Genomic DNA, 72,089 nt, shown 5'->3' with positions numbered 1-72,089 from the left:
GAAGAGATGTGTAGGGCAAGGCATGGGAGCAGGGTGAGTAGAGCTTTCATGCCCAGTCCAGGTGCTCCCCCTTCCCAGCACAGTGATGTGTTTCTGAAGGTTTTATCACATAGACATGATTGATTAAATCATTTGCTCTTGTCGTATAACTCGATATCCAGCCCCTCTTATTCTTTTTTTAAGTATATTTTATTTATTATATTGTTACAATAGTTTCAGTTTTTCCCCCTTTGCTCCCCTCTGCCCAGCAGCCCCCCCCTACCCCAGCAATGCCCTCCCCCAAGTCCATGCCCATGGGTCATGCATACAAGTTCTCTGGCTTCACCCTTTCCTCTTTTATTCCTTAAAAAAAATTATTATTTTTTATAACAATAAAAAACAACAATCCTCTCTTCTCAGACATTAGACCCTTTATAATCCTATAAAGGACAATGGGAGAAGGTCTCGTGCTCCTCTAGCTGCTTCAAGCTGGGCATGGTTGTTGTCCTACCTACCCTTGGGTCCAGAAATCCCTAATAAGAGTGGGGGTGTGGAGGGAAGGGTGACCTTCCCACAAGGGGAAGGTTCTTGCAGACTCAGGTCAGTTGGCTGTCCCCGGACAATGGTGTGCTTGGTTTAACAGGCTGGCATCCTTGTTGTATTCCAGTCACTTAGTTCAGCCAAACCTTGAGTCTCAGGAGGCAGCTATGCAGACAGGATTAAGTGAGACATATACATACAGACAATCACTCAGGTAATGAGATCATAGGCTGATGCCCTCTGGTTCAATTTTGCTTATTTGTTTGTGTTGTTCATTAGTCTCCTGTAATAGGTGATAGCATAAAGTATTTTTCTTTCATTGCCTGGCTTATTTCACTAAGCATAATTCTCTCTAGTTCCATCCATGTTGTTGCAAATGGTAGAAGTTCCTTCTTTCTTTCTGCTACATAGAACTCGATTGTGTAAGTGTACCACAATTTTTTGATCCACTCATCTACAGATAAGTACTTAGGTTTTTTTTAGCTCTTGGCTATTGTAAACAGCACTGCTATGAACATAGGGGTGCCTAGATTCTTTTGAATTGGTGTTTGAGGATTCTTTGGACATGATCCTAGCAATGGAATTGCTGGTTCAAAAGGCTGTTCCATTTTTAGTTTTTTGAGGAAATTCCATACTGTTTTCCGTAGTGGCTGCACCAGTCTGCATTCCCACCAGCAGTGCACCAGGCTTCCCTTTTCTCCACATCCTCTCCAGCACAAGTTGTTTGTTGATTTGTTGATGATGGCCATTCTGACTGGTGTGATGTGGTATCTCATTGTGGTTTTTATTTGCATCTCTCTGATGGCTAGTGATGTTGAGCATTCTTTCATATGTATATGGACCTTCTGTATGTCCTCTTTGGAGGAGTGTTTGCTCAGGTCCTTTGCCCATTTTTTAATTGGGTTGTCTGTCTTCTTGGTGTTGAGTCATATAAGTTCTTTATATATTTTGGAGATCAATCCCTTGTCTGGGGTATCATTGGCAAATATGTTTTTCCATACACTTGGTTCCCTTTTCATCTTGCTAATGTTTTCTTTTGCTGAGCAGAAACTCTTTAGTTTGATGTAGTTCCGTTTGTTTATTCTTTCCTTTATTTTCCTTGCCTTAGGAGATATATCAGTGAAAATATTGCTACATGGGATATCTGAAATTTTTCTATGTTTTCCTCTAGGACTTTTATGGTGTCACAGCTTACATTTAAGTCTTTGATCCATGTTGAGTTTATTCTGGTGTATGGTGTAAGTTGGGGGTCTAGTTTCATTTTTTTGCATGTTCCTGTCCAGTTCTCCCAATATCATTTGTTGAAGAGGCTCTTCTCACTCCATTTTATGTTGTTTCCCCCCTTTGTCAAATATTAGCTGACCATAGAGACCTGGATTTATTTCTGAGCTCTCTATTCTGTTGCATTGACCTGTATATCTGTTCTTATGCCAGTACCAGACTGTTTTGATTACCATGGCCTTGTAGGATAGTTTGATATCAGGTATTGTGATTCCTCCTACTGTGTTCTTCTTCATCAAGACTGCTGTAGCTATTCAGGCTCTTTTTTGGTTCCATATAAATTTTTGAAGTATTTGTTCTAGGTCTGTGAAATATGTCATTGGTATTTTAATAGGGATTGCATTGAATCTATAAATTGCTTTGGGTAGTATGGACATTTTAATGATGTTGATTCTTCCCATCCATGAACATGGTATAAGCTTCCATTTATTTGTATCTTCCTTAATTTCTTTCTTCAGTGTTATGTAGTTTTCTGAGTACAGTTCTTTTACCTCCTTGGTTAAGTTTATTCCTGGGTACTTTATTTTTCTTGTTGCTATGGTAAATGGGATTTTTCTTCTAGTTTCTATCTCTGATATTTTATTGTTGGTGTACAGAAATGCCTTTGACTTCAGAATATTGACTTTGTGCCCTACTATTTTTCCAAATTCTCTTATTAGGTCGAGTAGTTTTTTCATGGAGTCTATAGGGTTTTCTATGTACACTATCATGTCGTCTGCATATAATGGCAGTTTTACTTTCTCTTTTCCAATTTGGATGCCTTTTATTTCTTTGTCTTGTCTGATTTCTGTGGCTAGAACTTCCAAGATTATGTTGAATAGGAGTGGAGAGAGTGGGCATCCTTGTCTGTTCCTGACCTCAGGGGGAATGCTCTCAGTTTTTGCCCATTGAGTATGATGTTGGCTTCAGGTTTCCCATATATGGCCTTTATTATTGAGGTATGCTCCCTCTATTTCCATTTTGCTGAGAGTTTTCATCATAAATGAGTGTTGTACTTTATCAGATGCTTTTTCTGCATCTATTGATATGACCATATGGTTTTTTTCTTTCATTTTGTTTATGTGGTGTATTATGTTTATTGATTTGCAAATATTAAACCATCCTTGCATTGCATCCCTGGGATGAATCCCACTTGATCGTGGTGTATGATTTTTCTAATGTGTTGCTGGGTCTGGTTTGCCAATATTTTGTTGAGGATTTTAGCATTTATGTTCATCAGCGATATTGGCCTGCAGTTTTCTTTCTTTATTGTGTCTTGACCTGGTTTCAGAATTAGGGTAATACTGGCTTCATAGAACAAGTTTGGGAGTCTTCCCTCTTCTTGGAATTTTTGGAATAGTCTGAGAAGGATAGGAGTTAGTTCTTTCCTAAATGTTTTGTAAAATTCACCTGTGAAGCCATCTGGTCCAGGGCTTTTGTGTGCTGGGAGTTTTTTGATTACTGCTTCAAATTTTACTAGTTGTTATTGGTCTTTTCAGGCTTTTTGCTTCTTCTCGATTCAGTTTTGGAAGACTATATGTTTCCAGAAATTTGTCCATTTCATCTAGGTTGTCAAATTTCTTGTGATACAGTTGTTCATAATAATTTCTTACAATCCTTTGCATTTCTGTGATATCGGTTGGGGTTTCTCCAGCTGTGTGGTTAGAAATTTTTATTAGAGATTCTTCTATCGTTTTTAGGTAGGCCTGTATTGCTATGAAGCAGTCTCTCGGGACTGCTTTCGCTATATCCCATAGGTTTGGGGTTGTTGTGTGTTCATTATCATTTGTTTCCAGAACTTTTTGATTTCTTCCTTGATGTCATTGTTAACCCATTCATTATTTAATACCATGTTATTCATTCTCCATGAGTTCGAATGTTTTTGAGATTTTTCCTTGAGGTTGATTTCCAGTTTTAAGCCATTTTGATCTGAGAAGATGCTTGACATAATTTCAGTTTTCTTTAATTTGTCGAGGCTTGTTTTGTGTCCTACCATATGGTCTATCTTTGAAAATGTTCCTTGTGCACTTGCCCTCTTATTCTTATTATACCGTAATACTACATCCAAAGGAATTAGAATACCAATAAACAGGAGGAAATTACTGGTGTTTAGCCCTAACACCAGGTAGAACTCCCTTGTTACCAAGAATCTGGAGCCTAATGATCCCTAGACCACGGCGTGACCTGGGTAGACACATGGCTGGTTGAGAGGCTTGGTGGCTGGGAAGACTCGCCCTGAGTTCCAGGAGAAGTAGACATGGCAAAGGGCAGAGAGTGCCTAAGGGAGCCTGGCTGTGAGTGGCTGCCTCTTTAGTCCTCTCAGGGAGCACCTTGGCTTCCCAGAGTCCCTTAGGTAGGCCTGGCCACATCTTGGCCTCCAATGGTCTTGCATCCAGCTCTGGGCCTAACCACCACCTTCCCCTCTCTGGAGCAGTGGATGAGACACACTGAAGTGGTGGTCACCCAAGGTTTCAAGCTGGGAAGGCTACCTTGAAAGATACTTGGATTCCAGTTCTCAGTCTTTGGATGTTGTGGCATAAATCAGCGGTGCATGAATGTGTAGGGGGACACCTATCTTCAGTTTCCATGCTGTAAATTGTCCATCATGGCTGAGTTCCTGCTACCAACATGACATCTCCAAATACAGAGCTGGGAAGAGACCTGCAGTAGTACCCATCATAAAGTGTTTCTACTGGACAGATGCCACAGAGAGACACAAATAACACAAGGATTACAGATAATAACACAGCATATGAAATAGAAGGTGATGAGATATGAGTATTTACCTTGGATTTTAATATAATTTATTTAATTATAGGTGTATATGTTTTAATTTTTAATAATGGCCATGCCTAACAACTGGTCCCCAAATTCATGAACATTTGGTGATCAGCTCTAGCCAATAAATGGATGCAAGCCAGCCTGAGCCGCCCTGCAGTCTGTGGCTGGCTGTGCTCTGTGGTGTCACAGTGGCCTCAGTCCCAAAGGGCATGAGAGGCTGCCAGGAGATGGGACTATTTCCATCCTAGGTGAAATGTGCTGGAGTAAAGTGGCACATAGCATCCCAGTGGCTTTGGGGGTGGCTTAGTGCTTATTTGAAGAATTATTCTCAGGGGCTCATATTTGGGCTTCCAGGTGAAGATTTATTTTTTAAAATTATGGTATTAATTTATACTTGTCCATTGTTTATCCTATTAACAGCATTAAATCATGCAGTGCACTGACATGATGGGAAGAGGGAAAACCTGAATTTTTTCTAAACATATTAAAGTGTTTGTAAACATACTCTTGTATATATACATGTATGTTTATATATGCATCTATATCTGGTGTGGAAACTTTTGGACTATTAAGGCATAACCAAAAAAAAAGAGGGGGGAAAAACAAAATCCCACTGTGTAGGAATATACACAGGTAACAATAGACAAAGAAATGTAAAAAAGTGATGACCATAAAAGTCAGCTTTGTGGTTCCGCTGGGGCGAGGGAGAGAGGGTGATTTGGAGGAGGCCCATGGGCTGTCTTGAAAGGTCAGAGTGGTGGTTATAAGTGTGTTTTTCTTGAAAAACTTCCATTAAGCTTTATGTTAGCTTTGTGCAGTTTTCTGTACTTGTATATTTAACAATGAAATGTTAAATATATATTTATCTATAAATACATGTATATATTTATATGCGTGTACATGTATACATATTTTATATGCTCATATTTTTAAATAATTTTATACATACACACACACACACACACACACATGCACACTATCTGTTTTTAATCTGCATAAGCCAAAGGTTTTGGGCTCGGGACATGCTGGGGAAACCAGTTTGTTCAGGGGCTTTGCAGCCTGGACCTTGCCAGGCTGTACTTAGCTGCCTTGTTTGACTGAAGATCCTGTGATTCCTGGCAGGGTGCTGCCCAGACTAGAATGTTGTTCCACTGTGCTCCCCTGTCAAAGGGAACTTGTGCTGCTGGGAAGAGCCCGAGGGGGCTTCTTAGGAGGATTGGCTCAGAGGTACCATGCACATCTCTCTTGCAGTTACCAAGCCTTGGCCTTTATAGAGTTACTTTCTTTTTCATTTTTTTAAGTATATTTTATTGATTATGTTGTTACAATTGTCCCAATTTCTTTTCCCTTTTCTCCCCTCTGCCCATACCCCCCTTTCCTCCAACAATCCCACCCCCCCTTAGTTCATGTCCATGGGTCGTGCATATAAGTTCTTTGGCTTCACCCTATTTTGTACCAATCAATTATGCTTCTTAATCCCTGCACCATTTCCCCATTTTTCCCCTTCCCCCTCCCAGCTGATAACCCTCCAAATGACACCCATAACTATTCTGGTTTACTTAGCTGAATTCTATTTTTATTTTTTAGATTCAGTTGTTGATAGTTGTGTTTATTGTCATTTTAATGTTCATATTTTTTATCTTCTTTTTCTTAAATAAGTCCCTTTAACATTTCATATAATAATGACTTGGTGATGATGAACTCCTTTAGCTTTACCTTGTCTGGAAAGCACTTTATCTGCCCTTCCATTCTAAATGATAACTTTGCTGGATAGAGTAATCTTGGTTGTAGGTCCTTGCTTTTACCACATTGAATATTTCTTGCCAGTTCCTTTTTGCCTGTAAAGTTTCTTTTGAGAAATCAGTTGATAGTCTTATAGGCACTCCTTTGTAAGTAACTCACTGCTTTTCCCTTGCTGCTTTTAAGATTCTCTATCTTTAACCTTTGGCGCTTTAATTATGATGTGTCTTGGTGTGGTTTTCTTTGGGTCTAGCTTGTTTGGGACTCTCTGTGCTTCCTGGACTTGTATGTCTATTTCCCTTTCCAAATTTGGGAAGTTTTCCTTGATTATTTTTTCACATAAGCTTTCAATTTCTTGCTCTTCCTCTTCTCCATCTGTCACCCCTATGATTCGGATGTTGGTGTGTTTAAAGTTGTCCCAGAGGTTCCTAAGCCTCTCCTCATTTTTTTCAGTTTTAGTTTCCTCATTCTGTACTGGTTGACTGTTTATTCCTTCCTTATGTTCCAAATCATTTATTTGACCCCAGTTTCCTTCCCTTCACCATTGGATTTTTGTGGATTTTCCTTTGTTTCATTTAGTATATCCTTCACTTCTTCCTTTCTGTGTTTACCACACTTAAGCATATCTGTCAAGTCTGTGAGCAGCTTTAACACCAGTGTTTTGAATTCTACGTCTGTTAGGTTGGCTGTCTCTGCATCACTTAGTTCTATCACTAGAACTTTGATCCATTTTCTCTTTTGGGCCATACTTTTCTGACTCCTCATCTTGATAGGATCCCATGTTTGTTTGCCTCTGTGTCTTAGGTAGAGCTGCTGCAGCTGTTACACTTAAGGGGCGGGGCCTTAGGTATTTGTCAATACAGGGACCTGTTTCACCACACTGTGGCACTGTATTTGGGGGATGGGTCTGAGAGGGAACAATGCTGCTTGCTCAGCACTCACCACTTTTCCAGGCACTTCTTTTACTTCCCATATGGGGCTGGCTCCTTTCTAGCTGTTGCCCTGGCCGTCGTTCCCAAAGTGGGTGGGTCTATAGGCATTCTAGGACTGTGGGAGCCCTTTAAACAAGTGGACTCTGTTGAGAGACCAGCAGTTTCTTCCAGCACCCCAACCCCCACTGGTTTTCACAGTCAGAAGCAATGAGGCTTTATTTTCCCCAGTGCTGGAGATGTGAGCTGTGCGGTCTGGTCTGTGCTGGGAGCACTCTCCAGGTGTTCCCCCTAGTTTTTAAAAAGGTATGATTGAGTTTTCTGCTGGCCTGCCACTGTCACCGCAGCTGCTGCTTCTGCTACACCACATCCTCTCCACCCTGGCTCCACCCCTCTTACCTGTCTGGATGAGTATTTCTTCTTTATATCTGTGTTTGTTGGACTTCCATGCAGCTCGATTTTCTGGAACTTCTGGTTTTCTCTAGTTTTGAGATAGTTGTATTACTTCTTAATTGTGGAGGGAGATGCAGCGTGTCTATCTAGGCCTCCATCTTAGCCAGAAGCCTCAGCCTTCATAGGGTTTCTGACCTCGCACATCTGAGAGTGGACTGTCCTCCTGAAGGGAGGTCTCAGTTCTAGAATGTGCAGTGGAGCAGGCTGGGGGCTGTCTCCGCAGCTCCTCACAGGTGGCTGAGGTTTCTGGTCCGTCCCTGCACCCCCTGTCCACCCAAGGAGGTTCACATCCGTGTCTGGGACACATGCATCTCAGCCACTTTCCAGTAAAGGCACCCTTCCTGTGGCAGCACCACCCTTCTCAGAAGCATCCTTTCACTTTCTAGGCCTGGCAGTGCTAGCCAGGTTTGGGGGCTGAGAAACCATTTCTGCTTTCTTGCTCAGAATGTGAAAGTAATTGAGAATAGGCTGGGAGTCACAGGGAAATCAAATGTGGGCCAGATCCAGGAGTTGTGTTAGATCCCCAGAGGAAGAACATTGGAAGCCGGCTGGGCTACATGGTGCTCTCAGAAGGCTCTGCCCAGGGCCAGCAAACATCCAAACATCCCCCACTGTTTAGCCCTTTGGAAAGGCAGTGCTAGGGATGTGCACACTCGATGGTCTCAGGCACCCTCCATCTATTTGAAGCCATGTGTAAATTTGCATCAGGCTATTTTCCTCTTGCTGCTTTTTCTTAAAAGGGAGTATAACTTGTGCCACCAGCTTCTCAGGGCACTTGTACAGGGTAGTAAAGTGTTATTCTGACTTTGTTTAAAAACTAAGTGAATTACATCTTTGTTGTTCTAATAAAGCCACAATATTTACAAGTTTATTTCTTAGATTTTTTTTTTTGACTGGTTCATTTCATCTGTAATTCTGAAGGTGAATAAGTTTGCATTTCATCATCATTTTGGCTAGATTTTTGTTTGTCTTGGTTTGGTTTTTAAAAGCAAGATAAGGGAACTGTTTTTTATGGAATGCCTCCTATGTCCCTTGTTGTCCTGGGTGCTGTGTCTTCATTATCTTCTCTAATCACTGTACATAAACTTTTATGTAGAAATAATGAATGTTATTAAATGCTGCTTCATTGTCTTTTGCAGAAAAAGTAATTTCTTACTTGATTTATGGTCATAGGAGGTACCAGACCATTAAAGTGTATTAGAATTTAGCTGTTATCTATTCTGACTCTCTGAACTTTGAGTATTTTGCATGGAAGAAAAATGCAGACAGCCAATTTCCATGCATGGATTCAAAGAACTGTCATGGAAAATAGACTGCATTTTTCTTAACCTTTGGTCCTATAAATATTTGTTGTCTTTCAGCCTCACTGGGTTGAAATTCACTTTTCCACATTACACCTTTAGTCAATATTTGAAGGCTTATTTATTTAAATATCTGGAGCTGTTAGGATTCCCTGCAACAGAAAACCAGATCCCCCAAGTGACATGATAAATAGCACTGGCCAAAAGGACAAACCAGCTTCCTGGAACATGCTTGTTCAGAACCAGCAAGAAAACCCAGAACTGTGAGCTTGACCTCTGCCTCCTTATGTGCACAGCCTGACCTTCAAAGATCAAACATTGTACAAAATACACCCTTCATCTTGTATCCTCCTGCTTCCTATTATCACCGGAGCCCTGGGCTGACCAAGAGTTATGTCAGAAGGAGGTGGGGTGCATTATCTAATTATTCTACCCTGCGGCGTGGATAAGGAATCCCGACTATTCTGGCAGAGTACCCTGCTGAGTTTGGCTTGAGTTTGACTTTACCAAAGTTAAACTAAAATCAAAGATTAAAAGCGTAATAAATGATTTCATTTTTAAATATGGAACTAAAGATACACAGGGAAAAGGGAACAAGTTAATTAAAAGGACAGGACCCTTTTTTATTGTTACTATAAATGAAAAACTAATAACAAGAATGGGACTATAAGAATGGCCAGGTTTCTCAATCACTTGTCAGGTGACACTTCTCTGACAACATAGACACTGGAGGAGTGGCCATCTGTCGGGAAAGTAAAGCTTCTGCCATTCTGGATACTGGGGTGTCATTAATGTTTTGTATTAACTGTGGAGCTGGGAGGCTGCTGTGGGGACGTTTCCTGCAGGGTCATGCCCCGTGGTTCTCCCTGAGCCCAGGGTCGCTCTGCATTTGCGTAGCAGGTAAGATGCTGATAACACAGAGGTTCATGGTCTATCTTCACAGCACTGCCATGGATTTGTTTGCAGCATGCTCAGGAGTGCCTCCAAGATTCTGTTATTAAAAAAAATTCATTAGTAAAACTTTTTCATTAGGAAAGTAATCAAACAAAATTCCAACAGTGGTGGAAAAGATAAAAATATTATTCCAGATCCTAAGACAAGCTGAATGGGTATACGCCCATTGAATTAGTCAACACCAAACCCCTCCCAGTCTTCAGAGTCCCAGCTGCCTGCCCCTCTCACCTCCTCAATGCTCCTGGCTTCCTGCCTCTCCCCATATCTGCAGGCTCCTCACTGGGAAGGACTGTGGCTGACAAATGCCCAAGGCTTAGCTATCATTCCAGGGCACATTGCTCTGCTGTGGCCACCGATGCCACAGGAAAGTGGGAAGGCTGGGTTTGCAGCATCTGAAGGGGATGTGGTCCAGAGACTGAACCAACAATTCTACATTTACAAGGAACATTGTTATAGAAATGCAGTAGAAAGACTACCCAGAGTCTGGTTAACCCAGGCAATGGATGTTTTTCTCTTGTTTCTCTCATTGCTTAGTATTTGATCCTGTTAAACTGTGCTGGGTTTCTTTCTGCTGCAGTGGCAGGACCTGTTACAAAATCCATTGATCACTCTATTCTCACAGGTCAGACTGATAAGGCCCCTGTGTTTGTTGACACAAGCCGCTGCGTAAAGGGGCACCCACAGCGGCATGCCCAGGGCACCTGACTATTGGCAACAGGTGCTGTGTTTTAAGACCCAAACCCCAGAACCTGGATTTATAAGGGGGCCAGCTGCTTAATTTTGGAGAAGCTGCTTTTCATCCATGGAGGGGTATCCCTCTGGAGAGATTGGAGCATTTGAAATCTTATTCTCACCCGAAGAAAACTGTCAGTTTTTGTTGGTTTGTTTTTGTTTTTGCTATGGACCTCAATTGCCAGAAAGAAGGATAAGAAAGGATTGGGGCCACTTGCCTTAGCTTTGAGACCACAATGTCAAACCAAGGGTCCAGCATGGGAACAGCTGGCATTTTAGGAATGTACAAGATAAGGATCCAAGTGTTCGATGCATTTGGCTAGTAAGTGTGTGTTTACCCCAGTGGTGGGGTTTGGATAACAAAGTTGAGTAGCAAATAGAAGTTTGCTTTTTTTGCTAAACTTTGCACAACAGTGAGTTTTAGCTTTAAAATGTCAACAATGAATGTTGCCCTACAACTGTACTACCTGAGAAAAGTACTTGGGACAATTTCTATTCTGGGAGAAATTTCTGGGAAGCAAAACCTCATCCGAGGTACAACTCATCACAATGCTTACATCCAGAGGGGGTGTTCTAATAGCAAAAAAGGCAGCATTGGGTGAAATTTCTACTCACGGGAGCCCAGATTCTCCCACAAGGGCTCAGATGTTGCTGTGACCCAGCTGCTGTGCCTGCTCTCAGGGCTTCAAGCACCGGGATAATGTGAAATACTTGGTTTTCTCTTTCAAATGTAAAACTGCCATAGAAAACCAGGAAAGCATAGAAAAGTAATTAAGAATGTGCATAATTGATATGTAATCTCCCAATCCACAAATAATGATTCTGTGAATTTTGGGGTGTTAACATCTCTCAGGGGAGCAGTTTAGAGATCACAAAGAGCCTTCTAGCCAGGTTTTGGGAATAACGAGGAGAGAGGACAGTTCGTCTGGGTGTTTCATAGGCAGCAGGGGGTTAGCCGTGGTTAGCACTGTGAGAGCCTGCTTTTATCAGTCTAGAATCAGTCAAAATAATGCTTGCCTGGGAGGAGATGTCTGAGTCACAGGGAACAGGAGAAAACACGAGGGGGCACTAAACTGGGGCTACATAGTCTCCCTCCTCCCGGGGGCCACTCAAAGTTTGTAGAGGTCCACCAGAAACATGGGAACACCGTCAGCATCCTTCCACATTTGGTAGGGTAAGGATTGTAAGGCAGGAGGTGGAACAGTGACCACTCTAATCATACTGTGAGCAACTGGTGGGACAGCCCCAGGTGAGCTACCGGGCCTCCAGTCATGAGAGTGGGCCACCTTGGACAGCCAATCCCTGTGAGCTCGGGTCATCCACGTGCCAATGAAGGCATGTGGAAGAGGAGACCTGATGGGAACCCAAGGCGACCCACTAAATCAGCAGTGGTAATAATATTGCTTTTTTAAGCTCTATTTGGGGTGTCTTTTATGCATCAATAGGTATACTTCAGTGGGAAAACATTATGTTTATTGTTTACCACCTAGTCCCCTTGACTCCTCCAGCAGCTAAAATGTGTCTCTACAGGGCAGAAGGCTTTGTTCTGCCCACTGATCTGTCCTGAGCACCGTTGATGGTTCCTGAAGCTTAATATGTATTTTCAGAATGAAAAGATTAACTTTTAGTTTGAACTATCTTTTTATTGTTATTTTAAGGGTGGATCCCTATAAACACAATTTACTCTCTTTTTAAAAAGTGGGGGTGGATATTAAATTTTATTATTTTTTATAATTTATCATGATATTGATATGCCATTGTACTTACTGATGTGGGGTATTATATGAACGCATTTCTCTAATCTTGTATATCTAGTATATATCTGATGTAAACTTAGGGATTACTCTCTTAATGATCTACATAACTTGACATTTTTTTATTTTTTTGTTGTAGGATTTTTATACATAGGTTTTTTTTTATTAAAAGAGGTCTATATTTATCTTTACATTTTTAAAAACTAGTTTGTTTCTGAGTTTTACAAGTTTCATAAAATGAAGTGAGTAGATTTCTTTTATCTGACAGTGGAAAATATATGCACCTGGCATTGAAGTAATAATAATAACAACAACAATAACAACGCAAAGAATAGGAAAAAGAACAGCAAGCCCTATTAGTGTCCCCAGAATCATACTGCCAGTAAGTGGCAGAGCTGTCATTTGGATATTTCCTGGAATGAGCTCTTCTAGGAATGAGTCTTTTCTTGAAGATGATTTTTAAGAAATGTCAAAGATATTCCAGCTGCTATAAAATTACGGAATAAAGCCCATTTCATTCAAAGAATTGTACAGATGCAATACAAGCCAGAACACAGAAGAAAGATTCTCCTTGGCAGTGTCTCATTTTGCTTTTGATTTCAGAGTTAGGGGCAGTGGGACTTCCCTTGAGACCCTGGAGTGTGCATCTGGAAATGGTCCCCTCCTACAAAGTGGCAGAGCTAGATGGTTCAGTAGTTACATCGACTGCTTCAGAGCTAGACTGACAACTTGCTTTACCCTGGAGAAATTTATCACCAAGACTTTGCTTCCCCATCTGAGAAATGGCAGTGGGTGTAGTGCCTGCTTCCAGGACTGAAACAAGATCATCCACAGGGCATGGTCAGCCCAGACACCAACACTTAGTAGGGATTCAGTAGCTATAACTAACCTCAGATCTGATACCACCTAGTCATGGTTTTGTTTTCCCATGACTTTTCAGAACATTTAGGAATGGGATTACAGGTTAGAAGGTTTTAATAATCTGTCAGATGGGCTTTTAAATTCTTTAACTAGAAAGTAAAAGTGTACGTAAACACACTTCTAAATTTATTTCAGAAGTTCAAATTCTACATTAAGGTCCCACAGCTGAGTGATTCATGGTGCCCTCCCCATGTGCCTAGCGAAGTGGTTCTCATCTCCTGGGGTTTCACCTCCTGAAAATCTGTGTTTATCCCGAGTACTCCAGTGCTTCTAATGCTTCAAATCCTGCCTTCTTCTCCTTCCATCTCACATCCCTGCCCTTGCTTGCCTTTGACTGTTCTCATGTTTGTAAACCACCTTAAATTCCTTTTTGGGGTAAGAAACACCCATGTGGAGTAGTACACACAAGGCTCCTACATTCCTCTACCTGCTGGAAGGTGCCTGGGGTTTGCAGCTGGACATCACGTATGAGGCTGTGATGCTTATAAGGGGTTTGGATGAATCCAGAAGTGATTTCTGCCCTTAACTGCTGCTGCTGGCATCACACTGGAGCAAACAGAGCAGCCCAGTTATTCCCTCATGGTCCACAGGGATCTACGCTCTGGTCCCTTCAGAGACCAGGCCCTGCTGACTTCCACACTGGTTTCTGGGTTTCTGGTTCTACCATTTGTCCCTAGATGAGTCCCTGGAGGACAGATAACATGATTCCTATGGGCAGCATGCAATGGCCAGGCCAGGGTTAGAGCTCCACAGGACAGGGTGCTTTCTGGCCTGGAGAAACCCAGGGACCAATTGTCCCTCCTCACAAATTCCTTCCTCCCAGATTCTAGAAGCATCATTTGGATACTCCATGGTTCAAAAATCTTAATGACGTCCCTTGGCCATAGAGTGAAGCATAAATATAATACAAACCCAGTCAGATATTCAAAGGCTTGTGGGGCTCCATCCTTATCATCATTATCCTGGTGAGCTGATGTCCCCTAGTCTTCTTGACAGTTTTCCACTCCTCTCCTAGTAACTTTCAGCTCAGGGATGTGTGGGTGGGATGGATTGAATCCTTCTCACATTCTAGTCCTGAATTTATGCCCTGTTTATGTTGTTTAGTTCCATGCATGTCAAGAAAAATTCTACACTTCAGAATCAAAAGAGCTGTGTTTAAGTTTTCCTGCTCTGTCATCATGAATATTTTACATAAACTCTCACTTTATGCTATAAACTAAGATTAGTAACAGGTAACTAACAAGGGCTTTATGAGGATGAGGATTAATCTTGATGACAAACTTCTCTTGAAGTACCATTCTGTGTAAGTGTTTAATACATGTAATGATGTGCTAACATATGCATCATGTTAGAATTTATTTCAAATTCTCATAACAAACACTTAGTAAATACTTGGTGAGTTGAAATAAAATTTGAAGGAAATTTTTTAAAAATATATAAATCATATTATATGTTAATTAAAAGTCTTAGGATTAGAGCAATTTGGTAAGAGTCAGCATGGGGAACCATGGTGTTTTGATATGAGATTTGTTAAAAAATCACATGACACAGAAAGCAGAAAGACCCCTAACTGAAGGTACAGCTGCCTCGCATGCAGCCCCTTTCATGTCTATCTCTCAGAACTCCTGCTGCGCCATGGTTGAGCAGGTGTGCAGGCCGCCCACTCCTGACTGCATGTCCCTGTCTGGGGCTCTGTGTAATATGCACACGTCACCTCACAGGGAGGAGCAGGATCAGGTGGATAGGGCTCCAATGTTTCCAAACCCTCTTAAAATTAAAATAGGTAAGCTTCAGATCCACCCATACTGTTGCTGGAGAACATTATGCTAAGTGAAATAGGTCAGGCAGAGAAAGACAAATACCATATGATTTCACTCATATGTGGAATCTAATGAACAAACTGAACTAACAAGTAAAACAGACACAGACTCATAGATGGAGAGCAGGATGACCTAAGCGAGGGAGGGAGGGGTAGAGGGATTCAGCTAAAAGGAAAAACTCATGGACAACAGTGTGGGGATGGTGGGGGCAGTAGGGCATATAAGGGAGCTAAATGGTAATGAAAAGAATACAATAAAAATTATTAAATAAAAAAACAGAAATAAAGAAAATACTTTTTTTAAAAAAAGGTAAGCTTTTGTCTGTTGTCTGTTTGAAGATGCAACATGCAATTTTGGGGGGAAATAGGGTTCAGCCTCAAGAACACAAGATAGAAGTTGAGGGATCTGGGCTTCAGAGTTACAGGTGCTGAAAGGTTGAAATGACACTGCCAAGGCCACACCATTGTGCTGCCAGTGAATGAGAATGCTCTCCTGTCTCCTGGACTCACTGACTCTCACCTTCACATCTTTTCAGTCTGAGCCTCTGCCCTCCTGGGAGGTGATTGGTGGCTGTAGGTACACAGGGGTGGTGGACCAGAGGCTGAAATTTCAGAACCTAAGATAATCCCAGAAGAAACCTCCTCTTCTCTGAAAGTTTTCAAATTCATAGTCCTGGCCGCATGTCTCCGTGAGTATACCGCACAAGTTGCCTGGCTGCTGGCATTCCCTTTGGAGGAAAGCAGGAAGATCGGCTGCCTTGTGCTGCGATGTCAGTGGGGATCCTCTGCATTGCTGCCCCCATTCAGATGAGGCTTCACCCTCATAAAGTGGCTCTGAGCTGCTTTTACTCACAGCATTTCGGACACCAGATGTGTGGGTTTTCCTCACACCAAGCAATTCTCCAATCACTTGCAGATACAACTGGGTGTCCAACAATTCAATTCCTTTCCGACACCGACTACCCAGAGTTAGTGCAGACCCACAGGTTGAGGGATCGGCCCCACTTCAGATGCCAGACACTAGTCCCAGGTTGTTATCTGCACTGACCAACTGGCCATAAATAGGGGTTGCTATAACCTCTCTCCAGGTTTGATAATTTGCTAGAATGGCTCACGGGACTCAGGAAAGTACTTAACTTACTATTAGTGGTTTATTATAAAAGATTCAAATCACAAAGAGCCAGATAGAAGAGATTTGTGAGGAAAAACTGGGGAGCATTCACACTCTCTCTAGGAACAGTGCCCGCCCAGCACTTCCAAGTATGCACCAACATCGAAGTTCTCCAAATCCTGTCATTTACTGTTTTTAAAAAAGTTTTATTTATTTTTTTATGGAAGCTTCGTTACATAGGCATGATTAATTAAGTAATTGGCCTTGGTGATTAACTCAATCTCTGCCCTCACTCCCCTCCCTGGAGGGAGGTCAGGGGGCAGGGCTGAAAGTTCCAACCTCTAATCATATCTTGGACTTACTGGCAACCAGACCCCATGCTGAAACTACCTATGGGCCCCCCAAACTCCAGTTATCTCACTAGCAAAGAAAAATCACTGTTAACACTTCAGATATCCCAAGGGTTTGGGGAGCAGTGTACCAGGAACTGGGGACAACAACCAAATATGCATTTCTTATGGTATCACGATGGCTATTTATGGAAATACTGAATTCCTCAGGGCCTCTGATATGTAAATACCCCTTGTTAAGCTAGCAGGAAGGTAGGGATGGGTCCATACTTCTGTCACTATGAGTTCCAGGTGGCCTTTTGAAGCTAATATTTTGAAGCCTTCTTGGATCTACTGATGTGGTGGCCATGGTTTCCAGGAAGCTAAAGGATGACTGAGTGTTGTTGGTATGCATCAACCTGTGCTTTTACTAAGTGACCAACATGAACACTTGAGGACAGTTACATGTCACTATTGTCTGTTCTTTCCCTCCTTCACTCCCTGGAATAGGCTAGATTATTGCACACAGATATCCTGCCCTTCCTACACACTTGGTGTGGACTTCATATTCCTATCTCGGGGACTTTGGGATTGGCATGCATGTGCTTTGTCCAATAAATTGTGAGCAGAATGACAGTGTGCCAGTTCTGAGCCCCCTGAGGAGACATTGCAGGTTTCTGCATGGCCTTTTGGGTGCTGCACTATTTTTTCACAGTGAATATGCCTCATTGAATCACTGACTCTAGGAGCATGAGAAACACACAGAACAGACCTGGACTCAAGCCACGGCCTCTAGCCAAGACCAGCAAACCATAGCCTACTTACCCATGAATAAGAAAAATAAATGCATACTGTCCATTAACCACTGAGTCTGAATGATTATTTGCAGCATCACTGTGGAAATAGTGACTGATATCACTTCTTCAATAAATTTTTAAGTCTTAATGAGAAGAACTCTCTGCTGTGAGCCCCTACCAGGGCACCTGTTGAATTGCATCCAATTTATAGTTAATGCTTACATCTATTTCAGGATGAAAAAGATCTGTTAAAAGGTAGATCTCTGATAAATGATTGTGTACCACATGATTATATTATGAATTAATGACCTTCAATACTTGTACTTTTCTTCTCTACTTTGTTTTGATGTTTTGAGGTTGGACATCTTGTTGGCATCTTTACCAGAAGTGAAGAGGAGAAGTAAGAGGAGATAAGCTCAAATTGATTAGTTCAGAAGACAGTGATGGGGAAGAAGACTGAACTCCTGTTTTATGATAGTCATGAGATTTTTGTGTATTCTAGTCTCATGGTATTACAGAACATCCCCAGTTGGCTTATATAATTCTTTGCACCTAATTTTAACTGAATCGACCTTTGTTGCCTAAATGATTGATGCTTCTAGAATACAAAAATTTGCTTTAAGTGGGGACACTATTCTAATGCTGTGAAAACTTACATTCATTACTTTGGATGTGCAAAGTCAATAAAGCTTCTTATTTTAATAGCATATCTTATGCTATTAGGTTTCACTAGGTTGCTCACTAGGTTTCAACCATGTCAGATTAAGTTCCCTAAGAAGAAAACTCAGAAGCAGAAATATAAGTGCAAGTAGTTATTTGAGGGGTGATCCCAGGAAGCTGAGATGGTCAGGCTGCCAGTGAATGTGTACGACAGGCACTTTAACCAAAATAGGTGCTGGAGCTTAGCTCAACAGTGGAGCTCAGGGAAACCATGTAGGCTGCTTGCTAAGAAGTATCCCAGCCAAGGGAGGGCTAGGGTATGTATGCTTTGACTCCTCACTGTCCTTGTGGAAGGCTGCTCCCCTGGCCTGTTGGTTTCCTTGCATTTACCATCTGCTTATTGGGTACTTACAGTGCCTCTTCCCCCGGGAAATGCCCACAGGATGCACATAGGGCCTGAGGGGACATGAGGAGGGAGTTAACCTTGTACTGTACTTAGATGTTACAATGCAAATTTAAAATATTACTGTCTCTTTAGATTTAAATCATATTGTTTTGATGACATAAGCTCTAAGAAAATACTTCTTCTTTCATATTTCCTCTCTTCTCCCTTTTTCTCTCCAATATGACAGTGAGGCAAATACATTTTGAGGCCTCTTAGTGGTGGTTGGGGGGCAGGGCATTAGATCTGCTGTCCTTGAACTCCCATATGGTTTCTTTTCTTATTGGCTTATCCATAAACTCTGGCCCCATCTGGCTTCCTGTGGTATTGTGGAGACATCTCCCATTGGAGTCCTTGTTTCCAGGCCCTGGTGTCCTTACTGGCTGAGCTCTGGGGTCTGTGGCCCATGACTATATCTCCTCTCCAGAGCATGTGGGAACGTCAGGTCCCTTCAAGGACACATGTAGGGGTGCAGAAACACTACCTTAGGACTCATTTTTCTACCCATAATCCTCCACCAGCTATTTCATCTCTATATAGCACATGGCTAAATGAGCAGTGCCCTGAAGTTCTAGAGGGGGATTGTTTCTTTGACTTGAGTTTCCTCTGTCAGCTACTTACCACACCTCCTACATCCCCGAGTGTCTCTGGAAGAATAATGAGACATGTTTGTCTCTGCTTGCTTCCCTTTTTTCTCACTTCTCTTCACAGAGGCCTGAAAGTGTAGATTTTACTTCATATCATATCCATCTCTCTTCACCCTTGGCTAATGCAAAGCTTGAATATCACATTGTCTAGGTCTGGCTCTTAATAAAAACATTTTTAAAAAATTGAAAATCCTTGGCTTGCTGAAGATTTGAAAATACTTCTCTGGATGTCAGAATGTAATATTGAATCGCTCTCCCTTTTTGTGCAGCGGTGAACTGAAGTATCACTGAAGGGAATGAATGTTTCTGGTAGAGTAAGGGCGAGGTCAGTACGAACAGGAGAAAGAGAAAAGAACACTAATATATTTCTACAATATTGCTATACTGCTCCCCATTTCATTATAATTTTTTTTTTTAAAGCAAGACATGGCCAGAATAAAAATCCAATCAATCTTACTTATTCCCTGTTCCATTTCCTCCATCCCACTTGAACTTCCCATGAGTTCCCCGCTGGTGCTGAGGACTGCAGTTACAATGTGAGCCCCTATAAGAAGCAGAAAACCAGTGCCAACTAACTGATTGAAACAGGGCCTGCAGCTTCAGCAGAAGTGATGCAGCAACTCAGCACAATCACAGGACACAGATTCCCCTCCATCTCTGTCATCATTAGCTCTGTCCACAGCAGCTCCCCTCACAGAAGCAACACGGGTTGAGCCATTCCAGGCACCATATTCAGGCATAGCCATTTCCAGTAGAAGAATAGAACCTTTTCTGCTGCAACTCTATCTAAGAGTGAGAAATCTAGGCAGAAAACAAACATTTCTCCTTCCAGCTGCCAGGAGTGTTGACTGATGTTCTCTCACCTGTCTGAAGGAGGCTGCCTTGCTCCAGGCTATGCCCCACTTAGGGATCCAGCCCTGGGGCACCTCATAAGCAGTGACTACTCCCAGCTCCTCTGTATGATAATGATTGGCATCTCTGTTGCACCTTGGAGGTAACTCCCCACTCTGTCCAATCTGGTTTCCCATCCTTCTTTACAGGTGTATTCTTGGAAACACTCCTCAACAAATCTTTGTACACAAAAATCTGCTTTTGAATATTTCTTTAATGGAACCCATCCTAAAAGAGTTCCTATGAGGAGCTCATAAAAAGATGATGTTAAAATGATATTTTGGACATAGGCTCCCTGCCATCTGGCTGGGGATGAGGACTCCAATATTGGTAGCAGTCTGTAACAGTTTATGGCAACGCAATAGGAAAATTACCAATGTCAATGCAGAATGGGGATACCAGAGGAGACTATAGGATGGCATTGGCCCCTTCCAGGATCTACCTCTATGTTCCTCCTGGCCACCAGACCAATCATGAATGCTGTCACCATGTGCTATGGCTGGGGAAGTACTGGACTGCAAAGGAAGAAAGAGGCTGTGAGCTGCAGGGTCTTACAACATACACTCTTAGGAAATGGAAGAATCTATATGTGGGTGACTTCTGAGGTTATTGACTCAGAAAGAAGGCTGTAAATTTGGGTAAAGAATTTATTGATATAGAAATACTCTTCTTGGTTCCAGGATCTAACATCCTGGCAAAGGCCCTGGGATCTGGTGCTGACCTGCTGTAGGCTGTCTCCTAGAAGCTTGGAGAAAGTGACTGCCCATACTGAGAACAGTGAAGGTACCAGACCCCACCACAGAAGAAAGAGGAAGAAAGGATTGAGAGATCCGGGAAAGTGGACACACTAGAGGGGATATAAGTAAGGCTGGGAAAGCCACCAATAAAATCTGTCCGACAAAAAAATCCAGAGGGAAGTCCACTTTCAAACCACTAGTAAGTGCTGTGGTTAAAGGGTATCATAGAGGAGCTCAGATATGTCCATACTGATCATCTGGGGTTCAGCCAAGGAGCTACTTTTCCAAGACTGGGCTTTCTGACAGAAATGAAAGTGACAGGTTTCAGACATTACAGAGGTGCTGAACCTCCCAAGTTAAGGTGTGTAGAATTATCATAAAGAACAAGGTTGGAAAGGCAGCTGGGGGCCTGACCTTCAGAGAGCTGTGGAGATGGCTCATAAAACAGTATTCTGAGGGACAAGATAGATGTGCAGCCAATGATACATTGCCTAATTAAACCCAAAGAAATCAAGAATGAGTAAGCACATGACTAATTGCAGCTGACCAATAAAAAGTCATATTTCCTTATATGGTTCCTGGAGCTGAGCCAGATCGTAGCCCTAGATCTATTATTCACTGAAGGAGAGGTTACATCTCTGTGAGGAAGGACCTCATAATACCACAACAATGGTATAGAATAATTATTCTTCTAGTCCAGGGGCTGGAAACTGAGGCCTGTTGGCCAAACCCAACCCACTGCCTGCTTTTGTCAATAACTCTGGAACATAGCTATGCTCCATTATTTACCTGTAGCACATGTCTGCTTTGTGCTGACGGCAGAGGGGAATAGTTGCAACAGACACTACATGTCCTGCAAAGTCAAAAAAAAGTACACTCTTGACTTTTTGCTGACCCCTGTACTAATTCTTCCCCAAAGATCTGTGGCAATTTACTCAGTTAACTCTACTCTGGGGAATAGAGAAAACCTGGACATTTAAAAAATGTCTGGACATAGGACCTGAGTTGATACCAATAACCAACATCTGAAGTGCCTTTGCCACCTCCCCCTGCCCCCTACTAGACTGGGGCTACATGGTAAATAAATGGAATTCTGGCCAAAGTAAGCCTCCCAGTGGGTCCACTGGGTCTTCATAACCATTTGGAGGGCATTTCTCAGACCCCTCTATAGGTATGATTTTGAAATAGATGGTTGGCAGAATCCTCATATTATGTCTTTGGCCTATGGTATAAGAGCTTTCATATTGGGGAAGGCCAGTGGGAACCTCTGTAACTACACCCTCCCTCCTTTAGTCAAGACAGTAAATCAAAAGAATATTACACCCTGGTGGAATGACAAATGTCACTTCCTGAAGAACCTAGAGGGTGTGGAATTGGTGGTTGCCATAATATTCCCATTTAAATTAGCAATCTGTTTCCTACAAACATCAGATACCTCCTGGGGGATGATAGAAGAATAGTCCAAGTTTCACCAAATAGTAGCTAACATTGAAACTGTTATGTAATATCTTTGCTAGAGCAGATTACAACAGCCTCAGGTAATCATAAGCCGCAGGTGTTCTGGTGAGTGCATTTCTTTCTGTTGTTCCTATTAGGAAGAAAGGTAAAAACTGATTCCCATTCACATGGGATGAACAACAGGGCAGGTAAATAATGTTGCCCATGGCTGTGTTATCTGTCCCTCGCTCAGTCACAAGATAGTGCAGGGGGACCTAGACCACTGAAACATTCTGCGAGCCTTGTTCTCTTTTTTAGCATCATGTTAACCAGATGGGATGAGCAAGAAGTGGTGAGTACGTTGGAGACCTTGGCAAAACACGTGCTCCAGAATGAAATAAAGCCAGATTCAAGGGCTCACTGCATCAATGAAATATTTAGGGTTTAGAAGATCTGGGATATGTAAAAAAATCTCCTTAAAGTTGGGAAATTATTGATTCTTGAACACCTGAGCACTAAGAAGAATCACAATGTTTAGGGACTCTGGTAGAAGCATATGCTTTATCTAGGAATGACGTTATGACCCATATACTGGTGGCTTTGAGCGGGGCCTAAACCAGGAAAGGGCTCTGCAGCAGGTCCAGTATGAAGTACAGAAGGCCTAGAGCTTGTGCCACATGATTCTCCATGTAGATGTATCTGTGGCGGGAAAAGACATCTTGTGGAGTCTACAGCAGGTCACAATAAAAGGACCCTAATAAAAAGATTCTGGAGCAAGTCTTTGCCATCTGCAGCGAAGAACTACACACCATTCAAAACCAATTCATAAGATGCTGTGTGGCCCTGGTAGAGGTGGCGCCTGCTGATGGTCAGATTCACCGTGCCAACAGCGGGTGGGCAGACAGCAATCTACTAAGGTGAAAGTGGTGCTTCTGGTTCTGGGCACAAGCTCAGCCTGAGGGAAACAGCATGGTGAGTGTGCGGTTTAGGTCCACATATAGCCCGAGTGCTGCATCCACCACGTTCCCTCAGCTCACACCCAAGGACCAATGGGAGATTCTGATGATCAGCTTATGGAGGAGGAAGAATTTAATTCCTGATTAGGTTTACTTGGTGTGCGGGTTTCAGCCCAAAATGGACTACTGCTACTCTACAGCCTCATCAGGGGTGACCCTGAAGGCAATTTTCCCAGGAGTCAGAGTTTTGAGTAGTCTACTTGGAAATCTAACCTTGTGTGGAGAAGGAATTGGCTTAATGTAAGAATATACATAGGCTCATGAGCTATTTTCTGTGACTTGGCTTTTAATAAGGAGCCCTGAAGAAGAGTGATTCAGAGATTGGGCAGCAGGGTGTCTGGCAGATGGACAGGTGGACAGATCTATTGGTGTGAGCATAAAGTGTGAGAATCTCTGAATCATGTGCTAACAGCCACCAGAGAGCATTCACCACATAAGAGGCATAATTGACCAGTTAGAGGTTTAACCAGTTGGCATCAGCCAGCCTCTGAAATGGGTTACCCTATGTCTACTTCGTGCTATGACAGAGGTGAATAGTTACAACAAGGACCATGTGACCTGCAAAGCCAAAAAATGTATACTCTAGACCTTTATAGATGAAATTTGCTGATTGGGCATAAGGAGGTCTAAAGGACAGAAAGGTGGATGTCTTGGCACACTGGGTGTGTATAAAGTAGCCACAGTGGTAGGAGCAAGCTTATACGTGAGTCTAATTGGCTTCCACTACTCGAGGTTGACCTAGCTTTGTCACTGACAAAACATCAAACTGGTACTTGAACATAGTGTATCCTTCAGTAAACCAACCAGCCAGGTGATAGCAACTTAATTACAAAAAATCCTTTCCACCCTGGAAGGGAAGACATTTATTTTAATTTATTCTCTGGGTAGGGGTTTGACTCTCCTGCCTATGAAACTTCAGCCTCTGGTAAGTTACAGAAAACACTGGACATGTTCTCAGACCAAGGAACCCTCTTTGCAGTAAAGGAGGTGTGGTGACAGTGGGCACATGAACATGGGATCCTCTTGTCTATCACTCACCACATCACCCAGAAACTGATGGCTTGATGGTAACATTAAAAGGACTTGAGAAGGCTCAATGGCAGTGCCAACTTGGGGATGACATTCTTCAGGGACAGGATACCATCCTGCAGGATACATGATCATGTTACGATGCTGGGTGCCCAGAAGAAGGAACGCACATGTCTTGGAACCATCATAGCCTGTGTATCTCCTCCCAGCAGCTTTAGGTTCTGTGGGCCTAGAGATCTTATTCCCAGAGGGGGATACTTCCACCAAGGCTTATAGTAAGAGTCCCTTGAACTTAAGCTTTGCTTGCTGCCCACTTAGTTTGAGTTCTTCATGCCAAGAGACTAGGAGACAAGAAGAGGAGTCAGCATGCTGCCAGGGTCATTGGCCCTGATGACCAGAGTAGGTAGGGCTGCTTCACATGATGGGGGCAGGGGAAAGAACGTGTGTGCCCAGGCAACTGACCCATTTGGATACCTCTTGGTACTTCCTGGCTTCACTATGATGATGAATAGACAGATGCTGCATTCACAGTCTGAGAACTGCCTGGTGAGAAGAAGCTCAGACCTTCAGGGAAGAGTGTCTGGGCCACCACACCCAGACCAGCAGGGTCCTAGTCAAGACTGAGAAGAATCCAGGATGGATAGTGGATTGAAGGTGATAAATATCAGTTGTGACCTGGTGATAAGTTCTAGAGGCTGGGGATATAGTACCTTCCACTAATTTTTCTTTTGTTGCTTTTTTCTTCAGGAAGAAGGGCTGCTCCAAGATGGAATGACCTTTCTGCACAAAGCATGTGGACCTGAGCAGTGTAGTGACAGACTGTGATGGACTGTGGTGTGGTGCCAAGAAACCCCTCAGGACCAAAGTGCTCCATTGCCCCACTGCCAGTGGCCCTGCTGCTGAAGTCTCACAGTTGAGGCTCTCTTAGAAATGGGATCACAGAGCAGGTGGTGCCCACTTCCCAGGGACAGGTCATACTAGCAACCAGATGCAGAAGGAAAATGCCCCACTCCTTGACTTTTGTTCAGGACTACCTTTGAGGGGCTATCTCAGTTCCAAAGTGACCTTTGGGTTGACTGAGGACTTTGTGCAGACCAACCAGTCCTGCTTCCCACACTTTCTTATAGCCCTGGTTCCCAAAAATAATCCTCAATCACCTTCACATGAACCTCCATCACTGAGTTCTTTTCCAGAGAACCCCACTAAAGCTATACATCTCACCCAGAAATTTCCCCAAGGAAACATCTCCCCAATCTGACTGGATAGAATTGGGTCATTTGCTTATTCCTCAGCCAATGACCAACTGGAAGAATGGGTTTCCTTGCTTGGATTAAACCATTTGGGGGTAATGGGACAAATGTAGGGCATCAGCAGAATGACCACCTTCTGTGAGATGTTGGGAATTTGGTGACTAACACGTTGGCCTTCCAGGTGCCTCTGGAGCTGTGTGGTCACAGAGCTGGGTGATCTTTGTGGCAGTGAGCAGGGGCTGTGCTGCTGCCTTCTTGACACCTGCACCTTGGAGGAGCAGAGCAGTTGCTGCAGTGTTTAGTTTCTAATAAATGCTCGTATCAGCCAGGCCCTGTGTCATGTACACTGAAACATATGTGGGTGAGATATTTGCATTTCTAAGTGTTATAGCCATCCTCTATAAAGATAAACCTCAAATGTTTAGTGCTTCCCTTTTTAAAAAATTAGCAAGTTAAAAAAATACCATAGGTGAATTCAGGACTCAGCCTTTCTGCTCACTGAGAACTTTACTATCATATTAGGATTTCAGAGGTACACGGCTGGAAGTCTCACATGTGTTGCTGGGAACTCTAGTTCAGAGGCCGTAACAGGGGTTTGGAAATATAAAAAAAGACTCCATGGTCACATACGTACCATAATGCTAGGTAAAAAGGAGAAACAAGTTCCTCTGCCCTGAGGCTCCTGAGAGCACTCCCCCACACCTCACAAGCAACCTGGGAGAGCTGCCAGTGACCGCAGGGCACCCCTCAGGGTGACTCTGGCTGTCCCTCTTACCTCGCAAGTGCTGCTGGATCAGCAAGCGCACACACAGAACCTGTCCAGATCACGCTGTGTGTACCAGAGAGCCATTTTTCAGATCTGAATGTGACTAGAAGATCCCAATGTTATATAAACATGTACAGAGGACTTCCTGCCACAGGCAGGGTTTGCAGCTCTAGGGCTTTGCTTCTATTTCTTAGTCAAGAATCAGAATTTAAAGATATTTTTGTTAAACAATATGTCTAGGGGTGTTTTCCATGAGGGAAAGGAGAAAGGTGATTGAGTCATTCTAGGAGTCGGGGCCTTCTGTCAGCTGGTTTTTGGCTCTCATGTGGTAATACACACTACCCTGAAAGTTGGCGAGTTTATGTTTTAGATGTGTCTTGTTTCAGTTTCTTGGCAACACATTTGATCATAAATGTTCATAAAAATCTGGTGAGTGTTTAAGAAAATCAACCACAGGGACTCTTTGCAGATTTTCAAAGATCTGTTGATAATGTGTTTATTCAATTCATAGACCCAAATGATGAGAGGTCTATGCTTAACTATGGACATTTTTATAACTAAATGTAATAAGAACTGAGTTATATTATGCACAGTTTTATGAAAGTTTTTATTCTTTTAACTACCTTCCGAGGATGTATGTTTCTTTTCATGTTTTTGTGACTGTTTGCAGGTTTTAACAGCTTCAGTGGGCAGAGGGATAGAGCAGGGAAGCACAGATGGTGCCAGCCAGCTGTGGGGTTTTAAGATGACCATCAGGAAGTACAGCAAAGCAGGCCTACACAGTGGGCCTGTGCCATCAAAATAATCTGGGAACAAAAATACCTTGGAGGAAGAAAGAAATCCAATATTTTATTAAAGCTGTTCATTGTACCCCTAACCAGGTCATGGAAATAGCCCTAAGAACTCTCAGGCTACACAATGGTTTTGAAACAACTCATGACCCAAAAATGTACTTACTGTATTATAGAATGTACTGCAGGTCCTTCTTGGCTCTCATCCTAGGACATTATTTCCAGAAAGGTGTGAACAGTCTCGTTAGTCTTCTGCTCAGGACCCTGGCTGGGAGGAGAGGCTCTTGTGTTGCATGCTCCCAGCTCTCTCCTTCCTGCTGGGGGCTAGTGCTGATTTAAACCTTCTTTCCAGGTGTGAGGAAAGTTAAGAGAGCTGTCTCTTTCCTTGTGTTCAGGGAATGCATGGGGGCTGGCAGGCAGGCACAGCCACATGGTAAGGCTTTCAGTGTGCTAAGGCCTGGCAGAGCTAGTATTTACGAAACAAAAGAACAAAATGCATTTAAAGGACAGAACGTCTCTCTGGGTTTCCACTTTCAGAAAAATATAATCTTGATGGCAGTAACCCAGAAGCATGGCTGAAATATTTTCAAGCAGACAGGCATGAAGACTCAAAGATATATTTATAGAAAGAGTCAGCACAGATCTCATTCAGCTAGTCTTGCCTGATAAATTTCAAGTTACAGTGAACAAGAGGAGGACATGGGGCCTGAATAACCAGATACTGAGTGTCACAGGGCTCAGTGCTGTGATGTATGAGCAGACGATCCCCATAGCGCTCCCTCCTCTAAGGCCACTGACAGGTAGAACAATCATGTCCACAATCCATGCCCTGTAACCTGGATCTCCAAAGGAGGCCATGAGTTTATTTAAATATTTTTTCCCATGTATTTTTTTCTATTACCTTTCACAAGCTTAAAAAATGGGCTGAAATAAAAATCTAGTTGATAGTCTTCCAAAAATCCCATCATATGCTAAGACTTTGCCAAACAAGACAAATTTGGTTTCGCTCATTGTCCTTTATAAGATTATAAAGGGTCTTAAGTCTAAGAGGGAGGGATTGTTATTTTCTATTGTTAAAATAATTAATTAATTTTTTAAAATAAAGAAGAAGAATATATGAAAGGGTGAAGCGGGAGAACTTGTATGTATGACCCATGGGCATGGACTTGGGGGGAATTGTTGGGGGAGGGGGGTGCTGGGCAGAGGGGAGCAAAGGGAAAAAATTGGAACTATTATAACAATATAATCAATAAAATATACTTTAAAAAAAACGACAAATTTGGTAACACATGCCAAAGATAAGTTGTGAATGAGATGGTACCATATAGATGTCCATCATCAGATAACTTCAGAGCAGTATTCGCAGACTGTGCCTGTAAATATGGACTGAATGTTTGTGTCCCCCATCCATATGTGGAATCCCCATCTCCAATGTTACTATATCTGGACATCAGTCTTTACAAATGTAATTAAGGTTAAACGAGGTCCTAAGAGTGGGGCCCTGATCCAATAGTGCTGGTGTCCTCGCGAGAAGAGACATGCCAGAGATCCTCTCTCTTTCTCTCTCCCTCCCCCTCTCTCCATGTGCACAAGAAAGAGGTCATGTGAGACACAGTGAGATAGCAGCCTCCTATAAGGTGGCAGGGGTGGGGGCAGAGACTTTAGAATGAAACCTACTTTGCTGGCGCCTCAATCTTGGACTTCCAGCCTCCAGAACTAGGATAAGTAAATTTCTGTTATTTAAGCTGCCTAGTCTGTGGTATTTGTTATGGCATCATGAGCTCACTAATACATTACAAAAGCAGCACACCTCCCCCTTTGGTACCTGGAGTACTAATGGTCATTATAATAACTCTAATAATAGATTTACCATTTAGTGATCACTTGTTATGCACCTGACATTGATGATTACTTTAATTTTTATTCATTTCTCCTTTCATTTTAGGTGACTTTACCTTCAAGTTCTTGGCAAGTCCGAGATTGTAATGGCTAGGGAGTCTTCCCTGTCTTAATTAGGGCAGCATGTTAACATGATGTCACTTAGTTGAGGTCCAAGATAGAAACCTGGGCCACAGCCTCAGTTTTATATATTTTATTTCCATATATATATATATATATATATATATATATATATATATATATTTAACAAATTATACTGCCATTTTATTTTATAATAGTATTGGGGGGTTATGAAAATTATTTGGGTAAAAGCTGATCACATAAGTCTTCTGGGTTCGTGAATCTAAGTACACTGTGTTTGTACAAGGCCATTCCAGTGGGAACTGGTGTAATATGGTCACTTATGCCGTGGAAATTGAGGGGGCAGGAGGAAAAAAGTCCCATCTGGAGAATCGTTCCCCCAGTGATATCATTTTTGTCTTTAACCACTTCATTCATTTGAGCCTAGAAGACGTTAGAAGATTCTGCTTCGAGTAGGTGACACCTTGCTTCTTTTACTACCAGCTTTATCCCAGTGGGGAGCACAATGGTAGCTGGGGACAGGTTGTTGCCACATGGGCCATGGTACTGGTGCCAAGACAGAAACAAGGGTGCCAGGAGATGGGTCAGAGCTTGTAAGGGACTGTTCTATGTGGTTTCAAGAATTGTGGCCCAACCTGTGAGCCAGGCTCCTAAGAGCCTTGTAAGACTTGACCAAAACACTGGGAAGGCCAGAGGCAGACATGACTTGAGGGCCACTCAGAATGTTCCCATGGGAATTGGATTTAGGGAATCTATATTATGCTTTAGAGCTTGCTCTGCTTCTCTTATCTCTTAGTTAACTGTAAACAGTGTGTAACAAAAAGTGTATGAAGCCTTGCACCTCATGTCATATGGCGCCAGAATGTTTAACAGACCCTGACACTTGTTCTTTACATTGATATCTGTCATCAGTAACTGTCAACTGTAACCCAAGCATCTGAAAGCTAATTGATGATATATGAATCCTGACCTTGTATCTCCTGAATCCCCTCCTCAACAAAAGGGTCTAAGAGAGGACATTCAAGGCTCTTCTCCACTAGAGAGATTTGCCACCTCTCCTCCTCCCAGACAAAACAGTGTCTGGGTAATTTTGTTCTCTTATCCATGATCCTGAAACCTCTGCTGGACAAGGAGTTCCCACTGAGCCAGTGCATTGTAGGTAGACCACTTCAAGAGCTGAGGAGAAGAGATATGGGAATACTGGGCCTTGCCCCATTGCCTCTTAAAGCAAGATTCAGATTGGATAACACCCTTTACTCCACTTTTCAAATGGCCTCTCTCTCTGCTTCAAATCTGTACCTCCCCCCTCTTCTCATCACCCTCTTGCTTCAGTTCATTTCAGCCATTATATGCTTTTAGGTAATTCATGTGGCTACTGTTCCCAGAGGTGGACAACAGAGACAGAGTCTCCATGTTGCACCATCAAGCCAATCTTGCTGAACCATATTTATCCTTCTGTGGTTCCAAGTGGTGTATTTCACAGTGTCATGCAGCTGACCCATTAGGGCTACTCGGTACAGAGCAGTGTTGCTGACACAGTCACAACTCTGCACAAAATGTAAAACCCCAACCCCTTAGGAAGTTGTTCTTCTGGGTAGACACCAGCACTGCCAAAAAATTTCCCATGTGTAGCCTGATCATCAAAGTAGAGCTGATTTGCAGGAATGAGCTCTTAATCTTTGAACACAAGCATCCAATTTTCTTTCTTTTCTAAACATAGTCTCAGTGAGATTGTGATTATCTGGAAGGCACTGGAACAGGTCAGCATCATATAAACCAAGTTCAATAGTCAATCCTACCAAGTTTAAGTGGTTCTAAGACTAAGGAAATCTATGTTCCTGTCTAGAATCTGTGACTAATTTGTTAAATTGGGCCAGCAATTGAAATGGCATCTTTGCTTGCCTTGGTCTGCATCTAGATAAGAACTAGAAACACCAAACATTGGATCTAGAATATGTATCAAAAGAATCACTCCAAAATCTATTACGGATGATAAAAATTTGTCAATTTGTAACAACTTTTCTTCCATTTCTGTGCCATCTGCCATGTTTTCTTTTCATCCTTATGTTCCTTCCTCTTCCATCTCTTCCTTTTCTCCCTTCCTTTCTTCCTTCCTTCCTTCTTTCCTTCATTTTCTCCTTCCTTCCTTTATTCAACCAATATGTCATATATGCTAATATTATGCTAGGCCTCAGAGAAACAAAGATGGAAACTCATGTTTTCTGTTCTAACTGAGCTCCTTCTCTTCGCAGGGGATCTCCATTTGATACATGAACTATAATAAAGACTGTGATGGACATACAGAAGGCTGACCAGGGCAGGGCTTGTCAGCATCCCATAGACCTCCTATGGAGTTTAATTTTCAAAGCCTGAAGGGAGGTCAAATGGACAAAAGACAAAGAGGAAGTCAGGGTGTTCCAAAACTATGCAATGTGGTGCACAAAGATGTGGGCCAGAGCCTGGAGTGTTTAGACAATACAGTTGTTTCTCAAGATGGAGCTTGGGGTTCAGCTGGATGTGAAGGAAAGAGGGATGCAGACACAGGCAGAGACAGTCTTGAAGGGCATGGTTTCCTCCACTCAGAAGTCTGGAACTTATTGCAGCAGGAGCCACAGAGAGACTTTAAGAGGAGAGAAGGCCCCCGATGTTGTGTTTAGAGACATGTTCAGAAAAACTGGGCCTGCTCAGGGAACCTCTTAGGAAGCTATTGTAAAAGCCCTGACAAGAGGTAAGGATATCAATACCCAGGCAATTCAGGTAAGAGATGTTTCAGACATAGAGACTCATGACCTTTTTCACCAAATAGGTGAAGAGTGAGAGGTGGAGTCCTCAATCTGGTGGGCATCTATTGAGATTTCTTTCTAAGGAGCTGAAAGTTCACATACAATGGTGTTAAAGGCCTTGAAACAGCCTTACTTTCACAAAATATCTTTCTTGTTAGATCCTGAGGTCTAGAGTACCAACACAAGCATCTTATATGTGTGCCCTAAAATACAAACATCCCGGGGGACCAAGATGGCCGCGGAGTAGGAACAATGTTCTCAGCTCGCTCCTGTTAAGGAGACAATCCAGGAGGAACAAACTCGGGAAGGAATGACTGAGTGAGTGGGAATATCTGATAACGTGAACAGGGAGGAGATCGTGGGAGCAGCGTGGAAGGGGGTGGAAGGGTTTATCACAAACTGCAGGCTGAGTCATTCTGAGACTCCGTGCGTTTGCAGTATCAAGCCGGAGAGCTCACTAGCCGGGAGTGGGTTCTTGTAGGGAGTTAGGGAGAGGATTTGGCCGAAAAAGCCAGAGGAGTGAGAGAACAGTGAACAACCAGGACTGGGAGAAACTGTGTGACCTGAGTCTAGAGAGAAACATCCTCAGCTGCAACCTCCGACGGAAAGCTCTGCATCCCGGGCGCGCCCAGCACTTGCGCTAGGGCCCTACAGAACAAAGGAGCAGTTTTGGGGCTAGGGGACGGGCCGCACAGAAAAACTGTTTCGGAACTCCGGACCGGGGGAGAACTGTGGTCTTGAAATCAGTGTTTGCTCTTTAGTCGCGCTAGAATCCCACAGAACAAAGGGCAGGTTTGGGGCTAAGAGAGAGGTGGGACGCGCAGGGTGTGTAGGTAGGGAAGAGGGCGGAGGCAGAGGTCCTGGAGGGGAGACGGTTTTAGGGCAAGGAGAAGGGCCCGCAGGGAAGGGCTGCTGCGGAGCTCCAGACCGGCAGAGAGCTCCGGGGAAGGAGAGTGCTGCGCCGACCGACCACACTAGAGTCCCACAGAACAAAGGGACGGTGCTGTGGCGGGAAGAAAGATAGAGCGCGCAGGCCGATAGACAGGGAAGCCAGAGGAAACGGTAGCTCGGAATAGAGACAGTTTTGGGGCAAGGAGAAGAGCACAGGCAGGAAAGCCACTGCAAAGCTCCAGACTAGGGGAGAGGCCCTGGGCAGGAAAGGGCCACTGGGCCCGGCACTTTGACCGACTGTGCCAGAGTCCTGCAGAACAAAAGGACGATCTTGAGACAGGGAGAGAGGTGGGGTGCACAGGCATATAGACAGGAAAGAGAGCAGAAGCTATAGCCTGGGAATAGAGACAGGACCAGAGGCAGGGCGGGGATTGCTGGCAGGCACAGGCTGGACCAACAGAGGGAAGGAGTAGCTGGACAAGCCTGAGGAGGGCTGAGGCTGCCTCAGGAGGGGACTACTAAAGGCAGCTCACAGCAGAGCGGTGGTAGGCCTACGAAAAAAAGACTAGCAACCCCAGAATCAAGCAGAACCCTCCCACAGCCAGCCAACCAACCAGAAAAGATTTGAAACTCATGGAATTTTGAATAGGAGCAGACTCAGGAAGGAAGCAAGGAAAAACCAAAAAACAAACCAACCAAAAACACCCAGAGACTGTGCATAAAAGTTGAATTGAGTTAAAATCCTCATTCTTTTATCTCTCACTCTCTCTCTAACTACCCCTACCGTCAGTCCCTTCTTATTCTCGCTCCTTTTCTCCCCTCCCCTTCCCCCCCTTCTCTCCCCTTAGCATTCTCCCCTGTATCCTATTCTCAGTTAATTTTATAATTTTAAGTTCTCTCCCTTTCTCACCCTCTCCTTTCTCTGCGCTACTCACCTTCAACTTTATTAAATTTCTTTCTTTATTTTGTCCCCCTTCAGTCTACATTCATTTTTCTTTCATCTCTTGTCCTTATTTTCCTTCTCTCCCTATACATAATCTCTCTCTCTCCCTATTACACTTTATATTCTAATCTCTTAATATCCAAATTATAATTCTAATCTATCCCCCTCTCCCTTTACTCCCCTATTCTTACCCCTTCTCTTTTTCTACCCCACCCCCCCACTTCTTTCCCTACCTCTTGTATTTCTCTCCTTCATCCTATCTTTTGCCAACTCTTCAATTTCAATCCTCCCCTCCCTAATATCTCCTCTTCCTCCTGATTTCCTTCCCTCCTCTGAGCTCTTTTCCTCCCAAATCCTCTTGCTTTCCTATCTCCTATTCCTCTCTCTCTATATTCACCTTTTCTCTCTATCTTGCAACTTTATATCATGTTTTAATCTCCTAATCTTTTTTATAACATATAATTTAAAAAAGAATTTTAATCCAGTCCCCTCTCTTCTACCTCCCCTTCTTCTTCTGTTCTCTCTCCTACCCTTCTCTTCTCTACTTTCTCTCTCTCTTTCCTCTCTCCCTTCCTGTCTTGCTATTTTCTACTCTGTATTTTTATCCTTAAAAAATTCTCTCTCAATCTATTTCCTACCTTCTAACCTCCCCAGCCCTCTCTTTCAACTTCTGGCTGTCTGTCTACCTGGATGTCTGTTGTGTCTACCCTACCTCCCACGCTAATCATATAGTATATACCGATTATATAATCCTAATACTATACACTTCCACTTTCTCTCTCCACACTGTAACCCTCCCCTCCTTTTCAAACAGACAGTGTAAGTGTTAATTGCTCTCTTACATAACCTTGATCCCAATTGCTAATATTAATACTCTATCAACTTCCAGCTCAAAAATTACCCTTCCTTCATTTAAAACAACTCCTTTCTGTTTCTCCTACGAAATAAGAGTCCCAGTATCTCCACAAGTATATTAACATGGGCTCATTTGCAGCCTATAGTGGGATTGTATTTGGGGGAGACATTGGAGGGTGTGGGTTTCTTGCCTGGGTTGTGTAATTATGTTTTAGCAGCACCTTCACAAAAGATCTCAAGACAAGGTGGGCAGAGTGACTCTAAATCAACTAACCAGAGAAAAAGATCCACCAAAAAGTAGCTGAAATACAACCAGACAGATTAAAGAAATATCATCAAGGACAACACAGACGGAGATCCAGGAGGGCGGAGGAGTAAGTGGAAGCTACACTAACCTCCTCCAGGGACCAGCCAGTGCTGACTCAGCCCCAGTACAGCAGCAGACCATCCCCCTCCAAGTGGTGTCATACTAAGGGGAAATAAAAGCCCTGCCTACAGGAATTAAGTTGCCACACCCACGGTCCTTAAGCCTGACGGCTGATCACAGATTGAGTATAGTAACAACTAAAGAAGAGAGACAAAGGCAGTAGATCCCTGGAAGTCTCCAACAGGCTGCCTAGGACCAGTCTGGTACATGATCTGACGCTACCAGAGGCAGATCCAGGAAGAACTGATCATTCTAAGAAGCACCAACAAACAAAAGGAATCACAAAAATGGGGAGACAGAGAAACAACCCCCCATCAAAAGGAAAGGTAGAATCCCCAGAAAGAGTGCAAAATGAAATAGAGGGGAGCAACATATCAGATACAGAATTTAAAACATGGATTATGGAGAAGCTAAATGAGCTCAGCGGAAACTACAAAGAACTCCAGAAAAACTACAGTGAACTCCAGAAGAACTATAAGGAACTTACTGAGAATTATACCAGCATCAAAAAGGACATGGAAGCTATCAATAAGAGCCAGGAGGAAATGAAGAATACAATCTCTGAATTGAAGAACACAGTAGAAGGAATTAAAAGCAGGCTAGAGGAAGCAGAAGATCGGATCAGCGAGCTGGAGGACAACGTACACAAAAACTCCCAGACAATGCAACAAAATGAAAAAAGACTGAACAAGACTGAAGAGGTTCTAAGACAGCTGCAGGACAACATGAAACGTAACAATATCCGTATCATTGGAATTCCAGAAGGAGAAGAAGAAGAGCAAGGGATAGAAAACCTCTTTGAAAAACTAATGACAGAAAACTTCCCTCACATGAGGAGAGAAAGAGTCACGCAAATCCAGGAGGCACAGAGGGTCCCAATGAAGATGAACCCCAACAGGCCCACCTCAAGACACATCATAATTAAAATGGCAACATCCAAAGACAAAGAGAGAATCCTAAAAGCAGCAAGAGAGAAACAACTAATAACATACAAGGGAGCTCCAATAAGGCTATCCTCAGATTTCTCAGCAGAAACACTACAAGCAAGAAGGGAATGGCAAAAAATATTCCAAGCAATGAAAAACAAAGGCCTACAACCAAGAATACTCTACCCAGCAAGGCTCTCATTCAAAATGGAAGGCGAAATAAGGAGTTTCTCAGACAAAGGAAGACTAAAAGAATACATCTCCACCAAACCAGCAATGCAAGAGATGCTAAAGGGGCTTCTCTAAAAAGATAAAGAAACAGAGAGAAACAGAGAAGAACACGAGTACAAAGGGGGAAAATGACAATGAATAAGTACTTATCAGTAATAACCTTAAACGTAAATGGATTAAACGCTCCAATTAAAAGACATAGGGTAGCTGAATGGATTAGAAAGAATGACCCACATATATGCTGTCTACAAGAGACCCACCTTAGAACAAAAGATCTACACAGACTGAAAGTAAAGGGATGGAAAAATGTATTCCAAGCAAATGGACATGAAAAAAAAGCCGGGGTAGCAATACTTATATCAGACAAAACAGATTTCACAGCAAAGTCCATAGAAAGAGACAAAGAAGGGCATTTCATAAAACTTAAGGGAAAAATCCATCAAGAAGATATAACCCTTATAAATATATATGCACCCAACTTAGGAGCACCCAAATATGTAAGGAAAATTTTGAAAGACTCCAAGAAAGATATAAGCAGCAACACACTCATCGTAGGGGACTTTAACACCCCATTGTCAACAATGGACAGATCTTCAAAGCAAAGAAACACCAAAGATATTGAGGCACTGAACAATACTTTAGAGCAAATGGACTTAGTCGATATATATAGAAGTTTACACCCCAAAGAAGCAAAATATACATATTTCTCAAGTGCACATGGAACATTTTCAAAGATAGACCACATGGTAGGACACAAAACAAGCCTCAATAAATTCAAGAAAATTGAAATTATATCAAGCATCTTCTCAGATCACAATGCCTTAAAATTGGAAATCAACCTCAAGGAAAAAACTCAAAAACATTCAAACTCATGGAGAATGAATAACATGCTATTAAATAATGAATGGGTTAACAATGACATCAAGGAAGAAATCAAAAAGTTCCTGGAAACCAATGATAATGAACACACAACAACCCAAAACCTATGGGATACAGCGAAAGCAGTCTTAAGAGGAAAGTTCATAGCAATACAAGCCTACCTAAAAAAGCTAGAAGAATCTCTAATAAAAAATTTAACCCTACAGCTACAAGAACTAGAGGAAGAACAACAAGCAAAACCCAGACCAAGTAGAAGGAAGGAAATCATCAAGATCAGAGCAGAATTAAATGACATAGAGTCTAAAGTAACAATTCAAAAGATCAACAAGAGTAGGAGCTGGTTCTTTGAAAAGATAAACAAAATTGACAAGCCTTTAGCCAGGCTCATCAAGAAAAAAAGAGAGAGAACCCAAATAAATAAAATCAGAAATGAAAGAGGAGAAATCACAACTGATACCACAGAAATACAAAGAATTATAAGAAATTATTACGAACAACTGTATGGCAAGAAATTTGACAACCCAGAGGAAATGGACAGATTCCTGGAAAACTATAGTCTGCCCAAACTGAATCAAGAAGAAGCAGAAAGTCTGAATAGACCAATAACAGCTAGCGAAATTGAAGCAGTAATCAAAAAACTCCCAGCACACAAAAGCCCAGGACCAGATGGCTTCACAAGTGAATTCTACAAAACATTTAGGAAAGAACTAACTCCTATCCTCCTCAGACTATTCCAAAAGATACAAGAAGAGGGAAGACTCCCAAACTCGTTCTATGAAGCCAGTATAACCCTAATTCCAAAACCAGGTCAAGACACAACAAAGAAAGAAAACTACAGACCAATATCGCTGATGAACATAGATGCTAAAATCCTCAACAAAATATTGGCAAACCGGATCCAGCAACACATTAGAAAGATCATACACCACGATCAAGTAGGATTCATCCCAGGGATGCAAGGATGGTTTAATATTCGCAAATCAATAAACGTGATACACCACATAAACAAAATGAAAGACAAAAACCACATGATCATATCAATAGATGCGGAAAAAGCATTTGATAAAGTACAACACCCATTTATGATAAAAACTCTCAGCAAAATGGGAATAGAGGGAGCATACCTCAACATAATAAAGGCCATATATGAGAAACCTGAAGCCAACATCATACTCAATGGGCAAAAACTGAGAGCATTCCCCCTGAAATCAGGAACAAGACAAGGATGTCCGCTCTCTCCACTCCTATTCAACATAGTCTTGGAAGTTCTAGCCACAGCAATCAGACAAGAAAGAGAAATAAAAGGCATCCAAATTGGAAAAGAGGAAGTAAAACTGTCATTATTTGCAGATGACATGATAGTGTACATAGAAAATCCTTTAGACTCCACAAAAAAACTACTCAATCTAATAAGTGAATTCGGCAAAATAGCAGGATACAAAGTCAATATTAAGAAATCGAAGGCATTTTTATACACCAACAATAAAAAATCCTTTAGACTCCACAAAAAAACTACTCAATCTAATAAGTGAATTCGGCAAAATAGCAGGATACAAAGTCAATATTAAGAAATCGAAGGCATTTTTATACACCAACAATAAAAACTCAGAGATAGAAACTGAAAGAAAAATCCCATTTACCATAGCAACAAGAAAAATAAAATACCTAGGAATAAACTTAACCAAAGAGGTAAAAGACCTGTACACAGAAAACTACATAACACTGAAGAAAGAAATTAAAGAAGATACAAATAAATGGAAGCGTATACCATGCTCATGGATGGGAAGAATCAACATCATTAAAATGTCCATACTACCCAAAGCAATTTATAGATTCAATGCAATCCCTATTAAAATACCAGCAACATATCTCGCAGACCTAGAACAAATACTTCAAAAATTTATATGGAACCAAAAAAGAGCCCGAATAGCCACAACAATTTTGAGGCAGAACACAGTAGGAGGAATCACAATACCCGATATCAAACTATACTACAAGGCCACGGTAATCAAAACAGTCAGGTACTGGCATAAAAACAGACATATAGATCAATGGAACAGAATAGAGAGCCCAGAAATAAGCCCAGGTTCATATGGTCAACTAATATTTGACAAAGGGGGAAAGAACATCAAATGGAATGAAAAGAGCCTCTTCAACAAATGGTGTTGGGAGAACTGGACAGGGACATGCAAAAAAATGAAACTAGACCACCAGCTCACACCATACACCAGAATAAACTCAAAATGGATCAAAGACTTAAATGTAAGCCGTGACACCATAAAAGTCCTAGAGGAAAAAATAGGCAGGAAAATTTCAGATATCCCACGTAGCAACATTTTCACTGATATATCTCCTAAGGCAAGGGAAATAAAGGAAAGAATAAACAAATGGGACTACATCAAACTAAAAAGTTTCTGCTCAGCTAAAGAAAACATCAGCAAGAGGAAAAGGAAACCAACCATATGGGAAAATATATTCGCCAATGACATCTCAGACAAAGGATTGATCTCCAAAATATATAAAGAACTCATACGACTCAACACCAAGAAGACAGACAACCCAATTAAAAAATGGGCAAAGGACCTGAACAAACACTTCTCCAAAGAAGACATACAGAGGGCCCATAGACATATGAAAGTATGCTCAACATCACTAGCCATCAGAGAGATGCAAATTAAAACCACAATGAGATACCACCTCACACCAGTCAAAATGGCAATCATCAACAAATCAACAAACAACTTGTGCTGGAGAGGATGCGGAGAAATGGGAACCCTGGTGCATTGCTGGTGGGAATGCAGATTGGTGCAGCCACTGTGGAAAACACTTTGGAATTTCCTTAAAAAACTAAAAATGGAACTGCCTTTTGAACCAGCAATTCCATTGCTAGGATTATATCCAAAAAATCCCGAAACACCAATTCAAAAGAACCTATGCACTCCAATGTTCATAGCAGCACTATTTACAATAGCCAAGTGCTGGAAACAACCTAAGTGCCCATCTGTAGATGAGTGGATCAAAAAACTGTGGTACATTTACACAATGGAATTCTATGTAGCAGAAAGAAAGAAGGAACTTCTACCATTTGCAACAACATGGATGGAACTAGAGAAAATTATGCTTAGTGAAATAAGCCAGGCAACAAAAGAAAAATACCTTATGCTGTCACCTATTACAGGAAACTAATGAACAACACAAACAAATGAGCAAAATTGAACCAGAGGTATGTAAACAAGAAGTAGACTAACAGTAACAAGGGGGGCGGGGGGGAGGAAAAGAAAGGTGTAAGGGGATGGGTCAAGTTAAAAAATATATATATATATGAATGACCCACAGACAGGTGCAACTGAATGGGGACTAAATGTGGGGGAGGGGAGGGACAGGGTGCAGGGAAACAAGAGGGCTAAAAAAGTGAGACAACTGTAATGGAAAAACAAATCAAAATTTTTTAGTGGGGGAAAAATGAAAATATGAAGAATGGAAATGCCAGTTCAGTGAATATTAGGACAAAGATTTTCCTTCACGTTGTATATTTTTCTCCCTATTTGATCCCTCCAGAGTTTGGCATTCTAAACAAGTAAGTAATGACATAAGTTCCTTTGCATAGAACTAATAAGACCAGTTGTCAACAGAGGTTCTTTTTTTTTTTTTTTTTGACCAAGTCTTTGACTGGAATGTCAAGCCTAAAGGAAACATACTTGGGCTCAGATTGTTACCAGAAAGCCCCGAGGAACTGGGAATGACTTTCAAAGGTAATAAAAGCCCGTGAGATAAAAGGCCTGGTACCATGGTTGGTTGTGCGGTCCACAGCAATCTTTCCAGGGAAGGAACGAAGGTTGTTTTCCTGAAAGATGGCTAGAAGGGACCTTAAGGCACAAGGAAAGACCAGAAAGACTTGGAAAAAACAGGTGTGTACAGGCAAGGATGAATGCCAGATATGTGGCACAGCTTCTGTGCCCTGAAGAACAGACTGAAGGTCACCCCAAATATTCCTTGGGTAAGTTCCAGCAAAGCAGAACTAAAGATCATAAGTGATCATTTGCTGCTCTTGTTATGTTTATGCAAATGAACAGGATAAATTAAAAATGGACTTAATGTAGTCCCTTTAAAGACAAGGAGGGTAACCTTAGGGAGAAAAATTATTATTCAAGGAAAATCACAATGATCAGTAGTAGAGTATAAAACAGGGCAACTAACAGTCTTAAAAGTTTCTTCTCCAGATTTAGAGACTTGTTTGCGGGTTATGTTACATAAATTAACACGTGTTTTTTGTTTTCAAAGGACATAAGCCTATGATCGCATTACCTGAGTGATTATCTGTACGCATAAGCCTCACTTAATCCTCTCTGCAGCGCTGCCTCCTGAGACTCAACGGTTTGGCTGAACTAAATGGCTGGGTTGGGGAAGAATGGGGTGGTCTGTGGGCTTCACTTTAAAACGGGTTTCTCCTTTCTATCCTAATGGCTTGGACAGAAAGGGCCCAGAGGTCTGAGAGGGGGAAAAACCTAAACTATTTACCTCAGCCCAAACTAAGTATAATGGGCAAAAGGGTTTTGGACAGGCGAGATGTGCCTAGCACACCTTCTTACAAAGAAACTTTTTTTTTCCCTAATATGGAACATTGAAAAATTAATCCCTGCCTTTTGTCATCTAGTAGTTATGGATTGAATGATGTCTTTTAACCCTTTTCGCCAAATCTGTTGCCCTCAGAACACAACAAGGACACCAGCCTGTTGAACCAAGCACGCCGTTGACCGGAGACAGCCAACTGACCTGGAGTCTGCACGATCCTTCCCCATGTGGGAAGGCCACCCTCCCCTCCACACCCCCACTCATATTAGGGTTTTCTGGACCCAAGGGTAGGTAGGACGACGACCATGTCCAGCTTGAAGCAGCTAGAGGAGCTTGAGACCTTCGCCCATTGTCCTTTACAAGATTACAAAGGGTCCTAATATTTGAGAGGGGGGGGATAGTTAATTTTTACGAACCAGGGGTATGGACTTGGGGGGGATCGCTGGGGGAGGGGGGTGCTGGGGGGAGGGGAACAAGGGGGAGAAAATTGGAACTGTTGTAACAATATAATCAATAAAAAACATTAAAAAAAAAAATAAAAAAAAAAAAAATAAAAAAAAATAAAAAATACAAACATCCCTGAAAGTCACCCAAGTCTGTCAGCTCATTCTAATGGGAGAGCAGAACCTGATGGGAGGGGTAGTGAGGCTGCTGCACCTGGATGAGCACCAACATTGGGGGCCACCTTAAACGTGACCCAAGTCTCACATCTACCTCCCAGCATTCCACAGGATGGGCATCTATACTCAGGTGAGATGACAGAAGGGAGAAACTAAAAGACACCATCTGACCTAAACATATTGAATGAACCCAAGCCCAGAGAACAGTCCAAAGTCTGAAAACAATAAGGTGGGGCTGAACAACATCGGTCAGGGGACAGAATTTAAGGGGTGATGATTGGCACCCAGCAAACCTTCAGAAATGCTTCCCTTGACCTTTTGATTAACTGAAAGATGACCAGAGTTGCCTAGAACAGAGCATTATGCCCTGGCTGCCCAGGGTGGTCACAGGTACTTGCAGACTCTGAACCGTGACCGAGCCTGGATAGAACTGTAACGGAATCCCACCATGGCCAGCAGTTGCTTGGCCTGCTGAGAGGGACTGCACAACTCAGTTGGTTCAGGGCAGCAAATTCATTCACAGTGATTGGATGGTATCATCTTGATGAAAACAGAACAAAACAAAACAAAACAAAACAAATTAACAAAATACACAAGGGCTGTAACTGCTTGTTCCCGGCATTGTTAATTGTCTTCTAGCTTGCTTGGTGCAGACATAGTACCCTCTTCTCCTTAAATTTTCAGGGTTCATTAAGCTCAAAAGATGATGATATGAAAGTCTCAAACACAGAGGCGGGTCCAAAGTAGATACCAAATTAAATAATCCAATAGCTGAATAAGAAAAATGATTTGAGTGCATCTCATTTATAGACATTTTACCTGTATTATTTCCAAATCTCAATTTTTTCTTGAAAGATAACTACATTACCTTGACTTAGTGAATGAGGAAACAGAGCACAGAAAGTGCCAACAGCCTGTCCAAACTATCCAGCTTGTTAGCAGAAGGCTGGAGTTCAAACCCAGAGTTAACTTTTTAAAAGGAAAATATGCATGGAAAAAGACGGCCTGAGGTCTGTTAACATTTCTTTTAGTGAGAACCTGTGTCTTTCCCTCAAGGTATTATCTAGAACAACCTAGAATATTTTATTTTTCTTTCTCATAAAACTCCAGGGGTCAAGAGAAGTGGAAGTGGGGGACGGGCAGTCCATTTCAATCTCTTGGTTTAAATGTTCAGGGGGTAGATTCCACTGCTTTCCTTGCCCATCCTGCTAGTTTTCTGATATGGGCACCCACCCCTCACTGTGTCCATGGACCATCCATGAACTTCATTATCCATGAAGGTCATTATAGCACCTGGCTATAGTCTTTCCTAACTAAGTGATATTTCTTAATTTAGTGTTTGCTTAGGGGACAACTTAGTGCAGTGTGAAACTGGCAGACTTGAAAAGGAAGCAACCCAACCAACCCTGCGAGAGGGCCACTCACAGGCATGCATTCTGACTCAGGTTCTCCTGGCCCCATACTTGTGAACATAAGTCAGAAGAAGGCAGTTTTGGGGGTCCAGAATGTACTGAGCAGTTTGTAAGTGAAACAAGTGAGTTTGAGATTCATGATTTTCCATATCCTGCAAATCACAACTGGTTTTTTCATCTGCATGTGTAAGTGTCTGAAGATGCTAGGTTTTGTCATGTACTGCATGCTCAGAATGCTGCTCTGGCACACGTGGAAGAAAGAATTGTGGCCCAGTGAGTTCTTAAAGCTTTCCTACTAGAATTCAACTAATACAGTGAAACAAACGAATAATATATTCAGAGATATATCTGTAGTTTAAGAAAAGAATTTCCAGAAGCAGCTGGTGAGAAACCCAGCACATATGTTCCTCTCATTCACGATGGGCAGGCATCTGACTGCTGTCAGCGCCTGCAAGACCTCTGAGCATCCCTGCAGGCCTGTGCTTTGCCACCAGGGCTGACCCAACTGGTAGCATCTCCCCTGGGGCCATGAGCTTGCAGAACGGTTATTGGTGGAGGGCAATGCGTGAGGGGCAATGTTGAGATCATATGTTTGCAATATAGTCTTTCCTATAAGTCAGCTGGGCAACTGCTCAGCTAGCTCAGCTTTTATTGAATGTAGGTTCACTCAAAGTAGAACATCAACATACATTAATATACTGTCACTCTAACAATATAAGAGAAATATAAAACACACACACACACACACACACACACATACAGAGCAATCAATGGGGAATAACAAACCTGAGTACTATAGTCTCAATCTGTGGGTCCAAGAGACAGCATGGTGGGCAAGGGAGTTGTCAACATCTTGCAAGGAATGATCTCTGGAGCCAGGTGAGCAGCAGGGCAGGCGAGGTCCTTGGTACAGCAGGACAAAGACTTTGGCAGCTGATGCCCAGGAAGATCAGTGTGGTGTGGAACAGCACTCTGGTGTGTGGAGCTCGGCTGTCTCAGCAGTGGTCGGGAACCTGCCTCAGTTATACCTTGAAAGTGGCGTACTCCACCTTTTTGCACCTTTTCAATAAATGTATTAGCATCCCTGCTGGCAAATGTGGAATTTCCCCAGGAGTTTATCTATGGGTTGCCTGCTTTACAGACATGGCTGTTCTGGTCATGTGTGCAGATATCTTAGGTGTGTCTCCTTGCCAGATGTGTCTAGCATTACTTAGGTAGTTTCCTTCTTGAACCAAAGTGCCCTGGCTGACTGGCAGCCATATTGGTTGATATGAGTGATGCCATTTTGTTTTATATACTTGATGTTATCTTGATTTGCCCTGGCTGGTTTAGCTCAGTGGATGGAGCGTCGGCCTGCGAGCTAAGTGTCGCTGGTTCGATCTTCCAGTCAGGGTACATCAGAGAAGGAAAACTCTGACACCAAAAAACCTCCGCTGCCTTGCGGCATACCTCTTCAGGGGAAAGGCTAAGGGAGTAAACCCCGACAGAAAATCCGGAGCCGGAGTCCCTAAGGCGGTTTGACGTTGTAGTCAACACCGGCAACTCCTGCGGCGCACCTGAAGCCAAGCTGTATCGACTCCGTCTTTCCCTTGGACCCTTCAGCTGCGAAGAGAGGGGGGGTCTGCTGCATGGGCAACAGCAGACCCTCCGTATTACCCTGCCCAGGCTCTGTAGCTTCAGCTTCACGGGAGAGGACACTCCAGCGTCATCGCAAGATGTCGATTCAACACGGGAGGAGACAGATACCATGTCACTCCCGAGTCGGACTGCACAGCCATTCTCGGCGGTGCAGATAGACTCTTAAGAAGCTACACCATCGTCTCTCGAGACGAACGGCTGCCGACGACGACGAGTGTTATCTTGATGGGACCAATGCCATTTTATTGGTCCTGCTCTCCATAGGCAGAAGAATAAGACAAGTGAACTTTCAAACGATAGACACTTAATAAATTCAACCTCAGCTTCTTCACTGTGGCCTCTGTGTCTTGAGGCCAGTTTAAATGCATCTGGTCCTGTATTGATTGTTGCGAGCCCACAACTCACTCAGCACTAAAAGCCACCCACAGGCAGATTCTGAACTGAATGCATATACCATGGGTTCGTTGAGCTGTTATTGTGTTGGGACATGTCTCCCTGATGAACAACCCAGGCTTTCTGCTCTGCCACCCACATGGGCTTTGGGCTGCAGCTGTGGCCAGAGGCAGGGAAGATTATTCTCTTAGCTCTGTCTTCTCAGTTTATTATTGGTCTAGAGATTGCACCCTTGTATGGATGGAATAGCTTACCCTAGAGTTGGTTACACACAAGGGAGTTGTCAGCATCTTGCAAGGATTAGCAACATTTTCTGCTAATAGGTTTAATTCTATGTTACTTTTTCTGTTTGATTTTTTAAACTTATTTACTTCTTAAAAATTGTGGTTAAGTTCCGGCCAAGTTGGAGGCTTAGATGGACATGCTCATTCTCCCTCTACAACTAGAGAGGAATACAACTACCTCAAAACAAAAGATAACTAAAAATTCCAGAAAATAAAACTACACAGAAGCCCAAGCCCAACATATGAAGTTATAAACCAGCAGCGCTCGTGGGTCAGGTAAGAGGAGTGAAGGTGGGCCGTGCTGTTTGCTGTAGCACCAGGGACAGCGGCAGGGAGAACAGTCCTGGCTGCAGTCGAGCCACAGCAGCTCCTGACCCCAACGCTGGGAAAAGCAGCCACCGCATTGCCTCGGACAGTGAGGCCCAGAGGGCGGGAGGACGGACCCGAGTCTCCCAGTGGAGAATAACAGCAGGAATCCATTTTGGACCCCCACCCCCACACAAAGCGCCACAGCACCCTGAAATAGGTTGTGGATTGCCGCTGGTCGCTGGGTTGTGATGAGTACACAGGCACTGCCCCCTATAGCCGGCCCAAGAAAACAAAATGCAAATCTGTCAAAATGAGACAGACAACTATAGAAATCCTGGTGGCGCAGTTCACCAGGCAACAGATGAAGAACCTGACAGATGAACAGATAAGAAACCTGTCAGAGGCTCAGTTCAGGGCCATTGTTATCAGGTGGCTTACAGAATTAACAAAAGATTTGGAAAAAGACGAGAAAGGATTGAAAAACACTCACACTGAAAAGAACGAAAACACATACAAGACAGATGGTGAGGAAATAAAATCCAGAATTCAAATCAACAAACCGGAACATAGAGAAGGAACAGTCAACCAGTGTGGAAAGAGGAAACAGAAAGCAAGGAAAGTGAGAAGAGGATCAGAAACCTCTGGGACAGCTATAAGAAACTGAATATAAGAATAATAGGATTGCCAGAGGGCGAAGAAGAACTAGAAATTGAAAAATTAAGGGAAAATATAATAAAGCAGAACTTCCCTAACTTGGGGAAGGAAATAGACTTACAGGTCCAGGAAGCACAGAGAGTTCCAGAAAAACTGGACCCAGGGAGAAACACACCAAGACACATTGTAATCAAAATGTCAAAAGTAAAAGATAAAGAGAGAATCTTAAAAACAGCAAGAGAGAAGAAAAGAATCATGTACAAAGGGGTCCCAATTAGACTATCAGCTGAATTCTCAAGGGAGACCCTGCAGGCAAGAAGGGAAATATTCAAAGTAATGAATATCCAAAACCTAAAGCCATGAATACTCTATCCAGTGAAACTGTCATTCAGAATAGAAGGGCAGAGAAAGTGCTTCCAGGACAAAATAAAACTGAAAGAGTTCATTAGACCCAAACCACTGTTATATGAGATGTTAAAGGGACTGGTTTAGAAGAAGGAGGATCAAGACTATGAACATTAAAATGAAAACTGCATCACAAGAAACAACAACAGAAGCTAGGGAACTGAAACAAAGGCAAACCAAATAGGCAACAAGAGTGGAAAAAGAACTATAGGTATGGGGAACATATTGGGGGGAGGTCAGCAGGGAGGGGTAAGGGGTTAAGGGAGGGGGAGATGGTACAGGAATTAAGAAGCATAGTAGGAGGGAATGGAGTAGACAGGAAGAGGTTGAGAAGAACTATATGCACAACCAATGGACATGGACTAAAAGGAGGGGACAAATGGAGGGAGGGGGTCACCAGATGGAGGGGAGTAGAGGGAAGGGAAATTGGGACAACTGTAACAGTATAATCAATAAAACATATTTTTTAAAATTGTGGTTAAAATATACATAAAATTTGCTATTTTAATTATTTTTTATATAAAGGGATATTTTAATTCTTATCATTAGAAACTATAAAGACTATACATGAATTGGAAATGAGACTGTACCAAACAGTGGACAAAGGAGAATAGGCCATTCTCTGCCTTTTATTTTGTCTAGTCACTCAGAAATACGTTATCAGCTATGGTTGTAGTTGCTTGTTACCTCACATTATTTTTATCCATGTATTCCTCATAGTCTGCTTGCCCTTCCACATAAATTCGAGATCCTTTTTTCACATACTAATATGCCACATCTCTGAGGTCTTCTCAGAATCCTGAAATTCTGTACCATGTTTTCTTTTTACTGATATCACCTATTTGGTACACTTCATTTTCTCCTTATTTCCACATCTCATTTGATGCTAGAGAAAATATTGTACTTGGTTTTTCCCTTTCACCTGTCTCATGACAGGGTCCCGACCTACTCGCCTTAGTGACTGCACATGATTCAGAGACTGTTTGAGAACCAAGCTGCTTGGTTTTTCAAACTCATGTCATAAACTGATGAAGCACCTGTAATGCAGATCTTTAAAACATTGCTTCTATTTCTCTTTTCCTAAAATCTGATCTTTAGTCTTATCATTGCACAGGAATTGTGTCTTCCTCCCATCCTTACTCCTATTTTATTTATTAAGTGTACAGATTGCTGGTATTAGGTACAATCACATTATTATAAAACCATCATCAGCCACCCTCTAGTTCCAGAACATTTTCATCTTGCAAAACTGAAACTCTGTTCCCATTAATCATTAAATTCCCATTCCCCTGCACTAGCCCGTCAACTACATCTTGTTCTCTGCCTCTATAAGTCTGACTATGTATTCTCTGGACCTCATATAGATGGAATTATTAATATTTGTCCTTTTTTCTCTGGTTTATTTCATTCAAATTCATCAATATTGTAACATATGTCAGAATTTATTTCCTTTCTAAGGCTAAATCATAGTCTATTGTATGGATAGACTACATTTTTTTATTGACCCAGCTGTTCAAGGACACTTGAGATACTTCCATCTTTTGGTTATTGTATATAATGGTGCTATGAATTTGGCTATAAAATACTGCATGTTCCTGTTAATTCTACATTATTTTATGCTCTGTTTTGAAACAAGAAAATCTTGAATTTAGCTAAGCCCTCTTTTCTTCTCTGTATAATAAACAAAAGCATCTGCTTCTGACCCTGGGTAATGATATTTGACTAATGCTTCTGAAAACCAGGTATGCACCTTTCTTTTAAATACCTGAATAAGAAGACAATTTTTTCTGGAGTATTAAAATACCACAGGCAAATTTTGGCAAGGTACCAAGTTTGTTGAAACCACCAAGAAATCCATTTCACAACTAAATTATTGGATCCAACCATAACAAAGGACTTTTTAAACATGGGCCTCATAAATTGTAATTGGACCACACTGTTAAAGTGTGCAGTCCTGACTCTCTGAGACCTGCAGGGTGAAGCCAAAGAACTTATCTGCACGACCCATGGACATAAACTAAGGGGGGTGGGATTGTTAAAGGGAAGGGGTGTACTGGGCAGAGGCGGAGCAAAGGGGGGAAAATTGGAACTACTGTAACAACATAATCAATAAAATATACTTTACAAAAAGATGAAATTTAACAAAACTTGCACACAGAATAGGTAATCTAAAGAGTGTTAAATCTAAGAAATTCAATCAACAATTAAAAACCTTCCTTAATAGAAATGACCAGACCCAAATGAGTTCAACTGTGAGCTTTACTAAATATTTAAAAAATAATACACTTAAGCTCCACAATATCTTCCAGACTTTACAAAAAAATAAAAAAACAAACAAAATACAGAATAATATCTCTCATGAACATAGATACAAAAATATTCAACAAAATATTGACAAATTAAACCTAACAATGCATTAAAAGAATTATATGCCATGACCAAGTGGGATTTATCCTAGGTATGCAAGTCTGGTTTAACAGTTAAAAATCAATTAATGGGTTAAATCATCAAGCTAAACAAAAATCTCATAAATATATCAATTGATGCAGGAAAAGCATTTGATGAAATCCAACATCTATTTCTGATAAAAACTCCCAGCAAAATAAAAATGGGGGAAAGTTCTTCAACTCGATGAACATCTACAAAAAAACCTACATCCAACATCATACATAGTAGTGAGAAACTCAATTATTTTTGCTAAGATCTGGCACAAGACAAAGATGTTGTCCCCCTCTCACCACCCATTTTAAATATTGCCCTGGAAGTTTTAGCTAATGAAAGATAAGGAAAGGAAATAAAAGATATACGGACCAGGAAGGAAGAAATAAAACTACCTTTGTTCACTGATGACATAAATGTTTATGTTGAAAATCTAAAAAAATAATCCTGGAACTCTATGTAATTATAGCAAGGGTGTAAGATACAAGGTTAATACACAAAAGTCTATTTGTCTTTCAATATGCCACAAGTGAGCTGGAATTTTAAATTAAAAACACATTACCATTTATTTTTGTACCCTCCCAAAATGAAATACTTAGGGATAAATCTAACACAAATATGTACAAGATCTGTATGAAGAAAACTACAAAACTCTGATAAAAGAAATCAAAGAACTAAATAAATGGAGAGATATACAATATTCATGTATAGGAAGACTCAATATTGTCAAGATGTTGATTCTTCCCAACTTGGTCTACAGATTCAATTCAATATCAATCAAAATTCCAAGTGTTATTTTTGGATATCAACAAACTGATTCTAAAATTTATATAAAAGATAAAGACACAGAATAATTAATTCAATATTGAAAGACAAGAACAAATTGTATAACCAACTCTACCTGACTTCAAGACTTATTACAATGTTTACAGTAATTAAGACAGTGTGTACTGGTGAAAGGATAGACAAATAGAGCAATGGAACAGAATGGAGAGCCCAGAAATAAACCCACATAAATATAATTAACTGATAATTAACAAAAGAGCAAAGGCAATAGCTATACAATAGAAAATAGATTCTCTTTTCCATAAATGGCACGGGAGTAACTGATCATCCACATATATATAAATAAATATTGGTATAAACCTTATCTTTTTATAAAAATTAACATAAGATAAATCATAGACCTAAATGCAAAATCAAAACTATAAAATTCCTAGAAGATAACATAGGATAAAATATAGATATCCTTGGGTATGGTAATAACTTTATGTACAACACCAAAGGCACAATTCATTTAAAAAAATCGATAAGCTGAACTTAATTAAATTAAAACTTCTGTTTTGCAAATGACATTGTCAAGAAAATAAGATCACTAGCCACAAATCGGGGGAAAATATTTGCAAAAGACACAGAGGACTGTTATACAAAGAAGTCCTAAAACTCCATAATAAGAAAACAAAATACCCAATTCAAAAATGAGCAAAAGACAAAAAATACATCAAAGAAAATACAGAGATGACAAAGAAGCACATAAAAACATGTTCCACATTATATGTCATTATAAACTTGTAAATTAAATCAATGTGTTACCATTACAACTAGTTAAAATGTCCAAAATACAAAACACAGACAATACCAAATGCTGGCAAGAATTTGGAACCACAAAATTGCCTATTCCTTGCTGGTGGAAATATAAAATAGTACAACCACTTTGGAATATAGTTTGACGACTTCTTATAATACTAAACATACTCTTAACACTCAATCCTATTTCTGGGTATTTACCTAAATGAGTTGAAAACATATGTCTACACCAAGACTTGCACACAGATGTTTATTGAAGCTTTATTCATAACCACAAAAACTTGGAAGCACACAAGATGACCTTCTGTAGGTGTTATAGACTGAATTATGCCCACCCCAGATTTGTAAGTTGAAGTTTTAACCCTAACCTATTCTGACTATATTTGGAGCCAGAATCATTAAGGAGGTAATTAAGGTTAAATGAGGTCAGAAGTGTAGGGCCCTATTCCAATAAGGCTGGTATTTTTAATAAGAAGAGAGGCACTACAGCTCTCCTATTCTATTCTGGGTGCACACCGAATAGGGCCAAGAGAAGATATAGAAAGAAGGAAGGCAGGAAGAAAGGTCTGTCTCTCTGGAAACTACCTCTCCTAGTAGCTTTATTTCAGATTTCAAACCCCTATAACTGTAAGGAAATAAATTTCTGTGTTTAAATCACTCAGATTGTAATTTTTATGTCAGCCCCAGGAGACTAAAACAGTAGATGAATGAGTAAATAAACTGTGGTACAATGGAAAATTATTCAACTCTAAAAATAAATGAGTACTCAACAACAAAGTATCAGGGAAAATTTTAAAAATTCAATCAAAAGAAAGAAAATGCTGAGGAATAAATTTAACCAAAAAGGTAAAAGATTTATACACTAAACACTGTAGGACACCGACTTGAAAACAAGTAACAACACAAATGACAAATACATTCTGTGTTTATGGATTGGGAGAATTAATATTGGTAAAATATCAATACTCCCTAAGACAATCCACAAAGTCAATGCAATTCCTAAAATTTCAATGGCATTTTTCACAGAAGTGAAATAAATAATCCTAAAATTTGTATGGAACTACAAAAGACCCTGAATAGCCAAAGCACTATTCACAAAGAACAAAACTGAGAAAACACAGTTTCTGGTTTCAAACTATATTAAAAAGCTATAGTGATCAAAGCAGTATGGTATTGACATAAAAACAAACACCTACATCAATGGAAAAGAATAGAGAATCTGAAGTAAACCCATTTGTATACATGGACAATTAATTTTTGGAAAAGGAGACAAAAGTATACAATAGAGAAAGGAAAGTTTTTTCACTAAATGGTGTTGGGAAACTGGACACCAATATGCAAAATAATGAAACTGGAAATCTATCTTAAGCCATACACAAAAAGTAACTCAAAATGAACTAAAGACTTGAATGTAAAACCTGAATCTATAAGATTCCTAGAAGAAAACATAGGTGGTAAGCTCTTTGACATTGGTCTTGGCAATGATGTTTTTGATTTGACACCAAAAGCAAAGGCAACACAAGCAAAAAATCAATAAGTGGGACTTCAAAAAATAAATAAATAAAAAGAACTAAAAAAGAAAAAGAAGTTAAAAAAAGTGGTACTCCATTAAACTAAAAATCATCTGTTCTGCAAAGGAAATCACCAATAAAATGAAAAGATAACCTATGAACTGGGAAAAAATATTCACAAAACACATATCTCATGAAGGGTAAACATTCAAAATATAAGAAACTTGCACAACTCAAAAGAGATAACCCAGTTAAATAGGGCAAAGAATCTGAATAGACATTTTTCCAAAGAAGACATAAAAATGGCCAACAGCATGAAAAGGTGCTCAATGTCATGTCTCATCAGGGAAATACAAATTAAAAACCACAATGAGATATTATTTTATACCTGTTAGGATGTCCATCATCAAAAAGACAAGAGATAACAAATACTGGCAAGGGTGAGGAGAAAATGTTCTAATGTTAGTGGGGATGTAAATTGGTGCAGACACTGTGGAAAACAATAGGGATTTTTTCAATAAATTAAAAATAGAATTATCATATGATCCAGCAATCCCACTTCTGGGTACATATCTTAAAAGAAGAAAGTCACAATCTCAAAGAGATACCTTTACACCATGTTCACTGTAGCACTATTCAAAATAGCCAAGGTACAGAAACAACCTAATTGTCTGTCAACAGATAAAACTATTTTTAAAATGTGAGACACAGACACACAATGGAATATTACACACACAATGGAATATTATTCAGTCTTAAATCCTTTCACTTGTGACAATATGAATTAACCCTGAGGGCATTATGCTAAATAAATTAAGCCAGTCAGAGAAAGACAAATAATGCAAGGTATCATTTACATGTAAAATCTAAAAATGAAAGAGTCCAACTCATAGAAAAAGAGTAGAAATGTGGTTGTTAGGGACTAGGCATGAGGGAAGTAGAGAGAAGTTAGTAAGAGTGCAATCTGTCCATTATAAGATGAATAAGGTCTGAGGATCTAATGTATAACATGGCGACTCTAGTTAATAACAATTGAAATTTGCTAAGAGAGTTAAACTGAAATATTCTCACCCTCCCAAAAAATGTATAAATATGTGATATGGGGTAATGGGTGTTTTAATTAACTCAGTGGGAAGAACCCTTTCCAAATGTACACCTATATAAAGTCATCATATTGTAAACTTAAAATATTTCAAGCTTTTTTAGTTGTCAATATACCACAATAAAGGTGAAAAAAAAAGTGTTAACAAAAAAGGAAGAAATGATCTATCCAGCCATGAAAACACATGGAGGAAACTTAACTGCATATTACTAAGTGAAAGAAGCCAATCTAAAAGGCTGCATACTGTGTGATTTCAACAATATGACTTTCTGCAGAATGTAGAACTACGGAGACAGTAACAGTACCAGTGGTTACCAGGGACTGGGGAGAGGAAAGGATGAATGGGCAGAGCACAGGAGATTTAGAGCTGTAAATCAATTGTGTGTGACATTGCAATCAAGATACATGTCATTTTACATTTGTCAAAACCCATAGAATGTAAAAAATGAAGAGTGATCCCTCATGGAAATTGTACACTTTGGGTGATGATATGTTAATGTAGGAAGGCACTTCCAATAGGTCTTTTACAAGTTAATCAGACCTCAGTCCAACCTGAAGATGAAAAAAATCTGTGTTTTAGTTTTGTTTGGTTGTATAAAAAATCACTACAAATCCAGTAGCTCAACAGTACATTTTTCATTATCCTCAGTTTCCATGGGTCAGGAGGCACAGACTGAATCATCTACTCAGTGTCTCCTGTGACTGCTCTCAATGTGTCAATTTGCCTGTATCCCTTTCCAGAGCTCTGGGGCTGCTTTTGTACTCATGTGGTTGTTGGCAGAATTCAGCTTCTCTCTGACTAGGACTGAAGTCCCCGTTCTCTTGCTAGCTGTCAGCTAGGGGTCCTCTCTACTCCTACTGGATATCTTGAGGTCCTTGCCATGTGGTTCCTTCCATAGGTCCTCTCCCACTTAGACTCTCTCTTCCTTCAGAATAGGCCTAGTCCTTGTCAGTCCTTGTCAGCCCAGACTCACCTGTTTAAGTCAGGTTCGCCTGGATAATCTGCCTTTTGATCATCTAATCATGAGTGATGCTCCATTATGCTCACAGGTTCTGCCCTCACTTATGGAAAGGGGATCATTCAGGGAGTACACATGAGGAGATGGGAATGTTGGGAGCCAATTCAGAATTCCACCCAGCACAGTATGTGTTTCTCACAGCCACACAAGACAAAAGCTCAGCACAGCCAAATGAAGGAGGCTGTCTAGTCTAATAGTTTAAAACACCACCCCTGGAATCAGCCAGCTTTGGCAGCTATTACTGAGCTCCTGAAGCAGGTTATCCACCTCCTTGGTTACCCTATCTCTATGATCCAGAGACTGACTCACCAGTGGGTTGTGGAGAAGATTTGCTGAGCTCATCCATGCAAAGCATTTGGTTCTCTGGGTGGCACATGCGAAATCAAAGTAAATGAGTATTGCCCAAGTGTTATTCCTATAGTTAGTGCAGGGCCATGGCAGCATGTGTGTAAAAGTTCTCTTACACCTGCAAATACCACCATGCTATAGTCAAAACTGAGTATTGGAAAGGAGCTCAAGATATTAGAGAGTTTGGGATGGAAATTTTGCAAGCCAGGAACAAGCCTGCATGAGGGCTTGAGGAAGTAAGCTGCAAAAAGTATTTGGAGACCCATCAGACCCCTGGCTATGGCCAGATCCTTAATCATACTCTTGTGTCCTTGGCTGGTTAAAGCTATTCATCATTGGTTGGGGCCAATATGGCAGAGCCAACACACCCATGCGAGGCTGCTAATGTCCTAACTGACTGTTTTGTGCCTTTAAGAAGGACAATTAGTGCCTTTCTGGAGGTCATAGGCACTGAAAATTTAGCTACAGATTTCCTGCACTCTAGTCCTGCTTCTAATAACAATTCCCCTTGTGGCCTGACATGAATCATTTAAACTGCTTTCATTCTGGGAAACAAGTTACATAAACCCAACTCCCTGTAAGGACCCATGCAAGTTACTTAAAACTTCACTCAAAGTCAATCAAAACAGGGCCTGCCTGGGAGGGCATTCATTAGTGAATGCTGGCAAAGCACCTTCAATGTTAATTATTGTTATTGGGAGGCCTCATTAGCAATGTTGAGAATTATTTTGCAAGAGACAGTGTCAATTAAAATGCAAATTGTCTCATGCCACCCTCTCTCCTGCAAGCTTTGGAAATCAAAACGAATTATGTTTATTTTAAGACAACTTTTCCCACCAACCCACTCTTAATGCTTACAGTTGAAGTCCTGAAGTGCTATATACCATTAGGCAGTGGAAACTTTCATTTTGATCTCTCTTTTGGAAAAGAAATATCAGCAAATATGGCGTTTAGATCAATCGTGGCCAATCTAGGGAATATATATCTCTCATGTATATTGGAGAGCATAGACCTGTGCTGTCCCATGGGCAGCCGCCAGCCACCTGTGGCTACTGAGCACTAAAACATGGCTGGTCAGAAGTGAGGTATGCTGCATGTGTGCAATAAATACCAAGCTTTGAATATTTAGTTCAGAAAAGGAATAAAAACTAATTGATGTTTGTTCTGTATTGATGTCATGTTGTAATGATAATATTTTAGCTATCTTGGTTAAAATTGTTTATAATAGAAATTAATTCCACTTGTTTCTTTTTACTTTTTTTTAATTTTTAAATTTTACTGTATTTTATTTTTATTTTCAATTAATTAACTTTATTGGGGTGATATTTGTTAATAAGATGGGTTTCAAGTATACAATTCTGATAGATAATTTGTACACTCCATTCATTGTGTACTTACTACTCAAAGTCAAATCATCTTCCATCACCATGAATTTGGCCCCCTTCACCCTTCTAGAAAATTTATAATTATAGATGTGTTTTGTGTACTCTTCCCACTATCAGGGCCGTTTTGAGTTGAATGAGGGCCCTGGTTCACACTTTTGCCTACTTGCTGGAATAACCACCTTTCTGGCCACTCTGCCACCCCAAGAGATGTCTGCAACAACCCTTTCAGCCCTGGACCAGGGGCCTCTGGTTAGCGCTGGTGTTGCCTGCTCAAAGCTCTTGCATAACTTCCCATCATGGGGCTGAAATCTATTTGGCCGATGGTGCACCCTTCCAGCTTCCAGTCACCTTTATGCCCTGACTTCCGAAAAAAAGCAAGGCCCGTGTTTCCACAGTTACTGTTCCAGCAACACTGTCCCTCCTTAAGACCCTGTGCCCTGGCAGCTCCCCGGTGCAGCTTCTCTGACAACTCTGCCCATGGACAAACTAGGGGTTCCCTCCCTAGTTTGGGGGCATTTATTACAACCCACTGACACTGTGTCAAAATAGTCTGTTCAATGTCTATCCCCTCATAAACTTTATGCTCCTCAGGGAAAAGACACATCTCCATGTCTGTGTCTCCATGGCACATAGTAAATATTTGTTTAAAGTGCACAGAATGGAAGAGCCAGGGATAAATAGCACTGGCTCCCAACATGGCTGTCTATACACCCATGCAGCAACAGCTGAAGCAATCCAGGCTTTGTTTTTATTTTCATGTTTAATCATTATTATTTTTAATAACAATGAAAACCACTGTAGTGAGTAAACCCAGTGGCACCCCTTTGATTGAGGTGTTCAGCCTTCCATTGGGTCACCTGCACCACCAGCCAGGGGTGGAATGCTGGTGTTATGGTAGGTTGAATACAGAGAATTGCTACAAGTGCCAATTAGCCACCTGCTGGGATGAGGATCTTGCTAACATAAAGCTCAGAGGGTGATTGGCTGTTTGCCTGTTTTTACAGGAGATAAAAATCTCCTGTCTGCCATGCAGATCAGTGTTTGTGTAGTTTAGTTGCAAGTCTATTTGGGATTGTTGAGGCCAATCTGCTTTGACCCCATTTGCCTTTTCTCCAGTGAACTGACAGGCAGGGCTCCTAGAGGTGCCCATTCAATCAGGGTATCATGGTCAAGGATGTCCTGCTTCAAGCAAATGCAAATACAGAAAGCTAACCTAGTAACAAGATTGAATAGGACCCATTTTTCCCTAACAAAGAGGCTTCCTGGGAATTTATTCCAATTCCTTCTAAGGAGTCAGACAACATTACTCAAGTAAAAATAGTCTTTACTTTATAATGTGATTTACTCTTAGCTTTTCAGGAATCCACCTTTTGCTAGATGAAGACTCAACTTTCCTTTGGTCAGAAAAGAAAGTTTTGTCTGTTCAAAACATCAAAACCAAAACCCAATTCACAAACAAATTTACTTTATTATTTACCCACAAAACAAAAGGAGATATACACGGAAAGCTGCAGAATAAGAGAGAATGCATGTGGGTAAGCCCTGCACCACAGGCTGCAATTCTCACTTAGGCCAACACTGCTTTCTCCCATCATGCTGGCCTGCTGGCCTCCCTGGGGCATCACTCCTGGTTTGCTCAACATCATAATGCAATTCTTCATGATAGAGCCACTCCCTCAGGGCCAACAAGATGTCGCTTTTGCTCAGTTAGACCAGATTTGAAAGTTCAAAATATGTGATATTTTCCATTGAGGAATACAGGTTGTTGTCATACTACACATTAGTCCACTTGGCAGAGGACTGAAGTTGCCAGTCCATCTATCTAGCCCTCCTCAGCCCTAGGTACAGCTGCCAACATTCTCCCTGAGGCTTCCCAGGCAGATGGGCAAGAACCTAGCTGGCCCCACAGCAAGGATCCCAGTGTCACTGACCTCTCCTGATGAGGTGGTGCCCCTGGGAGTATGCAGGCCTCTGAGTGCCAGCAGCGGCCCTCTGCTCTCTGGCCACTCTGGGTGGGGGTGAGGGAGGAGCAGTGGCACTGGCCCGAAAGTTACGTGCAGGCCCTGCACCTTCTCTCATACCTGCCACCTCCTTTCTAAGTCTATACAAGTCAGGTCTTCCAGGGTTTTCTTGCTTTTCTTTTCTTTTTTACTTCTTTTAAAATTTAAATACTGACTTTGCACTGACTGAACATTGATTATGTACAGTCAGAGTCTCAGAAGATAGAAAAGCTGAGCTAATGGTTGTTGAATGGATCCTAAATCCTTCTTGGTCCTCGGGTTATCAAGTCACAAGAGCCCCATGGCCTCAGTCGAATCATCTGTAAAATGAGCACATTGCCCTACATAATCTGTGAAGTCCAGCCTCTAGAACAGTTTATAAAACCCATGGACAAATGAAATAGCCAAGATGAATCAATTGTCAATACATGGAGAGACCATTGGCACTCTGGTGGGGGGGGAAGAAGTGCAACAGAGAAAACGTTCCTTCCTTTCCATCTCAGTCAATAGCTACCATCTAGTATCTTGGGCTGGATCTTCACATTTTAACGTATTATGTCCTTGGAAAAGCACAGTCATGCCTGTAATGTTTTGATTGTTTTTGAAAAATGCATTTTAAGCAGAAAGACATATTTCAGATTTGTGCTTTTGTGGCACCCAAGTGTCCATTGAAAAGTGTGCAGTTCAGATATATGACCTGCCTGACTTTTTCTTCCATCAACTGACTGAATTGATTGCTGTCATAATGTCAAGTGCCTCAGGTGCAAGCATGACCTGAGGGGAAAATGCAGGCTTTGATTTTGTTAGGGCCAGAGGCCGCCATTTAGCCCAGCTCATGACCTAAATTACTGGGACTTGGAGGTCCTGAGCCACTGCATGTGCTGAAACAAAGAGGATTATGCCCCCATTGCCCATTTCCCAGAAACAAGGACCATAAATCTCCTGGACTTTCTGTTGTCAAAGCAACCATTCCTAATCAGAGGACACTGTTGTTTCACAAATACCTATACCCTGGACATCTGGAATCAACCAGTACAGTGACTCACCCCACCTGGGGGTCTCCCCACACCCTTAAAAACCTCTCTAGCCTTTCCATTGGAACTGCAGTCAGTCCAGACTCAGCCCACCTGCTTGGAGTTAAATATATTATATTTAAAATGTAATTACTAATATTTCCATGACTAATAACATCACAACTAATAATAGTCACAACACATAATATTTACACAGCCTGAACCCATTGGATTACCCTGGAAACTTGGTAGGGGTGTAGTATTTTTGTTTATTGATGAGAATTCCAATTTTCTGAAGTGAAGTGATTTTCTCAAGCTTACACATGTTCAAGGTCACAAGGCTTTCAGGCTTATGACCTAGGTGTTCAGGGTTTTAAGTCATGCTATCTGCCTTTAAATATACATCTGTAAGAGTTTTAAGTGGCAAATCAAATAAGTAGGTTGAAATAAAGAATTCAGTTGTCTAAATATTTGAAACTAACAAGTTTATAGTATAGCTATTAAAACTTTTACCTCAATAAAGATGATTAGTATTGTTTCACAATTGCTATCAGTCCTAGTATTCATTTCTTTTATTTCCATGGATTACTGAAGGCCAACTATGGTGATTTATTTCTTAAGAGTGACATTTGCATTTTAAACAAATTTCTTCTGAGAGCTATAGACTTATTTGACACACACAACTACTCACAGAGATAATGGTTTTCTGAATTCACCTTCAATAACTATGCATGACAAAGAATAGCTTTCACATGTCTTTCAGAAAAATGCCTCTCAGTTGCTTTACTATTTAACTAATGCCTCTCCCAACTCCTCATAATTTTAATGGGGGTTGACTTTTATCTAAAAGGTTTAACTTTGCTCCTGCAATACAAAATTCATTTGTTACAAAGGACTCAGTTAACCCCATAGATCTTCTTGAAATCTAAAGCACCACTCAATTCCCAAATACAATTGCAGTTCTTTCATTACAGTGTTGAAAGCTATGATGAGGGTGCTGTCCCCATGCCTCTGAATCTGCTTGTCCCAAGAGATCTCTCAGCCATGTCCTCCAGGTCAGGATTCTGTGTTGGGATTCAATTAAAAAATAGACAGTCAGAGTGGAAAGCTCTGTTCAGAATTGGCCCCTTTTTTAGTAGCTGGAACTCCAGAATGAAGTGGAATGGGTAGGACATAAGTTACAGCAGGCACAGGGGGCAGGCAGCATTTGTGGACAGCTGATCATTTATGAAGCCCCCAGTAATACTGTCAGAGTATGCTCACCTGCCTTAGGATGCTCAACAGCCCAGGAAATTCTCATATGTACTATGAAGTAGATACAATTGAGGGAACTGGGAGCTTTCTGCTGAGGGCATTTTGAAGAACTAAGTCAGTGTCATCAATAAATAAAGGATACTTTTGAATAGGGTTTAGTAAAGTTTATTAATAGACATCTACTAGATTTTACAATTTTATTTGTATTCTCTCTTTTTTAGTAAGAATAACTACAAAATATGTATTTTATTTATTTTTCAAAAAGCCAGTTATTGGTTTCACTGTTCTTTTCTATTGTCTTTTTACTTTCTATTTCAATTATTTCCTCTCTGATATTTGGTATTTACCTCTTTCTATTAACTTTGGGCTTAGTTTGTTCTTCTTTTCTAGTTCTTTGATATGTAAATTCAACACTTGCACACTGTTGATAAGAATGCAAGACGGAGAACTTCCGGCCAAGATGGAGGCTTAGACGGACACGTTCGGCCTCCCTCTACAACTAGAGAGGAATATAACTACTTCAAAACAAAAGATAACTAGAAATTCCAGAAAGTAAAACTACACGGAAGCCCAACGTACGAAGTTATAAACCAGCGGCGCCCTTTGGACAGGTAGGAAGAGTGAAAGGGGCGGTGCTGTTTGCGGTCCCACCAGGGACAGCGGCAGGGAGAGCAATCTCAGCTGCAGTCTAACCCCGGCAGCTTGCGACCCCAACGCTGGGAAAAGCAACCACCACATCACCTCGGATGGTGAGACCCAGGGGAGCGGGAGGACGGATCCCAGTCTCCTAACAGAATAACTGCGGGAATCCACCTTGGACCCCCGCCCCCACACAAAGCGCCATAGCGCTGCGAAATAGGTTGTGGATCGCCATTGGTTGCTGGGCAGTGACGACAAAGCGCCACAGCGCGGCGAGAAAGGTTGCTGGACCACCGCCGGTCGCTGGGTCGTGACAAGTACACAGGCACTGTCCCCTATAGCCGGCCCAAGAAAACAAAACGCATCTGTCAAAATGAGGCAGACAACTATAGAAATCCCGGTGGCGCAGCTCACCAGGCAACAGATGAAGAACCTGACAGATGAACAGATAAGAAACCTGTCAGAGGCTCAGTTCAGGGCCATTGTTATCAGGTGGCTTACAGAATTAACAAAAGATTTGGAAAAAGACGAGAAAGGATTGAAAAACACTCACACTGAAAAGAACAAAACCACATACAAGACAGATGGTGAGGAAATAAAATCCAGAATTCAAATCAACAAACCAGAACATAGGGAGGAACAAACAGTCAACCAGTGCAGAGAGAGGAAACAGAAAGCAAGGAAAGTGAGAAGGGGATCAGAAACCTCTGGGACAGCTATAAGAAATTGAATATAAGAATAATAGGATTGCCAGAGGGCGAACAAGAAGAACTAGAAAGTGAAAAATTAAGTGAAAATATAATAAAGCAGAACTTCCCAAACTTGGGGAAGGAAACAGACTTACAGGTCCAGGAAGCACAGAGAGTTCCAAAACTACTGGACCCAGGGAGAACCACTCCAAGACACATTATAATCAAAATGTCAAAAGTTAAAGATAAAGAGAGAATCTTAAAAGCAGCAAGAGAGAAGAAAAGAATCATGTACAAAGGGGTCCCAATTAGACTATCAGCTGAGTTCTCAAGGGAGACCCTGCAGGCAAGAAGGGACTGGCAAGAAATATTCAAAGTAATGAAAATCCAAAACCTACAACCACGAATACTTTATCCAGCGAAGCTGTCATTCAGAATAGAAGGACAGAGAAAGTGTTTCCAGGACAAAATAAAACTGAAAGAGTTCATTAGATGCAAACCACTGTTATATGAGATGTTAAAGGCACTGGTTTAGAAAAAGGAGGATCAAAACTATGAACACTAAAATGAAAACTGCATCACAAGAAACAACAACAGCAGCTAGGGAATTGAAACAAAGGCAAACTAAATAGGCAATGACAGTGGAAAAAGAACTATAGATATGGGGAGCATATTGGGGGGAGGTCAGCAAGGAAGGGGAAGTGGGAGGGGGAGGGAGATGGTATAGGAATTAAGAAACATTGTAGGAGGGAATGGAATAGACGAGAGAGGTTGAGAAGAACTATATGTACAACCAAAGGACATGGACTAAAAGGGGGGGACAAGGGGAGGGAGGGGGTCCACCGGGTGGAGGGGAGCAGAGGGAAGGGAAATTGGAACAAATATAACACTGTAATCAATAAAACACATTTAAAAAAAAAGAATGCAAGTCGGTGCAGTCACTATGGAAAACAGTGTGGAGGTTCTTCAAGAAACTAAAAACAGAATTACCATATTATCCAGCAATCCCACCCCTGGGTATTTATCTCAAGGAAATGAGAGCAGGGTATTGGAGAGATAGCTGTACTTTTCTGTTTGTTGAAGCATTATTCACAATAGCCAAGATACGAGAACAACCTAAGTGTTAATGAGTGAGTGAATAGATAAAGAAGATGTGGTGTATATATATAATATATAATATTATTTTCATATATTTTATGTATATAAAATATTTTTATATTTTTTGCATATATAAAAATATTATTCAGCCATTAGAAAGAAGGAAATTCTGCAATTTGTAACAAGGTGGATGGACTTTGATGACATTATGTTAAGTGAGATAAGTCAAATAGAGCAAGACAAATACTGTATGATCTCACTTATATGAGGAATCTATAAAAATAAGTAAAACTCGTAGTAACAGAGAGCAGAACAGTACTTGTCAGGGACTGGGAAAACAGGGAGAGATTTGTAAAGGGTTTAAACTTCCAGCTCTAAAATGAATAAGGTCTGAGGATCTGATGTAAAACATGGCGACTATAGTTGATAACACTATTGTATAACAGAAATTTGCTAAAATAGTAGAACTTAAATATTCTCACCAAAAGAAATATACATATTACACACACACACATGTAATTATGTGAGGTGGTGGGTGTGTTAATGAACTAGATGGGAGAAATCCTTTCACAGTGTTTACATATATCAAATCCTCATGATGTCACTTTAAATATCTTATAACTATTTGTCAATTATACCTCAATAAAGCTGAACAAATAAAATAAAATAAAATAAAAAGTTCATATGCATTTTGAGAATAAGAATCAAGTCTCAGGGAATGACTTCGAAGGTAGTGCTTGACTTAGACCAGTAAGGAAACTGGACTAGCAATAAGCACTACTAGAAAAAAATATATATATGTACACAGAGATATACATATTCACATTGACACATATACCTGTGCACACACATACAGACACACACAAATGTACATAGACACCCAATTAGTTTCTCTTATTTAAACTTCAGAACCAATAAAAGGAAAGTGAATTTTCTGATTGTGTTTTTAAATTTTTTAAATAGAAGTTTATCTACAATGCTCAAGTAGTACTGGTGTTTTGGTCTTCTAAATTGTATGGGTTTCTCAGATGTGGATAAGTTGGTCAAGTACCTGGGTAAAGACTGGTATAACACTGTATAGTTTTATTGCGTCTTTCCTCTGAAGAACTTCAAACACTTTATCTCATGTTGCTTTACCCAAGAGAAAAAAAATAGCACTATTACTCTCACTTTTCTAGAGGAAACTGGGCACACTCTGTAAATCAATCACCCTGAGTTGCAATGATGGGGTCAGGGAACAGGACCTGTTATAAGTCACAGTAAACTGGACATTGTTCACTTTGTTTATAGCTGCAAATAAAGGTTATAGCTGTATAGTCTGATATACCTTCTGGGTAGAAGCAATATATTTCTGAGTATGGAAATGTCATAGAAACAGGTCTTTAATATAATTGTATTTTAAATAGCAACTGTAGATCTTCCAGTTCTGCCTCCTGTGACTTCTGTCACTTTCCCACAGGGAGCTAGGTGAACACAGCCCTGAATCGACCAACTTGTATGGGCCCTGAACCCTGGTATATTTCAGTGATCATAGGAGCAGCAGAGTCCTCATGCCCTTTTAAAGAAGCAGGCTCCTTGTGTACTTCAGGTGCTCAGGGCATTAAATTTCTGAACCATCTTGTCTGACCTAAAGCACTGCCCCTTCTATAACTTTTGCAAGAGAGAAGTACTGTACTAGTATACTTGTCCCTGTGGTTCATAAACTCTCTGCTCCCCAAGAACATGACTGCTCTCAAGACACAGACTAGACTGGAGTTTTATCTCCTTTGTTTCTTGTCTGCTGCCAGCATTCAGTGGCACAGATTGCTCACATGGTCCTCAGGCCACTATGCAAATACTGCCTTCTCCTCCAGAGAAGCCTGGCCCTGGTGGAATTTTATAGCCCCTTCCATTCACTGAAGTCTTCTACGTGAAAGGGGATGAAGAGGCTCTTGGTCCTGACTCACTTTCCCTGTCTCTGCTTGTCTCAGCAGAACTTCAATCAGCATCAAGGTAGATGGACTTTTCTTGGCCAATTTGGTATTCTATTGGAGCCATACATGTACATATGAGAGCAATACTGGAGTTGACACCCAAGATGCAATAAGGTCTCATCATCGATGAGCATCAAAACAACGATTAGAACATCAGGATACTCAAGATTATTTTGCCAGTGCCAGAGCATTGTTCTCACATTAAACTGATAGTGGAGGTGGGGTTCAAGTCCAGAGGGTGGGCTCAACTGACAGAAAGTCCATGCAGAGCCAGGAGCATGCCTGGAGGGCATGAGGGCACAAGTGCATGTCAGAGAGAATACAGTGATGTGGGCAGTTCCAGGTTCACTGGAGACAGTGACTTTAGCTAGGGGATCTATGAGTAGAAACAGTGGATGGTTCATCTTGCTCTGTGACCCTGTCCTCCTTGATTGTCAGGGGACCTTAGAATGCAAAGAGAGACCAGGCTGGCTATGGGCCGTGACCCTGGCAGGTTGTGCAGTGTCACTGTTCCCCACATCTGTAAAGGGAGTGTGGAGCCCATGATGCCACTCTCAGCTGAAGAAAGAGTGAAGAAACTGTTCCCTAACTAGTCACAAGTTCTGTCTCTGAGGATTTTTAATTTTAGTGATGCCTGATATATGCAAATGAACCCCAGGATATACCCCTCATTGGAGCACTTCTATGTATTGAATCTGACCGTGTGACTATAACAACAGGAATATACAAATTATGACAACATTTCACAAAATCTATTTTGTGGGGCCAATGAAATTGAGGAGTTGAGATTTTGCTGGGGACTGGTGAAGCAGGCACTTTTATGTCAGTTTCTGTGATGAAGAAAAATGATGTAGCTTACTTCCTGTCAGTGGCAGTATAAAAATTAGCCATCTGGGACTTCCGGCAAAGATGGAGGTGTAGAGAGACATGCTGTGTCTCCCTCCACAACTAAGAAGAAATACAACTACCTCGAAACTAGAAACAACCAGAAGTTCCAAAAATCAAAGTGCATGAAAGTCCAGCAGCAAAAATATAAAGAAGAAATACTCATCCAGACAGGCAAAAGGGGCGAAGCTGGGGCAGAGAGGACATGGTGTGGTGGTGGCAGCAGCAGCATCAGCAGCAGGCCAGCAGAAAGCGCAGTTACACATTTTAAAAAGTCAGGAGGGACACTGGGGAGTGTTCCCAATCCTCACCGGACCTCGCAGCTCACTGTCCCAGCACTGGGGAAAATCAAGTCTTATTGCTTTTGACTGTGCAAACCAGTGGGGGTTGGGATGGAGGCAGAAACTGCTGGTTTCTCAGCAGAGTCTGCTTGTTTAAAGGACCCCCACAGTCCTAGAACATCTGCAGACTCACCCACTCTGGGAACGACAGCCAGGGAAGCAGCTAGAGGGGCGCCAGTCCAGGTGGAAGTGGGAGAGGTGCCTGGAAAAGGGGCAAGTGCTGGGCAAGTGACATTGTTCCTTCTCAGACCCCTCCCCCACACACAGCGCCACAACGTGGTGAAGCAGGTCGCCTGTTACTGATGAATACCTAAGGCTCTGCATTTTACAACATAACAGGAGTGACAGCTCTACCTGGGACGTGGAAGCAAACAAACATAGGAGACTTCTGGCCAAGATGGAGGCCAAGACTGGCACGCTCCATCTCCCTCCACAACTAAGAAGAAATACAATTACCACAAAACCAGAAATAACCAGAAGTCCCAGAAAATAAATGGAATTCCAACATATGAAGTTATAAAGAAGTGATGTTCATCTGGACAGGTAGGAGGGGCGAAGCCAGGGAGGAGAGTTCAAGCTGTGCTTTCTGCAGCAACAACAGCAATGGAGGCAGGACAGTGGTAAGCACAGACACCCATATTTAGGGGGAAGCGAGAAGTGCCTGCGGAGCACCCCAGACTGCAGACCAGACCCATCAGCTTGCAATTCCAAAGCTGGGGAAGGTACACCTCCATTGCCTTAGACTGCAAGGCCCAGAGAGAGTGAGGATGGACGAGGAGGCTCCCAGTCTCTCAGCAGAGAGTGAATGGCAGGAATCCATCTTGGACCCCCACCCCCACAGAAAATGCCACAGTGTGGTTAGACCGGTCACCCAGTTGTGACGAGTATACGGGGCTCCGCCCCCTATAGCGTAGAAGGTGTGAAAGCTCTGCCCAGGAAGCAAAGGTAAACACAAAACGGTCAGGATGGCAGAGATCATGATAGAGATCCCAGTGACACAGCTGACCAGACAGCAAATATCTCATCTAACAGCTCAGCAGATAGGAAATCTTTCTGAGGCTCAGGTCAGACCTTTGTTTATAAAAATGCTTACAGACCTAACAACAGATCTTAAACAAGCCAGGGAAGGAATGGAGGCTAGTCCTGCTGAAATGAACAAAAACACATACAAAACTAGTGGTGAGGGCAAGAAAACCAGGGATCAAATCAACAAATCAGAACATAGGGAAGGAACAAACAGTCAACCAGTGCAGAAAGAGGAAACAAAAAGTCAAGAAAATGAGAAGAGGCTCAGGAACTTATTGGACAGCTATAAATGGGCCAACATCTGAATCATAGGGCTGCCAGAAGGTGAAGATCAAGAACCAGAAATTGAAAAATTATGTAAAAAAATAATGAAGCAGAACTTCCCGAACTTAGAGAAGGAAATAGACTTGCAGGTCCAGGAAGCACAGAGAGTTTCAAAAACACTGGACCCAGGGAGAACCACACCAAGACACATTATAATCAAAAGGTCAAAAATTAAAGATAAAGAGAGAATCTTAAAAGCAGCAACACAAAAGAAGAGAATTACATACAAAGGGGTCCCAATAAGACTATCAACTGATTTCTCAAAAGAAACTCTGCAGGCAAGAAGGGACTGGCAAGAAATATTCAAAGTAATGAAAATCCAAAACCTACAACCATGATTACTCTATCCAGCAAAGCTGTCGTTCAGAATAGAAGGGCAGAGAAAGTGCTTTCAGGACAAAGTAAAACTTAAGGAGTTTATCAAATCCAAACCATGGTTATATGAGATGTTAAAGGGACTTGTTTAGGAGAAGGAGGATCAAAACTATGAACATTAAAATGAAAACTGCATCACAACAACCAACAACAGAAGCTAGAGAATTGAAACAAAGGCAAACTAAGTAGGCAATGAGAGTGGGAAAAGAATTATAGGTATGGGGAATGTTTTGCAGGGAGGTCAGCAGGGAAGGGGAATGGGGGAAAGGGAGAGAGATGATACAGGAATTAGAAAGCATAGTAGGAGGGAGTGTAGTAGATAGGAAAATGTTGAGAAAAACTATATGCACAACCAATAGCCATGGACTAAGAGGGAGAGTAACTGGAGGAGGGGTTCACTGGGTGGAGGGGAACAAAGGGAAAAGAAACTGGGACAACTTTGATAGCATAAACAATAAAGCATATTAAAAAAAGAAAAAAATCAGACATCTGTAGACAGACAGATACACACACACACACATATACACAAACAAACTCAAATATAAACAACAGAGAGATCCATGATGGCAGAGGAGTAAGTGGAAGCTACACTAATGTTTCCCAGGACCAATCTGGAATTACAACCTAATTATGGAGAAATCATCTGGAATAACCAACTAAACGCTAGCTGGAGAGAAGCCTTATAACCACAAACAGACAAAAAGGGCCACTTCATCACAACGTGACTGGTAGGAAGTGCAGAGACATGAAAAGGCTGGCTGGGTCCCCATGGGTCTCAGCTGAAGGGACTGAGAAATAACTCTGTAACTGGGGGGTCCCCCCAGGGAAGGGCAGGGTCTAAAGCTCCAGCTGAAATTCCCAGCCTACAGCAACAGAGCAGAAAGTAAGATAGCATCCATCTTTAAAAAGTGAAAATCTGCAGAGTTTATTTATTTATTTATTTATTTATTTATTTATTTATTTTTTGCTGGCCTGAAAGAAACAGCTGGAGACAAGGAGCTCTTAAAGGGATCACATATGAAAATATATAGGCAGCAACTTACCCTGGGCTCAAGCTGGGGGTGGGCAGAGAGGACTAGAGATGCTTAATGAGAGTTTGGGGTGGTGGTTTTTAGGAGAGAAATGAGGGAGCAGCTGACCAGGTCCCAGTGCTGACTCATTCCCCATACTGCAGAAAGACTACTCCCCTCCATATGGCATCAGCTTGAGGGGAAGCAACAGCGTTGCCTTCAGAAATTAATCTGCCCCACCCTTGGTGCTTAAGCCTGATGGCTAAACACAGATTGAAAAAATTAGCAAATAAAGAATACTCACAAAGGTAGCAGATCTCTGGTAGCCTCCAACAGGCTTCCTGGGCCCAGATTGGTACATGACCTGACACCACCAGGGGCAGATCCAGGAAGTGCAGATCAATCTCAGATGCAGAAAAAAAAAAACAAGAAGTCTCACACTCACACACACACACACACAAAATAGACAGAGAAACAACGTCCCATCGAAATGTAAGAAGGAATCCCCAGAAAGAATGCTAAATGAAATAGAGGGAAGCAAACTATCAGATATAAAATTCAAAACATGGACTATAGGGAAGCTCAATGAGATCAGCGAGCTCAAAGAAAACTAGAAAGAACTCCAGGGAAACTACAAGAAACTCCAGGGAAAGTACAAGGAACTTACTGAGAATTATACCAGCATTTAAAAGGACATAGAAGCTATTAATAAGAGCCAGGAGGAGCCCAAACTAAGTATAATGGGCAAAAGGGTTTTGAACAGGTGAGATGTGCCTAGCACACCTTCCTACAAAGAAGCCCTTTTTTTCCTTTTTTTTTTTTTCCCCTAATGTGGAACATTGAAAAATTAATCCCTGCCTTTTCTCACCTAGTGATTACAGACTGAATGAAGTCTTTTAACCCTTTTTTCCAAATCTGTTGCCCCCAGAACACAACAAGGATGCCAGCCTGTTAAACCAAGCACGCCGTCGACCGGAGACAGCCAACTGACCTGGAGTCTGCACGATCCTTCCCCATGTGGGAAGGCCACCCTCCCCTCCACACTTCCACTCTTATTAGGGTTTTGTGGACCCAAGGGTAGGTAGGACGACGACCATGTCCAGCTTGAAGAAGAGCTTGAGGCCTTCACCCATTGTCCTTTATAAGATTACAAAGCGTCGTAATATCTGAGAGGGAGGGATTGTTATTTTTTATTGTTAAAATAATTAATTAATCACATATTTACTAAAAAAAGAGAAGAAGAAGAAGAGTATATGAAAGGGTGAAGTGGGAAAGCTTGTATGTACGAACCATGGGTATGGACTTGGGGGGGGATTGCTGGGGGAGGGAGATGCTGGGTGGAGGGGAGTAAAGGGGAGAAAATTGGAACTATTGTAACAATATAATCAATAAAATACATTTTTTTAAAAAAAGCCAGGAGGAAATGAAGAATACAATTTCTGAATTGAAGAACACAGTAGAAGGAATTAAAAGCAGGCTAGAGGAAGCAGAAGACCCAATCAGTAAGCTGGGGGACAACATAGAAAAAAATTCCCAGACAGTGCAACAAAATGAAAAAAGACTGAAAAAGAATGAAGATGTTTTAAGAAAGCTGCAGGACAACATGAAACGTAATGATATCCATATCATAGGAATTTCAGAAGGAGAAGAGGAGCGAGGGATAGAAAACCTGTTGAAAACTAACGACAGAAAACTTACTTAACTTGAGGAGATCAAAGATGGTGGAGGAGTAAGTGTAAGCTACACTAACCTCATCCCAGGACAAGTCCGGATTTACAACTTAATTTTGCAGAAATCATCTGGAATAACCAACCGAACACTAGCTGGAGAGAAGTCTTAAAACCACAGAGAGACAGAAAAGGCTGCTACATCACAACGTGACCAGTAGGGAGTGTGGAGACGAGGAAGGGGTGACTGGGCTCCCACGGATGGCAGCTGAAGGAACTGAGAAACAGTTAAGCAACTGGGGGTTCCCCCTGAGAATGACAGGGTCTAAACCCCAAGCTGGGCTTCCCAGCCTACAGCAACAGAGGGGAAAGTAAAATAGTATCCAGCTGTGAAAAGCGAAAAGCCACAGGGTTTCCTGCTAGCCAGAGAGGAACAGTAGGAGAAAAAAAGCTCTTAAGTGGATCACATATGAAAATATTTTGGCCCCCACTTACCCTGGGCTCAAGCAGAGGGAAGGCAGAGAGGACAGGAGACACTTAGGGACAGTTTGGCGCAGTGGCTTTGAGGGGTGAATTGGGGGAGCAGCTGACCGGGTCCCACTGCTGACTCATCCCCACTACTGCAGGCAGACCAATCCCCTCTAAATGGCGTCACCCTGAGAGCAATCAAAAGCCCTGCCTACAGGAACTAAGCTGCCACACCCATGGTCCTTAAGCCTGACGGTTAATCACAGATTGAATAGATTAACAACTAAAGAAGACAGACAAAGGCAATAGATCCTTGGAAGTCTCCAACAGGCTGCCTAGGACCAGACTGATACATGATCTGACGCCACCAGGGGCAGATCCAGGAAGTGCAGATCATTCTAAGAAGCAACAACAAACAACAGGAGTCACAAAAATGGGGAGACAGAGAAACAACACCCCATCGAAAAGAAAGGTAGAATCCCCAGAAAGAGTACTAAATGAAATAGAGGGGAGAAAACTATCAGATATGGAATTCAAAACATGGATTATGGAAAAGCTCAATGAGCTCAGCAGAAACTACAAAGAACTTCAGGGAAACTACAAGGAACTTACTGAGAATTACACCAGCATGAAAAAGGATATGGAAGCTATCAATAAGAGCCAGGAGG

General features: G+C 41.7%; 1 pseudogene; it reads right to left on the bottom strand.

Moving 5' to 3' along the window:
- Positions 1-47,897: 47,897 nt before the first annotated feature.
- On the bottom strand, positions 47,898-48,329 carry LOC150012726 (single-stranded DNA-binding protein, mitochondrial pseudogene; annotated as a pseudogene).
- Between the last annotated feature and the right edge of the window lie 23,760 nt (positions 48,330-72,089).

The sequence above is a fragment of the Furipterus horrens genome, unplaced genomic scaffold, assembly GCF_987537825.1.
Source record: "Furipterus horrens unplaced genomic scaffold, mFurHor1.1.pri manual_scaffold_4, whole genome shotgun sequence".
Lineage (NCBI taxonomy): Eukaryota > Metazoa > Chordata > Mammalia > Chiroptera > Furipteridae > Furipterus > Furipterus horrens.
The sequence above is the reverse complement of the archived record's forward strand: the minus strand, read 5'-3'. Positions and strand labels throughout refer to the sequence as shown.